Source organism: Hyperoodon ampullatus (genome assembly GCF_949752795.1).
Source record: "Hyperoodon ampullatus genome assembly, chromosome: 13".
Classification (NCBI taxonomy): Eukaryota; Metazoa; Chordata; class Mammalia; order Artiodactyla; family Ziphiidae; genus Hyperoodon; species Hyperoodon ampullatus.
The window spans coordinates 24,520,702-24,591,764 of record NC_136926.1 but is presented as its reverse complement, the minus strand read 5'-3'; the positions used below and the strand labels follow the sequence as shown (position 1 = coordinate 24,591,764).

At 44.8% G+C, this 71,063-nt stretch overlaps 3 protein-coding genes across 5 annotated transcripts; 1 reads left to right on the top strand and 2 right to left on the bottom strand.

The window, feature by feature from the left end:
- Positions 1–29,164: 29,164 nt before the first annotated feature.
- TUG1 (taurine up-regulated 1) lies at positions 29,165–30,143 on the bottom strand (the record flags this gene model as incomplete). Its single annotated transcript, XM_079718149.1, has 2 exons — positions 29,165–29,725; positions 30,063–30,143. 2 exons carry the CDS (start codon positions 30,141–30,143, stop codon positions 29,165–29,167), a joined length of 642 nt encoding a protein of 213 aa, XP_079574275.1.
- A 982-nt stretch (positions 30,144–31,125) lies between these two features.
- MORC2 (MORC family CW-type zinc finger 2) lies at positions 31,126–70,632 on the top strand (the record flags this gene model as incomplete). 3 transcript variants are annotated; one of them, XM_079717186.1, is made up of 26 exons in its annotated part: positions 31,126–31,193; positions 40,033–40,086; positions 42,287–42,321; positions 47,984–48,052; positions 48,567–48,657; positions 51,818–51,926; positions 55,477–55,636; positions 55,741–55,852; positions 56,309–56,434; positions 56,977–57,056; positions 57,668–57,750; positions 58,298–58,383; positions 59,547–59,687; positions 59,782–59,936; positions 60,031–60,159; positions 60,662–60,767; positions 61,062–61,194; positions 62,532–62,606; positions 62,692–63,072; positions 63,625–63,756; positions 64,181–64,235; positions 64,640–64,781; positions 64,886–65,113; positions 65,205–65,298; positions 68,916–69,095; positions 70,366–70,632. In XM_079717186.1, the coding sequence occupies 26 exons, from the start codon at positions 31,126–31,128 to the stop codon at positions 70,432–70,434; spliced, it is 3,093 nt and encodes a 1,030-aa protein (XP_079573312.1). In that variant the 3' UTR covers positions 70,435–70,632. The 3 variants fall into 3 exon arrangements, with proteins under 3 accessions (XP_079573312.1, XP_079573310.1, XP_079573311.1); XM_079717184.1 differs by having other exon boundaries at positions 68,916–69,104; XM_079717185.1 differs by having other exon boundaries at positions 64,166–64,235; positions 68,916–69,104.
- Positions 32,195–32,440, bottom strand: LOC307061918 (small ribosomal subunit protein eS27-like; the record flags this gene model as incomplete). Its single annotated transcript, XM_079717285.1, has 1 exon — positions 32,195–32,440. The coding sequence occupies one exon, from the start codon at positions 32,438–32,440 to the stop codon at positions 32,195–32,197; it is 246 nt and encodes an 81-aa protein (XP_079573411.1).
- Positions 70,633–71,063: the final 431 nt, after the last annotated feature.

Sequence of the window (71,063 nt, the reverse complement as noted above, 5' to 3'; positions counted from 1 at the left end):
GCTCTGTTCTGAAGCACCCAGTGCGGGTCCTCTGCACGTGACCCTCTAGGAGTGACTGAAACTAGACTAAGTACAAAGGAAAAAAAAAAAAAAGGTTAGACTTTATTTTATTACCAGATTCTGTTTTTATTTCCCTGGGAATTTTTAATGGGCTTTGCTGGTGACACTTCCATCCTCTTAGAATCTCTGGTCCACAAATAGTGAAGTAATGTCTTAAGGGGTGTGAGGTGATGGTTTCTAAAGTCAGCTCATAATGTAAAATTTTATTGTCGTCAGTATATGTGGTCTTCACATGTTCAGTACTTCCTTAAGTAAGTCCACCTAGTTTTCTTACATCAGGTAACAGATCCCTGTTTTTCAGTTGAGAATCAGTTTGCATTTAGGGGTCAAGTTGAAATATCTACATATTCGTATACACACATACACATGTATCTCTATCTCTATGTCACTCTTTCTCTCTTTATCTCCAAGCCCTTCGAATTATATTTGGGTAATTTAAACTCTTCCCCCCAACCCCCCACCCCCACAAAAATGAGACCATATTTTTCTCTTTTTCTTTTTAAAAGATTTATTATTTATTTAATTTATTTTTGGCTGCGTTGGGTCTTAGTTGTGGCATGCAGGACTTTCACTGAGGCATGCAGGATCTTTTGTTGCCGCGCGCGGGCTTCTCTCTAGTTGCAGCGTGTGGGTTTTCTCTCTCTAGTTGTGGCACACAGGCTCCAGCGCACGTGGGCTCTAGTTGAGGTGGGCGAGCTCTGTAGTGTGGCATGTGGCACCTTAGTTCCCTGACCATGGACCGAACCTGTGTCCCTTGCATTGTAAGGTGTATTCTTTACCACTGGACCACCAGGGAAGTCCCTGAGAACATATTTTTCTGCCACTTGCTTTCCTTAATATTTTTCCAAGTCCCTTCACATAACTCTACCTTAATCTTTTCAATAGCTACATCATTGTTTATGGGGGTATCATCATTTACTCCATTCCCTTGTTGACAGACATTTTAGTTGTTTGTCATTGTTTCTTATAATGAACAATGTCATAAATATCCTTTTACATATATATTTGGCTTTCTTTTATAAAATAACTTTTTATGGTTTAAAAATAATGCAGGGGTTTCCCTGGTGGTGCAGTGGTTAAGAATCCGCCTGTCAATGCAGGGGACACGGGTTTGAGCTCTGGTCCGGGAAGATCCCGCATGCCACGGAGCAACTAATCCCGTGCGCCACAACTACTGAGCCCACGAGCCACAACTACTGAGCCTATGTGCCAGAACTACTGAAGCCCGTGCGCCTAGAGCCCATGCTCCACAACAAGAGCAGCCACCGCAAGGAGAAGCCTGTGCACTGCAATGAACAGTAGCCCCCACTCGTCGCAACTAGAGAAAGCCCGCACGCAGCAAGGAAGACCCAATGCAGCCAAAGATAAATAAATTTATTTATTTGTTTATTTATTTATTTAAAAAATGCATATGCGTGGTTAAATTTTTAAAGAAATTTACAGAAAAGCATATGCATAAAGGTGAAAATTTAAAAATCATCCTTAATTCATCATCATGAGATACTGAGTCTCAGTTTTTCAAAATATTTTAATTTATTTTACTAGAATTTAATAGAATAAAAAGAATTGAAGTAAACCAAAGTCTTCCTTCACTCCCTGCCCCCAATTCCTCTACATTTAAAAAGAGATTGTGAAATAGTAAGAGAATGGGAACATTGTGTATTGGGTTAAACTTTATCTTGGTATGTATAACTTTAAATTTCCATGTAATAAAACTTTGTCACTTGTGGCATAAAAATCAGAAAACAACAATGATGGCTAAATAGATAATAAACACACAATACAATTTAAAAATTTTATTGAAAGGAACAAAATTTAAAACCTGAACCCTCTAGAAGACAGTAATTGAGAAAGCCTGATTGCCAAGAAAATATTCAATAAAAGTGACAAATTGCTTGTAGGAAAAAGAAAAAAAGACATCTTAGGAAAACAGTTACACCTGCTATCTATTCTAAGCCCAACAAAATTAATCGTGAATTCAGAATATTAATCTTACTCTTCCCTCAATTTTTTTTCCAAACTGGGTTCCTAGTGTCAGTGATATAGAACTCAGAGGTGAGCACTTGCAAAAATGACTTTACAGTCTGCTCTGTGAGCCATCTAGAGACCATATTCAGAATCTTGCCTTATTTGGTGCACTTCCTCTCCTGCCCCAACCCCCCTTATCTATTTAATTTTTGCTCAGAGAGCCCTGTGGAACTTGTGTTTGAGTGACATGACCCTCTTGCCAGGAAGGCAATAAATTCAGCTTTGTTTATGACTGTTATTTGGTCGTCTTTGTTTCCTGCTGGTTACTGATAACTCACTATCAGTTGTCCCAAATCATGTTCATTTTAGCTTGATTGTAAATTTCTAGCAAGGCTTATACCCGCCCCCCCACCAAGTTTCTAACTGCACTCTTCCCTTTTGGTAGTCAGAGTCTCTTGTCTTCACTTCATCTTTAAGAATGTCTAGATTTTCATATATTCAATTTGCACAATGACATCTATTTTTATTCTTGAAGTTTTTGTCCCAGAGACCTCTAACTTCCAATTCTAGTTTTGACACACTGTATTTTAGGTCGTCTTCATAGCTGTCAGATTGGGATTCTTTCAGAACTTCTCTCTCTTATTTCCACTCTTTCTTTCTTTCCTCCCTTCCTCCCTCCCTCTCTTCCTCCCTTCCTCCCTTCCTTGAGTTGGGTTTTCATTGCTGCACGTGGGCTTTCTCTAGTTCTGGCGAGCGGGGCTACTCTTTGTTGCTGTGCATGGGCTTCTCATTGCGATGGCTTCTCTTGTTGTGGAGCATGGGCTCTGGGCGTGCAGGCCTCAGTAGTTGTGGCCCGTGGGCTCCAGAGTGCAGGATCAGTAGTTGTGGTGCACGGCTTAGTTGCTCTGTGGCATGTGGGATCTTCCAGGACCAGGGCTCGAATCCATGTCCCCTGCATTGGTAGGCGGGTTCTTAACCACTGTGCCACCAGGGAAGCCCTCCACTGTTTCTTGTTTCCCAAGTCTTTTTCCTGGACTCCCTTATCAGTTTGTTGGAGTACATCCTCAAATAATTTTTTGCAGAGAGGGTGCACAAGAGAAAGTTTCAGAGTCCCTGCTTTTCTTCATATGGCTGGATATGGACTTTTCATTTGAAATAATTTTCTCCATACAAAGCTTCATGTAGGGACTTCCCTAGTGGCGCAGTGGTTAAGAATCCGCCTGCCAATGCAGGGGACACGGGTTTGAACCCTGGTCCGGGAAGATCCCACATGCCACAGGGCAAATAAGCCCGTGAGCCACAACTACTGAGCCTATGCTCTAGAGCCCGGGAACCACAACTACTGAGGCCGCGTACCACAACTACTGAAGCCCACGCACCTAGAGCCTGTGCTCTGAAACAAGAGAAGTCACTGCAATGAGAAGCCCTCATACCACAACGACCCCACTTGCCACAACTAGAGAAAGCCCATGTGCAGCAACGAAGACCCAACACAACCATAAATAAATAAATAAATAAATAAATAAATTTTAAAAAGCTTTATGTAAAAAACAAGAAATTTCGTTATTTTAACAACTGATACTAGAATTCATTTAAGGAAGGGGACTGTGAGGGATGGGAAAAATATACTGATAAGCTCTCATGGGTAGAAAAAAGGGTTCGAACCCGTATCCCCTGCATGTGTGGGAGAGACCAGGAGAAAAAGGAAATCAGCTACACTTCTCGTTATGAGACAAGATGGGGAGCTTGTACTGGTCCCAAGAGAGCAGAGCACTGGAAAGGGGGTCTGATGCCCAATGTGAACTGGAATATGTTGCTGTGACGGTGCTTTTGAAAAAAATGTGTCCACAAATTCTTTGATCCTCCTCTCTTCAAGAAATAGAGTTTAATTCCCCTTCCCCTGAGTGTGGGCTGGACACAGTGACCTGCTTGTAATGAATAGAATAAAGCAGAAGTAATAGTGTATGACTTTGAACTAGGTCATAAAAGGCGCTGTGGCTTCCATCTTTTATTTTAAATTGAAATATAGATGATTTACAATATTGTGTTAGTTTTAAGTATAGAGCAAAGTGATTCTTTTATATATATATATATATTTTTTTTTTTTCAAATTATTTTCCACTATGGGTTATTACAAAATATTGAAAATAGCTCCCTGTGCTATACAGCAAATCCTTGTTGCTTATCTGTTTAATGTATAGTAGTTTGTATCTGTTAATGCTATACTCCTAATTTATCCCTCCCACCCACCCTTTCCCTTTTGGTAACCATAAGTTTGTTTTCTATGTCTGTGAGTCTGTTTCTGTTTTGGAAATAAGTTCATTTGCATTGTTTTTTTTTAAGATTCCACATATAAGTGATATCGTATGATATTTGTCTTCCTCTGTTTGACTTATAATTTCTAGGTCCATCCATGTTGCTGCAAATGGCATTGTTTCATTCTTTTTTACGGCTGAGTAATATTCCATCATATATATGTATCACATCTTCTTTATCCATTCCTCTATGGATGGACATTTAGGTTGCTTCCATGTCTTGGCTATTGTAAATAGTGCTGCAATGAACATTGGGGTGTATGTATCTTTTCGAAATATGGTTTTCTCGGGATATAAGCCCAGGAGTGAGATTGCTGGATCATATGGTAGCTCTAGTTTTAGTTTTTTAAGGGACCTCCATACTGTTTTCCACAGTGGCTGTACCAATTTACTTTCCAGCCAACAGTGTAGGAGGGTTCCCTTTTCTCCACATTTATTGTTGACCAATGGAACAGTCACACGGTTTATAAATGTTAAAATAACTTAGGCATTCTTTTAAAAAAATCTTCACTGAACATTATTTTTTTCATTGCAAAAGTAACACCTGTTCATTGTATCACATTCAAATACAGAAGTATTGTTTAGGGTTGAGACCCTGTTGTACTTATCTCCATAGCTCCAGTACCCTCCAACGGGGCCTGGACTTCCAGAGGCTTGATAAAGTTTACTGAATGAGTGAATGAATGAATGATTCCTGCATTCCTTTTCCCATCTCCTCACTTACTACCTTCCCACTCACATTTTTTTTTTTTTTTTTGTGGTCTGTGGGCCTCTCACTGTTGTGGCCTCTCCCGTTGCGGAGCACAGGCTCCGGACGCGCAGGCTCAGCGGCCATGGCTCACGGGCCCAGCCACTCTGCAGCATGTGGGATCTTCCCGGACTGGGGCACGAACCTGTGTCCCCTGCATCGGCAGGTGGACTCTCAACCACTGCGCCACCAGGGAAGCCCCCACTCACATTTAAAAGAAGGTCAAACCCTAAAAGTTCTAGAATGGTGCTCCAGGAATCGAGTTTCAGCTGCTGTGGGGGCCCGGGGAGAATCAGGCTCCATGGGTGGTGGGCTGGCCAGGTCTCAGGCAGAGGGGTACTGGGTTCCCCCTATTCTAAGCCCCTCTCATTGGGGGTGAGGCTGTGGCTTACATGAACTGAACTCTGACAATAATCCCAAAGGTAACAGCTTTGGGGATACAGCAGCTCAACTACAATGTTATGAGGAGTTTGGAGGGGCAGAAATTTCTGGGTGACAACAGGCTATCTGGCCTCGAGGGTGTCATTCCCTGCCTGGCCTCAGTTTCCTTTATGAGTCTCCTTTGCCAAAGCCCAGCCTGGGAAAAACCTGAGGTCATTAAAATTGGTATCTGGCAACATCCCAAAATGCCAGGAACAAATTCAGCCCTCTGATGCTTCAAATTCTTTAGAAAATATGGTCTGACGCTGTGGAAAGGGCAAGTTACAAAACAGTCTGTACAGAGCGTACAGAGCTTTCTCTGTTTGTAACTTTATTCAGGTTCTCTGCATAAAACAATGTTGGGGAAGGTTGTTTGCCAATGTGTTATCTGTGGTTATCTGAGGGGGTGTGAGGAAATTATTCCTGGTAATTTTTATTTTCTTTTTGGTGTGCCTCCAAAATTTCTACAATGAACATCTATTACTTTTCTTTTTTTTTTTTTAAGTTATTTATTTATTTTTGGCTGCGTTGGGTCTTCATTGCTGTGCACGGACTTGCTCTAGTTGCGGCGAGCGAGGGCTACTCTTTGCTGTGGTGCACAGGCTTCTCATTGTGGTGGCTTCTCTTGTTGCGGAGCATGGGCTCTAGGCATGCAGGCTTCAGTAGTTGTGGCACGCGGGCTCAGTAGTTGTGGCTCGCAGGCTTAGTTGATCCGCGGCATGTGGGATCTTCCAGGACCAGGGCTTGAACCCATGTCCCCTGCACTGGCAGGCAGATTCTTAACCACTGCACCACCAGGGAAGCCCTATTACTTTTCATAATCAAGAAATCTTAAAAAAAAATTAAAAAAACCAGGCAGTTTGATACATGCCCTTTGTCCTGCTTGGTAAGTCCACAACTTGCTTCTAGATAGAAGTAATAGAAAGAGGAACCATCCATGCAGCCTTGTTAGTGGAGATTGTCAGATTGTCTAATGTATTTGTTTTCCCTTGCTGTGTAACAAGTGACCACTGGGTTAGTGGTTTACAGCAGCACACGTTTATGATCTCACGGTTACTGTGGGTTGGGAAGCCAGGGGTGGCTTAAATGACTCCTCTTCTCTGCAGCCCACAAAGCAACAATCAAGGTGTTAGCCAGGCCGCATTCTCATCTGGAGGCACGAATGGGAAAGAGCCTGTTTCCAAGGTCACTCAGGGTGTTGGCAGACTTTTGTTCCTTGTGGCTATAGGACTGAGGGCCCCAGCTTCTTGCTCTTCCTTTGGTTGGAAGCCACCCTCAGCTCCTAGAGGCCAACTGTAGTTTCTTTCCCCACAGCCTTTCCCAATATGGCCACTTCCTTCAACAGACCAGCAAGAAGGGCCTCTAGAGCAAGTTTGCTAGAAAGATGATGTCTTATACCATGTAATGTAGTTACAGAATGACACCCTATCACCTTTACCACATGCCATTGGTTAGCAGCAAATTGCAAGTCCCACCTCAGGGGGATGTCTGACTTGAGGGGAAGGGATTACGCAAAGGTGTTGTTATGGACTGAATATTCGCATCCCCCCAGAATTCATGTTGAAGACCTAACCTCCAGTGTGGTTGTATTTGGAGATGGGGCCTCTAAGGAAGTAATTAAAGTTAAACGAGGTTATAAAGGTGGGGGTCCTGATCTGATAGGATCGGTGTCCTTATAAGAGGCACCAGAGACTTCTCTCACCTCACACACACACAGAGGAAAGGCCACAGAAGGACAGAGGGAGAAGGTAGCCGCCTGTAAGCCAGGAAGAGAGCCTCCCTAGAAACCAAATTGACTGGTCACCCTCATCTGGGGCTTCCAGCCTCCAGATCTTTTTGGTTTTTTTTTTGGCTGCGTTGGGTCTTCATTGCTGTGCACAGGCTTTCTGTAGTTGCGGCAAGCGGGGGCTACTCTTCGTTGCAGCGCGTGGGTTTCTCACTGCGGTGGCTTCTCTTATTGCAAAGCACAGGCTCTAGGCGTGCAGGCTTCAGTAGCTGCAGCACGCAGGCTCAATAGTTGTGGCGCGCGGGCCCTAGAGTGCGTGGGCTTCAGTAGTTGTGGCACGTGGGCTCAGTAGTTGCGGTGTGCGGGCTCTAGGGTGCGCGGGCTTCAGTAGTTGTGGTGCATGGGCTCAGTAGTTTTGGCTCATGGGCTCTAGAGCACAGGCTCAGTAGTTGTGGCACATGGGCTTAGCTGCTCTGTGGCATGTGGGATCTTCCTGGGCCGGGGATTGAACCTTTGTCCCCTGCATTGACAGGCAGATTCTCAACCACTGCGCCATCAGGGAAGTCCTAGCCTCCAAAATTTTGAGAGAATACATTTTTGTTGTTTGAGCCATCCAGTCTGTGGCATTCTGTTATGGCAGCCTGAGTTGACTTGGACAAGTGTGAATGCGGGGGGCACTGATCATGGTGGGGGCAACTTAGAGTCTGTCTGCCACACTTAACATTGTGAGGATGGCTGGAATGCCAAACAGAAATTCCACACAGAAATTCCAGAAGCTTCTAGGTAACGTGGGATATTTTTTTTTAAATGCAGATTTTCCCCAGAGACCATCAATCTGTAGGCCAGTGTGGGGCCTGAGAAGTTCCAGTAGTCCTCCCAAGGTGATTCCAGTGTTGGAGCAGGTCACCCATGTATGAGGGGTAGAGTCCAACAGCTTCAAATTCCAGCCCTGCCACTTCCTAGCTATAGGACCTTAGATCAGGCACTTCTCCTTCCAGCTAACGTTTCTTCATCTGCTGAAACATGACAAGTTATTAAAAGAAAATAAAAAACACCTTCTGGGGAATTCCCTTGTGGTCCAGTGGTTAGGACCAGGCACTTTCACTGCTGTGGGCCTGGGTTCGATCCCTGGTTGGGGAACTAAGATCCTATAAGCCGCACAGCACAGCAAAAACAAAAACAAAGGTGGGATGAATTGGGAGATTGGGATTGACATACATACACTAATATGTATAAAATAGATAACTAATAAGAACCTGCTGTATAAAAAATAAATAAATTAACTTAAATTAAAAAAAAATTAAAAACAAAAACAAAACCCCAAAACCCAAAAACCAAACCAACAAACAAAAACACCCTCTGGTATTAGCAGCTCCTCTTTCCAGTCCAGCCACAGCAAAAGAGGCCTGGAATTGCCTCATGTCCCTCTCCCCATTCCCCTAGGCCATGGAAAAGTTTGAAATCAGTAGGGGGACAGGGTTTGGAGGCTGTTCAAACATGGCGGTGACTTGGGTCTTGCTTCTCCTTATGGCTCCTTCTGGAGGATGCTGAAATATACCATGGGGGCCTGAAGAAGGTGAGGGTCCAGGTGTAGATCTGAGGTCAGCTGGGGGATGCAGGTAAGGGCCAGTGTTACTGGACAGAAGGAAAAGCAGTCTTCAGCCATGCTGTGCACGAGCGGGTAGAGCAGCCTCTATGTGGTGACTGCCATGCAGGGGACTCAGTGTTCTGGCATCACAAAGAGTGCTTGGCTAGCGGGTAGAGCTGTGTGTGGGCAAGTTGACTCAGGACAGTATTAAGTGACCTATAGAAATAAAGTATGGGAAACTTCTTGCACTAGGTCTATGAAATAAAATTCACACCAGAAACGTGTCAAATGAGAGGATGCATGTAAATTGCAGAGCCCCGTGCCTGGTACATACTAAGCGTTTACTAACCAAAAGTTATTTTTCTATTATGTCAAAATCTCCTAGTTTGAATGTCTATAATGCCTTTGTTCTTATTTATCCACCATCATGGGTCCTATTATTTTCTAGGCTGAGAGATCTGTGGTTTGGAGGATGAGGCTTTGCTCTCTACAAACGAAGGGACCCTGGTTTTCCTCCTCTGTGGTGACTGGAGTACTCTGAGTATTAACTGATATAATAAAGGCAGAGGGCTTAGCTCCATTCCTAGCCCTAGTAAATGTTAGTTATTACCCTGTATTGTAATAATGATACCAAATGCTGGCAGACTAGGTGGCAGGGACATGTTTTAGTCTGTGAACCAAAGGGTATTTGAGCGAAATATACTACCAGGGTCAGATTCCTGGGTATATGGCCTGTGCAGTCACAAGGGCCCCATACTTTGAAGAGCCCCATGCTCAGGAGGGCCTCGCATTTGGTTTAATGCTCTGGTGTCACCATTTTGAAATTCTTCATACATTTTTTTGTTTGTTTGTTTGCGTTACGCGGGCCTCTCACTGTTGTGGCCTCTCCCGTTGCGGAGCACAGGCTCCAGACGCACAGGCTCTGCAGCCATGGCTCATGGGCCCAGCTGCTCCGCGGCATGTGGGATCTTCCCGGACTGGGGCACGAACCCGTGTCCCCTGCATCGGCAGGCGGACTCTCAACCACTGCACCACCAGGGAAGTCCTCTTCATACTTTTTGAACAAGGCCCCTACATTTTCATTTTGCACTGGGCCCCGCAATTATGTAGCTGGTCCCATCATACTACATCTTTTTTTTTTTTTTGCAGTACGTGGGCCTCTCACTGTTGTGGCCTCTCCCGTTGCGGAGCACAGGCTCCGTGTACTACATCTTGACTTAAGTTAAGTTCTTAGGAGCCATCTGCATGTGAAGTTTCTAAATTTCTTATAGCTCTTTATCTTGTACGAGTCTTGATATATCTTGAGTGCCTTCCTCTATACGAAATTTCAGAAGGCAGGGGTAGGAGAAGGTGGACACTTGAGGATTAGAAAAAGGGGAAGGCGCCAGAGCTGGGGAGAGTGTTGAGGATCCTCTTTGTATAGACCTGGCACTTGCAGCTGTGTAATAGCATGTGGTTTTCTGTAAGGCCCATGTGTGAGGCACAGGGAAGCTTGACTCGAATTTTCTAAGTGGAAGACAGAGCATGGAATAAGAGAAGCAAGATACTGGGGGAGAAGCAAGGAAGGAGGGGAACGAGCAAGTTCTGCTTCTCCTTCTTAGGCTGTTAGGCCCAAGGACAAGTACAGAAAGTGAAGCCAAGGATATCTAGTTATCATAAAACAGGTCCACGCAGGCGAGGCCAGGCTCTGGGGGACAGAATGCTATTAGAGCAGGGCTCTTTGCCTAAAAAGAGGGAACTGGGAGAGGTATCCAGGCAAAGAGCCATAAACACAGCCTGAGCCCTTGTTCCCGTTTTGGGTGCCCCAGGCACAAAGAAAGTGCATTCTACTTGGCAAAGTGCTAAGAACAACTTGGTATCGATTTGCTTTTCGGCTAAAGCCAAGGATGCCTGCTATTATAGACTTGAGGTTTCTTGAAACTTTTCCACAGTCACTTTTGATTATTGCAAGTTTTCCCATCGTTACAGATAATGAAACAACCCAAAGTGGTTGAAGGGCTTGTTTTGGGCCAGGAAGTGATGGGAAGAAACTGTGTAACTACGCAGTTCCTCTGTAGGATCCTTGAGGAGGTCTGATCCTCTCCCGCCTTCCTTGGAGACCCCAGCTAGGCCCCCTCCCCCTCTGGGGCTGGCTCCCTGGGCTGTCTCAGCTCAGCGGTGGTGTGTGTATGTGTGTGACCCTGGACTACTCTGATTTCATGCTTGCTTTGTCATGTACTCTTCAAAACTTGTGGTATAACGCAAACGATCACGCTGTACATTTGCAGTGTAAATTGTAAAATACACAGAATATACTGGAGTATAATTGTGCTGGTCATGAGAGAAGCAGAGTATTTATCTTAAAATGTTAATTCATAGTGCACTACAAACGGTGTGTTCTGAAGATGGGACGCAAGTTGAACGCCGTTTTGAGGACTGTTGTCACCATCTTTTGAGCATGTCAGCAAATCTTTGTGATTGGAGCAAAGTCTGGGCTCACTGGTCATCATGTCCCTCTTTCCCTCCCCCCCATCCTATCCCCACCTCAACTCTGAAGGCTTTGAAGCCCTGATCTGTGTATGTCTCTGAAGACCTAGACCACCTAAAACAGCATCTGGACTTGAATACTTTCTCTGGGCTAACTGTCTTCTCCCCAACTCTAAACAGTCTCCCACGCATCTTCCAAACTTGAGAAGTCAGAGCTCCTGTCCAAAGAGGCCAGGCATTGAGTCAAGCACACATGACTGGTGTGTTTCTGTTCCGCTGCTGTTGCCTCGGCAAATGACAAGGATGAGCCCAGGGCTCCCAAGGGCTTCAGCGCTTGCCACTTGATGCAGTTGGCTTTGGCCCATTTCTCAGACCTAACAATTAGGTCTGATGTCAGCTACTTTCCCTAAGACTTGAAGGCAGTTCAGGATGGCAACCTGGGATAAAGCCATAAGGTCTTCTGGGATATTCAGAATTAGACTTGAGCAGAAAAATATCTTTTATTTTTGTTTATGTGAATGACCAGGGTTCTTAACTCTGTATATTAAACCTATATATATATATATATATATATATATATATATATATATATATTTATATATATATATATTTTTTTAACACAAGGAACAGTGGTGAGTCCTGGGCCTTGATCTGATCAACCCTCTGGAACGTGCTCAGGCTCCAGACTGGCTGTCTTCCCTGATACAGATAAAGAAGGACATATTTCTATTAACGGGAATTGGACCTCTTTAATCCAGGCTTCCTACCGCATTTGCTAATAGGCCAACTGGCACAGGTGGTGTCCAAGGACCTCAGCCCACGAGAGGAATGGAATGTGACATGTTTTGCTGCCACCAGCACTCCCAAGGGTGATGGGACAAATAAGGAATTGATTTTCCTTATAAAAGAGACTGAATAATAGCGTGTGTGTGTTTCATGGACACTGGCAAGTTGAGGTTAAAAGGATGGCAAGAGAATTGCTGTCTGGTTGAGCCGAGAGGCTTCCAGGGAATTGTTGCCTTAATAACATTATTATTAACATTTACTGAGAACTTACTAGGTACCAGGCACTGTGCTCGGCACTGTGTGTGCACCATCTCTCCTAATCCTCACAATCTTTGAGTTAGGGACTGTTGCTACCCCTCTTTTTATGAATAAAGAAGCAGGCTCAGAGAGGTTAAGTAACTTGCCAGAGTCCTCAGCTTTGCCAACACAGAAACTTCTGTAGCTCAGTCTATTGGAGTTAACAGGTTCTAGCCTGCCTCCTACAAAATAATCTCATATTTCCTAAACACTTACTATGTGTCAGGTGGTGGTAGTAAGTTGAATTGGAATGGTTTAGTCAGGACTCTGTCCACTTCGTGAAGAGATGACAACTCAAACTGAATAGGCAGAAAGCGGATTTACTGGCTTGCAAAAAATGTTCAGGGTTAGTTTTGCTTCAGGCATGGCTGGATCCAGGAGACAAAAATGTCTTTGAGATTCTATTTCTTAGTTCCCTGTGTAGGTTCCATTCTCAAATGGGCAATCCTGTGGTGACAAGATGGTTGCCAACAGTGCCAGGCTTGCAACCTTACAGATCTAAATTCAGAGGATTAAAAACAGAAGGAAATGCCTTTCTCTGTTGTTTAAACACCCTTCGCCCACCAAACTCTCAAAATTAGCTGTTTGTATAAGATTGGTTTGGCTTGGATCATATACTCATTCCTTTCTAAATACCCTGGCCAAAGGGCTACAGGGCTCTGGTAGGTCAATCTGGGTTATGTACTCACCCTGGAGCCATGGGTAGTTAGTGTATGGACAGGAAGTGGAGGAGGGCTGAAAACCCAGAGGGCAACTGATGTGCAGTTATCAAAAAGTATGGATGGGGCTTCCCTGGTGGCGCAGTGGTTGAGAGCCCGCCTGCCGATGCAGGGGACACGGGTTCGTGCCCCGGTCTGGGAGGATCCCGCATGCCCGGAGTGGCTGGGCCCGTGAGCCATGGCCGTTGAGCCTGCGCGTCCGGAGCCTGTGCTCCGCAATGGGAGAGGCCACAACAGCGCGAGGCCCACATACCGCAAAAAAAAAAAAAAAAAAAAAAAAAAGTAGGGATGGATACTGGGGAGACAAAAGCAGCAGTGGGGGGTTCTGGGAACATAAAGAAGGGGCACTTAGCTAATAAAGCAAGGGGCTAACTTATTTATGATGGGAAATATATGCCTGGTTCATGACCCAACTGGACACCCACCTAGGGCACTGCCCTCTTGTCAGTAAGTCCAGCTAGGGGCAGGTTGCTTCAGTAGTAAAAAATTAGAACAAATGGAATTACATGTTTCTAAGAAATACCTCCATCAAACTATTTGTGGGCAAACAGGTTCAATTGCAAGGAAGAGAAAACCTTAAATACCAATTATATAAAGAGGATAGAAGTTTATTTATCCTGTAAAGCAAGCCCAGCGGTAAACAGGTCAGGCCTGGTATGGTGGCTCCATGTTTATCACGCACCCAGGCTCCTTCTCACTTGTAGCTCTATCACCATTCACACATAGCTCCTTCTCCTTCACAGTCCAAGTGATGTGTTCAAGTTCCAGCCATCGAGCCCACATTCTAGCCAGCATAATGGAAGGAGGAGATGGGCACACACTCTTTCAAGGACAATCCCGTAAGTTGCTCATGCCCCACTGGCAAAAATTTAGTCAGCAGGTTATACCTATCTGCAAGGGAGGCTGGGAAATGTGTTTATTCTGGGAAGAACACATACAGGGAGACCATAGGTCTTTGTCAGAAGGGCACCCTAACAGACAGCCCCTTCTAGGCTACAGACTGGCCTAACCAATGGTTGAAGACCAGTCACCTGGAACCCAAGCATCTTCCAAAGGCAACCCTAAATATGTAAGACGTAAGCAACTGTTAATCTTTGTTGCCCTCTTTTTTAATCATCACTCTTTAATTAGCATATTCTAATTTGAAAACGTCCAGTTGCAATTTAATTGCTTCTTCTTCAAAGTATAAATTATTTTTCTTAGAAATGAGTATGCTTTTTCCTAAAAAAAAGCATGTGTTTCCCATAAGTAGTGAAACAATGCCAATATGTATAAAGTACTTTCTCCAAACTCCTCATTTTAAACCATAACAGCCTGCTGCATGTCCTTCTACCTTTCTTTCATGATCATTTAGACACATTTGTATGTTTTGTTTGTTTTCACAAAAATGGGTTCTCATGATATACATTACTCTGAAAATTTTTCTTTTTGCTTAAGAAATACATCATGGACATGTCACAGGTTAAGAGCTAGAGATCTGACTCATTCTTGTTAACAGCTGCACAATGCTCCAGAGTATAGCTGTTATATAAATTATTCGACCATTCCCTTTGATGGGCTCTCAAGTCATTTCCATTTTTCTGTGACCACAGGCCATGTTGCAGTAAACCTCTTGTACTGATGTCCTTATATCTCAGTGCTCTTAGTTCTTTGAGATGGGGTCTTTGAAGTAGGACTGTTGGGTTAAAAGGTACATTTAAAATTTGTAATCAATATGGCCAGATTACCTTCTAAAACAGATTGGAACAATCCACATTCCCACCCACAATGTATGAAAGTTTTCATTTACCCTAATTCTTGCCAGTACCAAAGGTCATTACTCTTCTGATTGATATGTCATTGCTGTCTGATTGATAGTTGACCAATGGTATCTTGTTGCTTTGGTTTACATCTTACTGACTACATGTACACGTAATCTTCTTTCATATGCTTATTGAAAAGCAGAAAATCATAATGGTTTAAAGACTCTGGAGTCATTCCACCTGAGTTTGTGTCCTGGCTCAAGATGGGTGACAACCTATTGTATGACTTGGGCAAGTTACTTCATTCCTCTGAGCCTGTTTCCTTAGCTGAAAAACAGGGATATTATCTATTTCATAAGGTAAGTTGTGAGGATTAAAAAGACATAATACTTGTAAAGTACCCGAAACTCTATCCAGCACATAGCAAGTACTAAATAAATGGTTAGTGACTATTACTGTTGACCTTTTAGATTTCTTACCTATTGGGTGTTCTCTACTGGTGTGATTGTTTTGTAGTGATCAGTTTGTGGGAACTCTTTGTATATTAGCCATATTAATCTCAATCTGTCACTCATGTTGGAAATATTTCCCCAGTCTATCATGCATCTTTTACAGATACAAGATTTGTTTTCCCAAAATTTCTGTTTATGTAGTCAAATATGTCTGTAATTTCCTTTAGAGTTTATAGGTTTCCTGTTTTGCTTATGATCTCCCATCATAAGATTATAAATATAGTCTCCTAAAAATTCTTCCAGTATTTCATTTTAACATTTAAATTTGTAGTCCTTCTGGTATTTTGTGTGTGTGTGTGTGTATGATGTGAGGTAGGGATTTGATTGTTCTCTATGCACCTTACTGGGGCTCTATTTATGTAGTAGTTACACATGTCAGATTTAATTTAGAAACTTCATGGAAAGAAAAATTTGGAAGAAAATATAGTATTTATAGCAGTAAGTAACCGGGTAGTTCTGAATATTAATGGGTTTTTTTCTCTTAATGGACTCTTCCCCTTCTTTTTTTCACATGAAATATTACAGGAAACTCCAACATACAAAATTGGCTATTACTGTTTGACATGGTGAAAGATAACAAAGTAACAAAGTTGAGGAGTAAGATAATGAAGAGCCTTGTATACAAGGATAAAGTTTTATAATAAAAGTTTAGATTTTATTCTGAAATAATGGGGGGAACCATTAAAAGATTTTAGACAGAGGAGTGACACAATCAGCTCTGCAAAGAATGGACTGAAGTATGACAACAGCGGAGGCAGAAACACCACTAAAAGGGCATCACACAAGTCCTAGCAACAGATACTGTTTCCTCGGACAAGGGTGACGGAAATGGAGATGGTTTTGGGGTATATTTACATGACACACCAAGAGAATTTAATGACTAATAGAGATGTCTGGGGTGAGAAAGAAGAGAGGGAAGTGTCAAGAATAATGCCCATGTTCTGGTTTGAGAAACAGGGTGGAGGATAGTGCCATTTATCAAGAAAAGGAAACAGTGGAAGAAGAGCAGATTTTGAGGGGAAAATGGTGGGGTTAGTGTAAGTTATCTGTGTTAATTAAGTGGGGAAATATCCAGATGACAGGTGGTCATTCAGATCTGGAGCTCAGGATATATGCCTGGGCTTAAGATAGGAATTTGGAAGTTATCAACATACATTTGGAAACCACAAAGCCATGGAACTGGATGAGATTTTTCAGAGCATCTATAGGGCAAGAAGGCCTAAGACATAGGAGGGACACTGATTCAGTTGGGGTGCTCTGACTGTAAGCAAAAAAAAATCAACTCTGGCTACTGGGCCTCTGCATATGGTTGTACAGGGGATACCTTGTGCAGCCATAAGTAATTTATTGGAAGGATATGAGGAAGTTCACAAAAATTAGAGAAGCTTAACATTCAAGAAAATCAGGAACCTGGGCAACTGAGGAAATCTCAGTAACAGGAACTTAACATGCCTCTTACGTATTACCTTCTGGCAGCATGGGACAGGGCTAGCTTCCCGAAGGAAAGGTGAGGTGCTATTCTCAAAAAAGGGGGAAAAATACAGAGTAGGCAAATGCAGCTGTCTGCTGTTCTATCCCTTGGCTGCCCAGTACATGCATTCTTTAGGAACAATTTTATAAATGACTCCATTCAACATACTGTAGAAAATGAATTCATCTTCTCCCCAGGGGAGATAACCTAAAATAATTTCCAGTTATCACACCCAGTGTCAAGTCTAGATTTCTGGGTGATAGTCATTCTTCTCTAGATCTTAACCCCCTGTCTTGACAATCTACAACTTATGGATTTACTGTTGGATTTACCAACACACCCATATATATTAGTCTGGGGACACTGCCAGCAGAATAGCTCAGTTCCAATGGAGGGGAAGTCTGACTGGGCTAACTTGGATCATGCTCCAACTTCAGCCAGGAAATATGAGAGGCAAAGTACTGAAATGGAGAGAGAGGAGAGGGATAAAAAGGTAAGCTAGGAAATATGGGTAGAGGCTATATAGATCTTATTTCCACAAGTCACAGGGCTGGAGCTGGTAGTTGTCCCTTGGTATGCATGGGGGACTGGTTCTAGGACCCCAGTGGATACCAAAATCTGCAGATGCTGAAGTCCTTTATATAAAATGGCATACTACAGTTGGCCCCCTGTATCTGTAGGTTCCACATCCCCAGATTCAGCTGTGGATTTTGATCCACATTGGTTGAATCCAGGTGCAGAACCCGTGGTTATGGAGAGCCGACTGTGCTTATCTCCTCCTCCTTCACTACACACTATATGTTTTCTTTAGCCAAAGGTTTTTGACTAATGGGAACACCCAAACTTTTATTCCTAAGGTATTTGGGGGTTGAAATTTTCCAAGTCTTTTGAATCTTCCCAGATACCAGTACTCCATAAGTCAGTCTCTTTTCTGATTGCCTTAATTTTCACAAAAGATCTTACCAATGCAGCAAATTCAATCAGCATCATAATTCTGCAACTTGTGGAATCAATCTCCAAGTTCTATTGCAATAATTTACAATTATACACTCCTAACTCAATGGTCTTCGCCTTCCTTATCCACTTCAAATTGTCCTATTGTCAACAGCTAACTGGTTATCCAAATGTTGCCTCAATAGGTACATGATTCCAAATGACAAGGGGGAGCATCTTTACTAGATGTTTTGCCATTGCAAATTGCTCACTGTCCTCCTACCCCCACTGCAGCACACACAGAGGAAGTGTTCCTGCTGCCTTTCAGTCTCAGTGCAGTAATCAATTCCAGATCCCCCATGTTCCTGAGGGTTTGAAGCCTATTATTTAACTGTTAAAGCAACAGAAACCAGTCATTTGGTTGCAAGCAAGAGAAACCCACTTTGGCTGACAAATAAAAAGGGAACACAATGAAGATATATGGTGGTCTGAGAAACAAAGGAAAATCTGGATAACTAGGCCTTAACAGAAACGAGCACCTTTGGGGATGTCATCGCATGAACTTATGTGGTTTCCTTGGGACACTACCATCAGAAGGACTCAGCTCCTATAATTTTGTGTCACCTCTCTCAAGACTCAAAGTCCTGGTGGGAGGGGAATTTAGACTGTACAAGCTTGGATCACACAATCCAAGCTCCGTCAGTGAGCGAGCATGATGCAAGAATACTGTCATTTACGGTATTCCCACAGAATGGGAAGGAGTAGCATTCCAAAGGAAAAGTGGAGATCTATCACTAGAAAAATGGGGAAATGATTTTGGGGGGGAGACAAAAATCAATGGATGTCTGCTATGCCAATATTTAAATGATGAGAAGAACTAAACCTACAATGGAGCAACAGCCAGGAAGGCAGGAAGAAAATTACACTTGAAGAGTATGCCAAGATGCTGGTGGCAGTTGTCTGTGCTGCTGAAAGTTCAGATATGATGTTTATGTAATGGACTTAACAATAAAAGGCCATTATTGACCTTGACTGCAGCGAGATCAGAATACTCAAAGATTTCAAAGAAAATGAGACTTTTTCCTTCTCTCTGCCTAGTGTGAACCTGCAGTAGAGGTCTTAAAGAGATTAATGTTGGTTGAGAACTGGAATAATCTTTCATGAACACTGAAACTACAAAGTTCATAAGCCAAATATGCTCAGACATTAAAAATTAAGGAAAAATTACTGAGCTCTGAAAGATGCAAGAGTCTATCAGTCTGAGTAATGGATGAATATATTTATCTAAATATTCACAAATATAAAGGCAGGTCTTTAAAATTATTTAACAAAACAGGCTCAGTGTTGAGTAACTTGCCAAGGTCAAACAGTAAGCACTAAATTTAATTTTAAAAACTCTTTATTTTAAAATAAAGTTTAAAGTTTAAAATAGTTTACTGTGAGTAGTGTAAAATATTCAAATACAGAAATGTATAAAGTTGAAAGTCTCATGTAATCTACACTGTTCAAAGAAAGCCATTAATAGATTTTTCTATGCATTATGAACATAAACACATAAATTTTTAAATGAGTTCATAGTACACATTTTTCTAGCAATGGTTTGTTTCACTTAATAAATCATGGCCATTTTTCTGTGTCCATACACAATAAATGTATTTTATTCATTTTAACAGACATGTAGATTTTCTTATATGGCTGAACCATGTATTATGTAACCAATTCTTTGCTGATAAATATTTAGGGTTTTTTTGTATATTTTTCTACCATGTAATTAATTTTTATGCTTCTGTAATAACCTAAACATTGTCAGTTCCTGTTCCATTTTATATTCTGGACTGGAAAATAATTTCAGTGTGGCCTTGACCTCTAGTTTAGTATTTGGATCTGTCAAGTTTTGCTATTGGTAGATAGTAATATTAGGACTCAATTTCAAGTAATAGAAACCCAACTCAAAGTAACTTAAGCAAAGAAGGGTATTTATTGGTTCACATAACTGAAAAGTCCACGGGATATACTAGCTTCAGGCACGGTTGGATCCAGGGGCACAAACATTGTCATCAGGACTCAAGTCTCTCCAACATTTGGCTCTGCTTTCCTCTGTACTGGCTTCATTCTTTGACTGGCTCATTTGATATGGTGGGCCCTGTTGGTCTGAGCTTTTCATCCTACAGAGCTAAGCAACCTCAGTAGAGCTTCTGAGCTTCTCCTCCACAGTTCACTAAACTCTTAGGGTTGGGTATCACTGGACCAGCTTGAATCAAACGACCATTCCTGAACCAGTCACTATGGTCAAGGAGATGGACTGTGCTGACTGATCAGGTCTGAATTACATGTCCACCCATGAAACCTAAGATTAGGTCAGATTGAACCACAGGGACTGAAAAGGAGAGGAGGTTCCAAGAAACATCAGGGAGTTGTTGCAAAGGGATGGAATTGATGCTGGTCAATCAAAAACAACTGATGTCAATGGTAAGACCAGATACTGAAAAAGTTTAATCTCTGCTCATAAAGTTGAATGGTAACAGCTGGCATTGTTCCTTCCTTGACAATAAATGTATTCTGGAAAAAATCATGAGTATGTCTATCTTCTAAAAATCATGAGGAGTAAGTTTGTCTTCTACTCAGGAGGCTTGTAATCCATTTGAATGGAATAATCATGTCCAATAGCACACTATAGATGATACAATAGTTTCAATGTAAGTAAACTCAGTGGTCATGAGTTTGAGAGCCCAACTGTCTTGCTGACATGAAGCAGGACAACCAGCCTCCCACTGGCAAATAGTTCTGTGACGCTCATCAAGTCAGTGGTAAATTTTAAGCTCAGTGGAAAAGTTTTCTTATGTTCCTTTACGTCTTTTGCCAGGTTGAACTGGTACACTTCTGTGAGTACTGGCAAATCAGATTCATCTCTGTATTACCGTAGAACAGAGGAATGGACAGTGACTTCAATCTGCTCTGCTCCTTCAGATCTGGTAGAAAGGGTCCCAAGTGCTGAAAATGAGCTAATATATATAGGCATAGAGGCTTACTCTGCAGTTAAAAAAAAAAAAAAAGCTGCTGGTCAAGGAGTATACAGCACGGTCCTTCCTGTTGTGAACATTAAGTCCTGGTGGGTGAGGTGCAGGCTGCTTCTGTTCAAAACCTCTTGGTGGAACTGGGTGTAAGATAGACCGAGATCAGCTACAGTCTTCTCAAGGACAGCCAGTCTGATTGCAGCAATATTTCAAAAAAGCAGGCAAGGGCTGTGTCAGGTAAATAGGCAAGTAAGGTACTTTCAGCAGGGCCAGCCATATCAATAGCCAGGCTATGATCTAGAAGAACAGGCAGTTTAATATCAAAACTCTGTACATTAGTTTTAACCCTGAGTACTCCAGGGTTAATCCACAGCATTTATTCTGGATACAATTTTCTGATCTTAAAGGGCCAGTCAGGTACAGCAACTTTCATTTTCCTGCTCATCTGCCCAAGAACTTTCAGCTCAGGAGAAGGCTATCTCCTTAATCCAGACTTGAGGTTCTGTTTAGGAGTCTATGCTACATCTGGGAGTGATAGGGTTGGGAGAGCCAGGTTCATCAAGGTTGGCCCTACTTTCTTTGGTAATCAAGTCTCCATCTTCTGTAACTCAGCCCATCTCTGAGAATCATCTTAACAACAAGTCAAGGCCTCAGACTGGTTGAATGGTACTGCTGAAAGATGAGATCTGAGGCATGGAGATAGTAAGATACTAGGTTTGAATTTTATGCTTTTTCCACCATCAATTCTTATACACAGTGTACATCAGACTCTTGAACAGATGATCATCTTTACCTTTAGTCCCTCATTTTGACAGGATTAAAGGGAATGACTGCCAGTGTAGATCAATGTCTTTTTCAGTCAAGTACAGGAGAAAAAGAAAATCGAGCTGACATTTTGAAGGCAATAGAAAAACTAAGCTTGTAGATAATTTCTTCTTTACAAATAACAGTTGTATATACAAGCAGGCCAGTCATCAGATTTTATTTGTTGAGGGTGAGCAGTATAGAGTAACCAGACTTAGGCCTTGTTTGATGATTTGTAGACTGACTCATAATCACAATTAGTCTAGAGAATAAGAGACAAAAGATATAAAGAAACATTTCCAACATTTAACCAGTGCATTCGTTAAAGTAGCTGAGGACAGTGGGCCCTTAAGTTGACTCTGAAGAAATGAGACTTTTCTCATGGCACAAATCAAAGTCTACTTGTTCTACATGATCTGGTCTGGGAGGAGTTCATGAATCAAATCCCTCCTGAACAGGTAAGTTGTCTTAATACCTGAGAGTATTTCATGACAAGGAATGAAGTCAGCCACTCTGATTCAGTGTAAAACAATAGTACTGAGACAGATGAAATTCCATGAAAACATCCACAAGGACAGGGGACTGTGGTCTTTTGACATTAGGAAGAAGCAGCAGGAAGCTCTTGAGTCTACTGATAAAATCTTTAGCTGCAGGCTTTGTAGATTTCAAGTCAGTCTACATTTCCAGCAAAAAGGTAGATGATATGCAATTTGAGATGCCCACCAAGTAAGCTATCACGGCCTGGTCAAAAGGCCTACCTCCAAACATCATTAACATCAACAGCTGATGGTACCAGACATCAAAACACCCATCTTGGGCTTCCCTGGTGGCGCAGTGGTTGAGAGTCTGCCTGCCGATGCAGGAGACACGGGTTCGTGCCCCAGTCTGGGAAGATCCCACATGCCACGGAGCGGCGAGGCCCGTGAGCCATGGCTGCTGAGCCTGCGTGTCCGGAGCCTGTGCTCCGCAACGGGAGAGGCCACAACAGTGAGAGGCCCGCATACCGCAAAAAAAAAACACAAAAAAACACCCATCTTAAAATCTCACTTGGCTGGAAGAAAATTTTCGAAATGGTCACATTTTAAATCACACAGATGAGAAAGGATGTTCAGAGATTGTCTCTTGTGGATCAGGTATTAAGTGTAGTTAGAGCTGAGTATTCATAATTTTGGAGACTAGGCAGATGTGCCAGTGACTGAGGAATTGTTTTAGCGATTTTTCAAAGGTTATTAGCTCATTTATCCTGGAAACAGCAGTTAAACTGAATAAAAACCAAGAAGTAGTGTAACTGCCACTGGTTGAGTGATAGTGACATAGTCTGAGAAGATGAATAATAACCAGGTACCCTTTTAGGTAATGTTGCCAGTCTTTGAATTCTACTTTCAGTTTATAGTTATCCCTTGCACATGAAGTAGAGTACCATGGCTGAGGATGGGCGGTCCAATGTACAGTTGCTCTAATATGGCCTCAATGAGACATCAATTTCAGCATCAGCTTCAATACCTGGCGATTCATGTATCCAAGGAGGATCAAGACTTCAAGGTCATGTATTTCAAGTACCACTAGAGCATCTGGTGTTTGTGAAAGAAGCTGGGTAAGGGGGTTTGTCAGTGTAGGGTATGTATGAATTGCTCTCTGGCTATATCAAATCCAGGAATCACTGGAAGTCCATCTGTAGGTAGAGGGCTATTATTCTAGGTCCATTTGATACCACTTTCGGCCCATATGACTACTCTGGGGGGCAAAGATATGCCCATCTTCTTGTACTTTTCTGAGTTTGCTCACAGTAAGTATTCCTAAGAACGTTCAGCATCAACTGAACGTGGATGGTGTTGGGTAGAGGTACAGAACAGAATGCCATTCAGGTCGAACATACTGTTGTCTAGGGCAGTGGTTTTCAAACTGTGTTCTGAAGAATTCTAGTTGTTGTAAAGAAGTCTCCTTAGGTGTCACCATGGTGGTAAAGTAAGATGCTTGTGGCAGGTTTCAGGCCCCCCACTTCTGCTTCCTCCAGAGCAGCTTCACTTTCACTCTGGGCTTCCATAAAGTTTTCATTCAAAGGGCTTCATGGCCACAAAGCCTTTGGAAAACCAATGATCTAAGAATAAGTTGTTCACAAAATGCTGAAATACAAAAAATAGGTCACAGAAACCAGAAACTGTGTGAGCAAAGCCTGTGGTAAGCCAAGGTGTTTTCCTATTTATTCTTTCCCTAATGTGGGCCACATTTCAAAATGAAGTTAACATTCAAGTCTGCTACAAATTCAGATTGCCTGAAATTGGGCTTTTAAGTGACTATCAGAGAAAAAGCCTATTGGTTTTAAGGGACAATAGTGCTGGGGTTTTTGCAGTCAGCATACAGCTGCAAAATGCATTCATTTCTTTGTTAATATTATTTCAAAAATTCCCTGGCTGGATGACTTCTCTTCAAGTATTAGTAAGATCTCAGTGGGCCACAACTCAAATCCTAATATCTCCTTCTCACCCCTCCTCCCCCTTTTCTCTATTCTCCTCCTCCCTTCCCTTCCCAGTCTCCTCACCCACCTGAGATGCAATTCCCTTAAACTAGATTTACAGCACAATTCTACGGACAGAAAAGTATATTGCTAAATGTCATGGAATTCATCTAATTTTGTGGCAGAATTAACTCCCCCACCCCCATCCCATGTATCCCCACAAATCTTCTAGAGGTTTCTTTGACAGAAAATAAAGGTAACTGTCAAGATGTGGGGCTCTCAGATGAGGAAGACATACTAATTCAAGTAGTTATTGACAAGGCAAAAAAAGGGGGGGTTTCAAAGATGCTGTTTATTCCTGGGTCTCCAGGGTAATCTGTTGGCAATCAGGAAGCACTGGCTATACTGCTTTAGAGCAGTTTTCCCATTCCACTAAAAGGAATGCTGCAAAAATAACTTTCTGTGCTTGATTAAACTTAGGACACACTGGACCAAACAGCTAAATGAGGCTCTTTACAGCAAGCCTTCTGAGATCCTTTAATACACTACACTGCATTATGAATCAGGGAAGGGGACACATTTACAGTATTATACCACCTTACTGGACTACAGAAGCTCTATGATATATATGTGTATATCAAATATATACATACACACACACATATATATGAACAGTACTGTTCTAAAAAAATTGATGGCTCATTCTATGTAAATATTAGTTTGGGGATAGAGGACCACAGGTAGATCTTGGTGTCCAGGAATATTAGTAAGAATTAACAAAAAAAAAAAAGACATGATATGAACAGGGATCTTCAATCAACTAGGCCATCTTTGGGAAGACCATGAAGATGGATGAAAGACCTAAAAGCAGCTCTGTGTTTCATAATGGGTAATCTTGCTGTCAAATGAACATTTTCTTTGTTGACTGGACAGTCTACCACCATGGAGACAGTCTACTCCTAAATGTCAGAGATGCTGTAATGGAATTCTGATCTAGGTACAGCTATCACAAGATTACATGTATGACATCCTGACTGAGGGCACCAGATCAGGAAGTTGGAAACTTTGCTGGGGTTCCCACTCTCCAATTATTTTAACACTGGGTAAAACAGAGGCTAAGTTAATTCCAAGGAGAGAACTGGACTAGGAGTCAGAAGGCCTGGCCTCTACCACTTTGTAGCTGTGTCACCTTGGATAACCTTTTAAATTCCCACTTCCTCATTTTCAAAAAGGGATTATAATTTGTGTTATTTAATAATTGAGATTAATGCATGTAAAAGTGCTTTGAAACTGTAAAGTGCTATATAAACATAAGGGATTACCATATAGGTTCTACCTGGATGTATCAAGAGGCCTTTTCTGGAATCTGATTGGAGCTTTGTGAGATGCTGTTAGGTAAAGGGATTCCTTGGTAGAATTTCTTACATTTGTGTGAAAAGTTCTGGTTCCTGAGTAATCCCAAAGAAGATGCTGTGAGTTCACTGTGCCTTTGTTTTAATCCCAATGGGTCAGAATATCTGCTTGCTCATTCAGTAGGTTACTACAGATTTGACATGGAAAAAGAATGGGGTCCAGATTAGATACTTCCTGAATTTCAATCATTTAAGATACCGGGGCATGGTCCAATGTGGTTCTCAAAAAGATGTTGCCATTCTTCAGACAGTGCTGATAACTAAAAATCCCCTGGTCCAAATTTATTATGTGTCTCTGAAGGCTTTAACTGAAGAAATGAAATGCACACTCATGGAACAAACAGCCTTTGTTGTGATAAAATAGCTTCAGCTATTTGGCTTGAGGAGTTTGACTTCACTACAAAGGGCTGTGTTGAATCTCGGTAGAACAGGACAGGAGTGGAGGTGAAGGCCACATCATGATGATTTGCTGGATGCCACCTGGGTCACAGTGGTCCACTGGAATGATGTCTTCTTCAGTAGTAAGGTGGTAGAATCACCATGGGCAAAAATCCAGGTACCAGATCTGTAGGCTGATGGAATAGCACAAAGGTAGTCAGACGGTCCAGGTGAACACTCAGCAACCAGGAGGCACAGGACTGGAGGGGAGAGGGACAAAACATATAAGATAACAAATGCTTGGAATTACAAAGAAAGGACTCTAACACTGGGGTGGGGCTGCTGTCACCACATCAGCTGCTTGACGGACACTAATTCTTGACAAGCATGGCTTAGAAGCTGACAGATGATAAATGGGGGAAAAAAGCCTTATGATTAACGATCAGTGATGATAAGAACAGAAAGAGTTCTCTGGTAAAGACTGTTTCCTGACTCTTGAGGACAAACTGCCTTAGGGAAGCAGCAGATAGGAACTGCCCCAAGTCTCATACTTTGGGGTAGTAATTTGATTGTATTCAGATTGCTGGGCAGTGGTTGGTGGAGAAAGAAGTGGCTCCAAAGGTGGTATGAGAACTGGATTTAATTTTATATACCAACACCAAAGCAAAGCAAAGGAAATACTGTTGCTCTTCCTTTTCCAATGCCTTTCACAAATTGTCTTATGGTCTTGTACTTGTAAAAGCTATCCTTAATTACATTTTCGTAAGATTCCATCTTGAGTGCGAGAGAATAAGGTACGCAGGGAATAAGGCCCTGGCCCTTGCACCCCTCTGTAATACCCTATGCAGCAGAGCAGTTTCTCTTTATATTTGAGGGCTCCCTAAGTCTTTTTAAAGTTAGAATTAAAAAATAATAAAGCATGAAATAAAGGAAGAGACATGGCCCAAAACTAGTGACTTTTTCCCTAATCGGGAGTAATTAGGTTATCACACAGCAACTAAGCAAACATTTATTGAGTGCTTATTGTGAGATCGCCTGTTCTCTAAATTCCTTCTTTCTACTAATGCTTCATCATATATGGTAATATGTCTGGGCAAAGATTCCCAAGACAAAACCCTTGCTTTCACGGGGCTTGCTATCTGGAAAGAGCTAATGCCTGCAAAAAACGACTTTACAAGCTATTTGTATACAAAGATAGATAAAAGATATATAACAACACATTATAAAACTTAAAAAAGATAATTTCTGGCTAAAGTTAGGAAATTCATGAAGGAAAGAGCATCTGAGTTGGATATTGAATAAATGGCAGTTTTGATAGGTGAAGAAGCAGAGGAAGGCATTCCAGGGTAGAGAAGAGAGCGCAAATAAAAGTGCAGAGATGGTAAAGAATAAGGCATTTTGGAAAATGGCAAGTACCGTAGTTCACTGTGGGTGGAGCATCGCCAGAGTTTGCACTGAGAGTGTGGCGAAAATTCAGGTCTCCGAAATTCAGGTCTCCGAATTCCCAGTAATAGCGCTGGTGGCAGTGTTTGCTCAGTCATTGTCTCTTTTCTCAAAGCGAGGAAACAGTCCCCAAATTCAAAAATAAAAAAATCCAGCTCCCAAGTTCCTGTTACATCTTGATAATCTCTTCCAGGTCCCAGATCCAGTTCTTGAAAATCTGGAAATCTGGAGTCCACGCCATGACTACACTGAAGGACATCTGTTCCAGCGAGAGCAGAACGCTGTAGTGAAACACTTTCAACTTCCTATCCTGGACAGCTCATGTTTTGTCACAGAATTTCAAGCTTTGAGTTCCAGTTGTTTTTTTCCTCCTTTCTCCTGAGGAAAGCATCTTATCACCACAGTCTTAAGATTCTTTTGAGGTACATCCAGATTTAATTACAAAAGAGCTAAAAGACCAACACATCTTTCTCCAAAACAGTCACTCCTCTGGAATTGAGATTCTTTGTCTCTGCCCTCTAGGTAAAGGGAATAGTCAATTGATTTTTCCCAGATGTTTGTATGAAATAGCAGAACCGGCTAACACCTAACAAACAAAACACTTAAGTGGGTTTGTGTTTGCTTGCTTAGAACTGTACCACTGGTAAGCACCACTCCACAAATTGAAAATGTTTGAAATCCAAGTGTTCAAACATTTCTATAGTGTTTGCTGGATAATGGCCTGGAATTTGATAAAAGCAGCTGACAATTTACAAAGAAGCAAAAACTGGCATTTTGGCCATCTTAGTAACACATCTGCAAGCAAAGAGAATACAAAGCAGGCCGAGGGGGAAAAAGTTAAGGTTTGAAACACTTGCAATCTACTGATTTCGAGGTTCAGCAGACGTTCTAACAAAACTTTTCAGAGAATGTTAACCTTCAATTAATAAAGACAAACCCCCAAACATCTTCAGGAATCCCATGCCTGGTTCAGTTTGTTCCAGTCAGCCAGCTTGCTAAAAATCCACCTGCACCATTAATTAGCTGGACTTGGCAGCACCATTTAAAAATAAGCCTGCTCACTACCAACCACACAAACTAAGAATATAAAATAGGAGCAAGTAACGGATGGCAGCCATGGTCATGGAAAATGTTCAATGAAACAGAAAGGTAGTCAGGCACCAGAAAATAAAAAGTTGTTGGGCCAAAGATTAAACAGGCTTCTTGATACTAGAGAACACATCCACTCCTACTTTTAGCTGCTTTATATTGGGTGCCACTGTACCATATGCGTCAGCCACCTTTCAGGCAACCCATGGTGAAAAGATTCAGAATAGAAGCCAAGCAGTGGAGTGTTGTTACCCCGAATACCCACTATGCATAGAACAGCTCACATATCCCAGGGATTCAACAGGGGCTTCAAATTGGTTGTGACGGGTCCCAAATGACATCTAGGCCTCAGTTTCCTCCTTGCGGCAAAGGAATTGTGGTTCTTAACTCTTCTGGGTCACAGCCCCCTCAGAAAACTTGCTGCCGATGGATCCTCATTCCCCTAAAATGCATATTCCCACTAACTTTTGCACACAATTTCAGGGAATTTGGGAATATCCAACTCCAATCCAAGGTTCCCAGGTTCAAAATCCAAGGACTGGGCAATTGCTAAGTTTTCTTACAACTCAAAAAAAAAAAAAGCCAACCATTACGAACAATAATCATCCCTTACATTCACCGACGCTTTATAGTTTACAAAGCGCTTTCAATCCCACAAACGTTGACAGAGGAGGAAACTGAGGCGCAGACAAATTACCAAGTGACTTGCCTAAGGTCACTCGGCCAGCTGGTGGCTAGGCCCGGAAGCAAACCCAGCTCTTCCGACTCCGGAGCCTGTCTCTCCACCCCGGAGCTGCCGCCAGAGCTCCCGCCCCTCACTAAGGCGGCATAAGGAGAAAAAGGCAAAGTAGGAAGCCCACCACCAACCATCCCCCGGCCCCCTCCTGCCCGCCCAACTGGGTCCTTGCAGGCCCCGAAGGGTGGCGCCAGGCCTCCAGGCCGGCCCCGGCCACCCCAGCTTCCCCGGCCACGCCAAATCCCGCCGCCTCCCCAGGAGCGGGGCGGAGCAGCTGCCCGCCGCCGCCGACCACCCGGACGACTCCTCGTCGAATCGCAAACGCATAGGCCGCCGCCCGAGTTCTGCGTACGAGAAGAAAGACGCGGCGCGAGCGCCAACGGCCACCGGGCGCGCGCCGCGGCGGCCGGGCCTGCGCCCCAAGAGCTGGATGCCAGAGCAGGAGAAAGAGCCGCCAACCGATCGCTCGATCGACCGCGCGCCCGCTCCTTCGCCCTACCAGACCGGGGAGGGGGGGGAGGGCGCGCCAGGGCTTCTTCGAGTTAGGGGCCTGACTCCCCAGCAACGAGACAAGATGGCTCCTCCGGTCCGCGCCGCAGCTGCCGTCCCGGCTGCGTCGCTCGGCCCGCCCCCGGTACTGTTTCTTTAAATGGCGGAGAGGGTCAAGAAAGCAGGAAGAGAGGCGCGCGCACTCACGTGACAGGGGAGTGCCCGGCTAACAAAATCCGGTCACGTGGAGACACTCTACCCACCAATCAGGAGGCTTCGCATCAGGGCGGGGGCGGGAGGAGGGGCGGCTCTGTGATTGGCCGAGTTCGCCGCGGAGGCCTCGGGGGCTTGGGGCGTCGGGGAGTGCGCGAGGCGGCCCGGGTTGTGTGCACGGGTGGAGACAAAGCGGTGGCTGAGGTGGCAGGGGCGGCAGCGGCAGTGGCGGCGGAGCAGCCCTGAACGCCGAAGTTTGTGGTGCTGAGTCCGGTCACCATCTCATCCAGCGCGGCGCCCGGGCGGCTGGTCTCGCGGCGGCGGCGGCAGCGGCGGAGGCGGAGGCGGCGGCAGCACATGGTTCCAAGAGCGCGCTGCGGTTGTTGGGTTCCAATTCCGTGGGGAGGGACAAAGGCAGCTGTGAGCGCCGGGCAACGTCCGCTCGGGTGGTGCGCGCGCCACTGCCCTCGAGCCGGGCGTTGAAGGCTGGGACTAACTCCTCTCCGTGAGGAGGAGACGACGGGACCGAGGCCCAGTCAGGGCCTGAGAGGCTGAGGCCGGTGTCTGAGGGAGGTGGGGGAGGGGCGCGGCCCGCCTGAGTTAATTTGGGCGGGTCAATTCTGTGGCTACTTAGTGGGTCATTGTGAGGTAATTTGACCCACTACCCTGACGAAATTGGGGCACACAGCACGCTAGGTTTGGTCCGGGCTTTGAAAACAGAAATCGGTCTTCAGCGCTTAGGAGATCTTTCAGTTGGGAGGTGGTGAAGCCGGAACTAACGCCATATGCACTTCATCATCATCGTGGTCACCTGCCTGGGGCTAATTTAAGGATCCTGGGATCATTGATGGCGAAGACATGGGTGGTTGTCCAGTTTTATGATTGAAGTTGCTAAATTTCCGGATTGGTAAGTTTCCAGATTGCTAAATTTCCTCACAGGAAATTTAGAGGAACAACAACAATAAAGGCTCGAAGAACATGAAGATGGAGCAGTAATTAAATCACCAACTCCAGTATCATCTACTCTAGGACCAGCCGCATTCCACTCCGTGAACTGTTGCAAATTAACGCTGAAGCTCCTTAAGACTACACGTTTATGACGTAGTTCCTTCCAAAATATTACATCATAGTCATTGAGAAGATTAAAAAAAATGTAAATGAGAAATCGATTTTTGTTTTAGACATCTTTTTGACTATATCTTGGTTAGATACTAGATAACCTAGTTTAACTAAGGAGCAGATTTACCAAACCTTTACTGGAAGGAATCCTGAAAAATCTGTTCCATTGTAAGCTTATAGTTCCCAGTTAGTGGGTAAAGAACTGGAGACCTCACTGCACTCATGGCTTTCACAAATTACAGCAGTCTGAATCGAGCTCAGCTAACCTTTGACTATCTACACACAAATTCGTAAGTATCCTATAGGTGCCACTGAGGTCACTGATAACTCGTTGCTTGATATTAATATGGAAATCCTTCTCCCAGAAAATTTTGCATTTTTACTTTTTGGGATGTGTCACTGGATGAGTCTTGAGCTCTGTATGGAAGAACTGAGATCAGTGAAATGTTTGTTGCTAATCCAGAAGAATATGATCTTCCTTTATTGGATCAAAATTTATTCAATCAAATGCAAGCTAGTTCCTTGAAGTCAGTATATTGAGTTGTTTCATTCAAGTGTTTGATAGGAATCCAACAAGTACTGTTCTTTGGATCGCCGAAAGTTGGACTTTTCTAGTATCAACTCTTTCTTCTCTTTGGTGACAACAGCCAAAACAGTTGGGTTATAACAAGTCTTTTCTTTCTAAGAAGGAAAAAAGAAAAAAGGAATGAAGACGTTTAAATGGCAACTTGTGAGAAGACAGTTTTTCCCCAGAAAACAGTTGGTTTTATTTTTCTGGGAAATTCATCCTCATCCAATATAGTTTTTATATGCTAAGCAGGAAGTGATAACTTGGTTAAACCGTGATTTAAATAGCCTTTCCCCAAAATGTATGCAAATCACTGAACACATACTGTGTTCATAGTTCTTGAGCTTGTGAGGCGATTACCATCACTCCATATTGGTCTGGAATGTTTTAGGGTTAATCCTTATGCCCGCTCTTTTGGACGTGATGCAGTGGGGGTATAACTATTTAGTCCTTTAGTACATTCATTTGGCACTTTTGAGATGAAGGTAAGTATTTTCTCATTTTGGTACCTGGAGAGGTGGCGAGCAGCTAAATGAATGACCCACAGTTCAGAAGAACCACGTTCAGGGTTGAGAAGATAGACTTCAGTTATCTAGTAATAGTACGATAACTTAGCCTTTTATGGGAAAGAACCACATATTTGTGATAACATCTGTAATTTTTTTTTAAATCCAAAATATGTTTATTGGGATGGTTTCCCATTCATCTTGATTCTGGGGGCTTTTAGTGCCGCTTCCGTCTGAAGGAGCATTCTTCCGTAAGCCTTACTTTTCCTCCTGTAGGCTGGTGGAGGACAGTAGAGCAGCCAACACACAAAACTACTGTTTGTGCATGGCTAAAGATGGTGGTGATTTTATAGCATCCTGGGCATTTCACATCCATGAAATAGGAATTGGGGCTCTGCACCAGGTGCTTCTTGTGTTTCCTCTTTTCTGGAGAGGGATGAAGGAGAGCCTTTGTGAGAGGCATGATTTTGTGGGGAGGCCATCACTGTTGGAAAGGACGTCTGTAATTTTTTTGTTTGCTGTTTTTCCTATCAAGGAAATCAAAATTTTCTGAGTAGTGAAGTGAATTGCCAAATGAGAACCTGGTTTTGTTTTGTTTAGGAAGATTCTTACTGAACTAGAGTGTTTAAGTAGGTATTGCAGAGTCACCTAGGTGAATTCTCAAGCTGTGGATAATGAATCTGAAATCCAGCTAGATAAGGTCTCTGATCAAAGGTTATACCCATCTAGTTCATAGTATAGCCAAGGGCAGTGGTATCCTTTAATATCCTTTTGTATATTTGAACTGCCACGTTAAGAACAAGCAGTCGAAGCCCACTTAGATGTTCACAGATGATTGTGTTTGTTAAATTCAGTTCTGAATTTTGGAATGAGGGGCCAAAACAGACTGATATTCTTGGAAGACCATAATGAGATTTCAGAAACTGGGTTCTTGTTCAAGCTTCCCCAAAGACTTTATTTGATAATAAAATGATAGTAACAACAGTTAATTGCTTCATGCCAGTCACTTTTAAACATGGTCTAAAGTAATCTTTATAGCAGCCCTACTGGAATAAGGGTTATTCCTATTTTGCATTTGAGGAGACTGAGGCTCAAAGAGATTAAGTTACATGCGAAAGGTTACACAGCTGCTAAGTGGCAGATGTAAGGCACCAAGATTGAAGGCAGTAAGATTTATCTGGCCACATGGTTAGTGCTTTTAACCATTAGGCAAGACCTACTGTAGTCAGTTTTACCGCGTTTCCTTGTCTATACGGCAGAGGGTTTACTTACCACTTTAGAAGTCTTCAATTTTAGTTTTTCTCGATGAACCTTTTATTTGAGGATTCTGGGATATTTCTATTTCTTTTGCTATTTTATAGTTTATTAATAGGAGAACACAGCAAAGGCAAAGAATTGAACCTCAGTTGAGTCACTTGTTTGAAATTGGAGAATTTTCTGGGAATTTGACTTACCATGTTGAATTGGAACCACTTGCTTGCATAAGCATTTTGAGGGTTGGATGTATCATTTTGGAAGCTCTTGAATTTATTACCTGGATCACACCTTAGAAGTTTTTACTTCTGAATGTGTCCAGTCCTGCCAGAAGAAAATACGAACCCCCGAACACCTAGATAAGTTTTTGGTTTGTAGCCAATTTCAGGACCTTTCTTTATTGTGACTTGACTGGAAGTTCATTTCTAGAGGAAACATTTTTAATTTTCATAAAACGTGACTTGTTAATCGTAATGGCAGTAGATACATCTCCTCTGGGTTAAATGGTGCAGTGTTACCTTTGGAGAAGGGAGGATTTGCCTTCTACTTTATTCTAATTTTAAAAAAAAAAAGACCATTTTAGGGTGTCTGACATCTACAATATTGCCATATTGAATTGTGAAAAAAGTGACCCTTTATCTCCCATTTAGCAGAGTCCAGGATAGAAATCAGTGTGGTGCAGTAAAAAGAGCATAGGCTTGGGAGCCAGCCAAGCTTACGTTTGACTGCTTCCTGGCTGTGCCCTTGGGTAGGTCAATTTATCTGAGCTTCAGTTTCTTCATCTACAAAATGGGGCTAATCTGACAATGTTTATGAGAATTATGTAAAATAATGTTTATAAGGTAATTAGTTTCCACATGGTTCACAGTAAATATTGAATAGATGGTGACAGTTATTTGTTTTATTTATAATATTCTCATATAAACCAAAAGTTGGTCAGTGTGGTAGCTACTTGCTGTTTGGTGGTAGTCATTAGGCAGATTAATTTTTAGTAAATTCTGGAGCATCTGTTGGAGATGATAAACCCCTGCCTTAAATTTTTTATTTTTTTGTGTGCTAGGTCTACAGTAACTTGATGGTTATTCTCTTGATTATATCAGCATTAAGGTTTGAAACAGGCCTGGGAAATTCTAACATGAAGGTCTTAGGCTAATTTGTTTTAATATTGCATGTTGCTCATATGAAATGATTGAAGTTAGGATTTTTAAATAAAAGTAGTTTTATGCTGTTACTGCTCTTTGGTGGTGGATTTTGCGACTGCTACTAAAATGTTCATGAGTAGTCAAGGGCCAGATACCAGATGTAGCGATGGTAGTGATGTTCCTTTGGCATAAGGGGCATATCTTAAATCACTCTGTATGCAGTATTGCTAAGTGCTCTGATAGAGCAGGGTGCTTAAGTGTAAGATGCCTGTTTTCTATGTCTCTTCCTGTCTGCACATTTAATAACTTATTATCTTGGTCATATGATATTTTTGGGTTGTTTTATTGGTACGTGAAGTGAATGTAAAGGAACCTTTCAACTCTAGAGACCATGTATCTTATTATTTATAATTCTGTTGAAATGTGGGTTCACACTCTGACTATATTAAAGCCATTAGAATGTAGAATGGTTGCCTTAGAATTTTTAGCTTTATTTTCTAGCAGTTAAGGCAATTAACTATTGACAGCATATCCAAGAATTCAGCAGAAGCTATCACTGTGTAATGGGGTTATGGATAATCTATGGCTTTAAATTCAGGCTGAATATAAATAGACCATTTTCCTTACATAATGAGTAGATTTACACTTGAATTTGTCACTGGAAATGCTGAGCTGCAAAGCTATTTTGATCGTAGCACAAATGGTATAAAAGCCACAATCAGTTGAAAGTGAAAGAGGTTGTTAAAAATCTTTGTCTTTTTCCAGATGGTTGATCTTTCTTGGATCACATGCAAAGAATCTTTAGGTCTGTGAAGAAAATAATTTCCTTTGATACTTATACAGATATCTCTGTCTCAACTGCCAGCTAGCAATGAGTGCACCTCTTTGAATGTTATTTGAAAAAAAGGGGAGAGCTTACACAGTTGGTATGTTTTTGGTTCTTATGAATTTAAGAGATACTTAGAACTTTGGCTTTAGCATTTGTTAGTAGGATCAGTTATTCACTTGGAAGTTTGGAGAAGAATCCAAGTGTTGTCTCTGACCTTACCAACAGTTGTCACAAAAGGCTCCTTTTATGATGTGTCAGCACACATCACAAAAGCACCCCTTAGCTACATTTTAAAGTATCTGTTAACTTATCTGAAATATGTATTGTGGAACAGCATTGATACTGTGCGGAACAACGAAGACATTTGGAATGTTTTCTTTAGATTCTAAATGTACAAGACACTTTTCTAAACATTGTGTAGAAAGCAGTGAAAACTTAGCCAGAAGTGCTCTTTGTACTTGCCCTTTTGAGATCTTATTGAATTCTAAATGTCTTTAATTTTCATGTGAAACAATCAGAAGTATGTATTGGTGAGAAGCAATTGCTGTTTCTGTTTTTGATTTCTTTGCCCTGATGGCAAAGGTATCAGAATTAGTTTTCCAGATTATTGATATTCACCATTGTCACTACCAAAGGCCAGATAATCCCAAAGATTTCTACATACAAATTGTAGTCTCATTCTTACTAAGATTGTACTCTTATTTTTTTTTCAGGAGCTATATTTCTGATATTCCTTGACTTCAAGTACAAATTCTTTTTGAAATGAGAAATATTGCAGTAGAATTTGTTACTTTACATTTTAGCCTTCAAAATTAAAAAGAAAATTTAGGGCTTCCCTGGTGGCTCAGTGGTTGAGAGTCCGCCTGCCGATGCAGGGGACACGGGTTCATGCCCCGGTCTGGGAAGATCCCACATGCCGCGGAGTGGCTGGGCCCGTGAGCCATGGCCGCTGAGCCTGCACGTCCGGAGCCTGTGCTCTGCAACGGGAGAGGCCACAACAGGAGGCCCGCATACCACAAAAAAAAAAAAAAAGAAAAGAAAATTTAGAGTATAGAAAACTAATTCACTTTATAAGTTTCTTAGTCATTGCTTAGTCAGACAGGAAAATGATTGGTTGAAAGCTTGAGAACAAAGATTTGCTTTTGACTTGTATTACCATCATCAAATCACTTTAATTTTCCAGCTTATTTTTCCCTATTTAATTAGTTGAAGTAATAAGCAGAATATTTTTTTGTTTCTTCAATTGATAATTTGAAGAATTTAAGGTGATGATTTTGGAGACAAATTTTTTTTTAACGAGTTTGGTCTTTTATTTATTTATTTATTTAAATTAATTAATTAATTAATTTTTGGCTGCGTTGGGTCTTCGTTGCTGCACACAGGCTTTCTCTAGTTGTGACAAGCGGTGGTTACTCCTGGTTGTGGTACGCGGGTTTCTCATTGCAGTGGCTTCTCTTGTTGTGGAGCACGGATTCTAGGCACGTGGGTTTCAGTAGTTGTGGCTTGTGGACTCTAGAGTGCAGGCTCAGTAGTTGTGGCGCACGGGCTTATTTGCTCCGTGACGTGGGATCTTCCGGACCAGGGCTTGAACCTGTGTCCCCTGCATTGGCAGGTGGATTCTTTTTCTTTTTTTTTTAATATTTTAAAAATTATTTTTAAATTTATTTATTTATTTATTTATTTTATTTTTTAAATTTTTTTTTTGCGGTATGCGGGCCTCTCACTGTTGTGGCCTCTCTCGCTGAGGAGCACAGGCTCCGGACGCACAGGCCCAGCGGCCATGGCTCATGGGCCCAGCCGCTCCGCGGCATGCGGGATCTTCCCGGACGGGGGCACGAACCCGCGTCCCCTGCATCGGCAGGCAGACTCCCAACCACTGCGCCACCAGGGAAGCCCTATTTATTTATTTTTTAACATCTTTATTGGAGTATAATTGCTTTACAATGGTGTGTTAGTTTCTGCTGTATAACAAAGTGGATCAGCTATACATATACATATATCCCCATATCTCTTCCCTCTTGCGTCTCCCTCCCTCCTACCCTCCCTATCCCACCCCTCTAGGTGGTCACAAAGCACCGAGCTGATCTCCCTGTGCTATGCGGCTGCTTTCCACCAGCTATTGGATTTACATTTGGTAGTGTATATATGTCCATGCCAGTCTCTCAGTTTGTCCCAGCTTACCCTTCCCCCTCCCCATGTTCTCAAGTCCATTCTCTAGTAGGTCTGTGTGTTTATTCCTGTCCTGCTCCTAGGTTCTTCATGACCTTTTTCTTTTTTTTAGATTCCGTATATATGTGTTAGCATACAGTATTTGTTTTTCTCTTTCTGACTGACTAAGCTCTGTATGACAGACTTCAGGTCCATCCACCTCACTACAAATAACTCAGTTTCATTTCTTTTTATGGCTGAGTAATATTCCACTGTATATATGTGCCACATCTTCTTTATCCATTCATCTGTTGATGGACACTTAGGTTGCTTCCATGCCCTGGCTGTTGTAAATAGAGCTGCAGTGAACATTGTGGTACATGACTCTTTGAATTATGGTTTTCTCAGGGTATATGCCCAGTAATGGGATTGCTGGGTCGTATGGTAGTTCTATTTTTAGTGTTTTAAGGAATCTCCATACTGTTCTCCATAGTGGCTGTATCAGTTTACATTCCCACCAACAGTGCAAGAGGGTTCCCTTTTCTCCACACCCTCTCCAGCATTTATTGTTTGTAGATTTTTGGTTGATGGCCATTCTCACTGGTGTGAGGTGATACCTCATGGTAATTTTGATTTGCATTTCTCTAATGATTAATGATGTTGAGCATCCTTTCATGTGTTTGTTGGCAATCTGTATATCTTCTTTGGAGAAATGTCTGTGTAGGTCTTCTGCCCATTTTTGGATTGGGTTGTTTTTTTGATATTGAGCTGCATGAGCTGCTTGTAAATTTTGGAGATTAATCCGTTGTCAGTTGCTTCATTTGCAAAAATTTTCTCCCATTCTGAGGGTTGTCTTTTTGTCTTGTTTATGGTTTCCTTTGCTGTGCAAAAGCTTTTGAGTTTCATTAGGTCCCATTTGTTTATTTTTGTTTTTAATTTCCATTTCTGTAGGAGGTGGGTCAAAAAGGATCTTGTTGTGATTTATGTCATAGAGTGTTCTGGCAGGTGGATTCTTAACTGCTGCGCCACCAGAGAAGCCCCTGGAGACACATTTTTAAAATAAATAAAGATATGGATGTTTCTTGCAGGTGTTTTTCCTTGCAAAATTGGTTTTTTTTTTTCATGTAAAATAATTAAGAATTGGATTTTAGAAGAATTTGAGCTCTGTTAGGGGACTTGGAGACAAAATTTCTACATTTTGTTAATACATCATGGTACTGCCTTTGGATCAGCAGCAGATATATTCACTGATCTCATGGGAAACAGTTCTTCGTAAAATTCCAAGAACTAGTAGTTTTAATTAAAAATTTGCATTTGTAAAAATTTGAAGATATACTTGAGGAAAAACCAGTGTTCCTGGACACTTGAAATTTGGGTATTTATTTTATAAACAAGCGTTTTACAATTTGTTTTGAACAATATAGTAAGTGCTCATAGATCCTAGACACTGCTTATTTAGTATTGGTATATTTCATTCTCAAATTTTAGAAATTTTCACTTTATCTATTGGCTGAAACTTTACATACAAAAAAATCAACTGGAATAGCATGGTTATTTTTGAAAAATTGATGATGGTAATATGTGGGTTAATGCTTTTATATTTTCTTTAATCAAAAGTCAGAGTTTCAGGACTCCCCTGGAGGTCCAGTGGTTAAGTCTCCACACTTCCACTGCAGGGGGCACAGGTTCCATCCGTGGTCAAGAAACTAGGGTCCCACATGCCACAAGGTGCGGCCAAAGAAAAAAAAATGTCAGAGTTTCTAGGTGGTTCTAGGTAGACACATCTACTTTTATATCTAACGAGGACTATTATGGGAAACAGCACAAATTGAAGGTGTAAATGGATGAAGAAATGTAAGGAGACATCTTACACATAAACATCGTCTTTATTGAGTTCTGAATAACATGGTAATTGTGAATTTATCCCACTCACATTTTGAGCAGCCTCCTAGAGGAGGAGATGACCATTGGCTACCCTCCTTGAAAGGGCTAACTTGAACAAAGGCCCTAGGAGACCACACCAAGCCCTTATCCTCTTAGGATAAGGAGGAATTGTTTAAGAGGGTCTTGGATTCCTTTCTTTAATGTGGAGAAAGTTTTGTTTTTGGCCAAAATCAGGGAATGTCAAGAAATGGATTATTTTCTTTCTCCCCACTTTCAGATGGAGTATTTTTGCTTATAAATTGCACAAAACTGAATGGGTTTTCACCAGTAAATCACACAAAGGTATTGGTAAAGCTGAATGCTAGCAATTTGTCCTTTGAGAATTCTTAAGAGATCTGCAGAAACTGACAGTTGGTTAAGGCAATGAAAAATGAAATATACGCATTTTTCAGGGTAGAATACGAATAGTGAAAAACACTGTTTTAGCAGTAGTACACATAGGAATCTTTGAATGTTTTAGAGTGGGTTCCTCTACTCAAAATAGTAAGAATAAACATTTTTGAGTAGATAGCAGGACTTGACAGGTTAACACTTGAGGACTACTAGTGAGCTGTGGAAAGACTTGAATTGTGGGGAAATTTAAACTTCAATAATGTAAATTGATGATGCAAATGACAATTTTAGGGTTTTTTTTTTTTTCCCAAAAACTTTAAAATATTTTATAACCTTGACTTTTTATTAGGAATCATATTTTAATTCCATAATTCTTTTCCTGACTCTCAATATTTATCATTTCAGAACCACTCATGAATTCTTGTTTGGTGCTCTTGCTGAACTAGTTGATAATGCAAGGTATGTAGTCTTCAGGCATACAGTCTCTGCTTGAAAACTTTTTGGGTCGTGTGACCTTTGCTTTCTGAAGACTTGGGAGAAGGGCAATTCTGTTGCAAATGCGACTCATTCCTAAGAAGCCTCTTGCCCAAAAAGTATTTTTAATAGCACATTAGTTGATACCTTAATTCATTCATTGCTGTGCTCCAACCTAAAAATAGTGAATTTATGACCTCCAAAGCTACCTTTCCTTGTGTATTAGAGCAAGATAATTGTAGTGAAACACAGGGAATTAAGATAAAAATTTAGTTATCTAATTACTAGGACAGACAAGCTCTGTTTTAATTAGTGCTACCAGGACAGTACACTATCTAATGTTTTTAAAATTATGTCAGAGTTCTGTGTCTTCCCAAAATGTATAATCAGCCCTCTGTATCTGCAAGTTCTGCATCTGTGATTCAATGAACCATGATCGAAAGTATTTGAAAGTTCCAAAAAAGCAAAACTTGAATTTGTTGCATGCTGGCAACTATTTACATAGCATTTACATTGTATTAGTTATCATAAGTAGCCTAGAGATGATTTTAAGTAGACGTGAGGATGTGCATAGGTTATATGCAAGTACTATACTATTTTATATAAGGGAGTTGAGCATCTGCAGATTTTGGTATTCCTGGGTGGTCCTGGAACCAATCCCCTGCAGATACTGAGGAGTGACTGTATCTTATTGTCAGATGACTCAGGTTGATCAAAGCATCTTCCATTGTTAGCAACTGTGCTTAGAAGAAATCATTCTTTAGCACTGTGTTATACTGAATTCTTAGTGATAGAAGCCTATAAATGTTACTGAGCAAGACTGAAAAGTTTGGGTTGGTTCAGAGATAAATAGCAAAGTCCAAATCAGAAGTCTGTTTATAATTATATCACTAAAATATTATCTCAGTCTTGTTTCTGAATGCAAACATAAAATTCAGACATGGCGTTTATTGACCAAGTGTTGATGACTAATGAAGGAAGAAGAGGATAAGAGTTGACAGGAGTACTTTCTAGACAGACCTCCAGTTAATGACATAATGATAATTATGTCTACCTATGTCCATGCTATAAACCTCTACTATTATTACTTTTATTGTTATTATTCACTGGACTGCTCATGGAAGTGTGCTGGTTAACAAGTTTAACTAGAAAGCTCCCATTTTCAGTGTTTTCAGTTATTTCAATCCTGGTTGACTTATAATTTTTATATTCAATTTAAAAATGTTGTAGCTTAATGGAACTGTGTTTGAATTTCCCACTTGTTAGTTTAGTGAGACTGTAATGTGTTTTGTCAGACTGCTTTTTTGTATATCATACGGTGAACTGGAGATTGTCTGGGAGTGTATGTTCCTGCTCATGCACACATTTTGCCAATCTCTTTTATTTTTGAAAATGTTTTTTATGTCTTTGAGAATAGGCACATGTAGAGTTGTATGGATTTGAGTGGATTTTTCACATTTAAAACCAATGAAACCCTGTGCCTCATTTTCCTGTCTACAGTTGGCAGAATTGGACTAGATTACTTTCAAGCCTTTATGGAAGACTTCATTGATGACTGAACTTTTATTTCAGCTGATGGCTGGAGTCTAATGGGCTGTCCGAACTTCCTTTCAAGTTTAGGGAGGATAAGATTAGGGGCTCATGAATCAGTCTGCTGACTATAGTGTGTATACCATGAGACCTGATTTTTCTTAGGCTTTGTGGCAGGTTGTTGTTTTCTTTTTTCTCAAACCTTGGTGAGAAGAAAAAATGGACAAGTTATTGGAACATTGTTTATGATTGCAGTCAAATGAGTGATTGGAGTCATTTCCTAGTCTGTAAAAGAAATGTTCTTTTTTATCCTCTAAAAAAGGATAAAACATTTTTTAGATGTTTTTAAACATCTAAAAAATGTTCTTTTTAGATGTTTCACTGTGAAATTTTTATTAAAAAAGTGTGTCTAGGTCCTATGTATCCTGTGATTATTTTAAATAATTTGGAGCTACAGAAGTGTTTCATAGACATGTAAGGAAAATTGTGTTACCAAATGTAAAAGTATATCTTTAATGTATATAGAATTTCTTTATGACTTCCTGAAGATAGATTCTAAATACTATGTATCCCCCTCAAAATATTGTGCATCTTGATGGTTGATATTTCCATATTCTCATTTGAATCTTGATCTTTTTTTCTTTTAACTTTGCAGAGATGCTGATGCCACCAGAATCGATATTTATGCAGGTAAGACAGACATCAGTCCTTTCTTCTAATACCCAGTTCCCGAAAGCATTTATTGCTGTGCCTAAGAAGAAATGAGTAGGAAAAAACTGGATTTTGGAGTGTGGGTAGACAGCCTCATTACTACAGGTCTTAGGGAGAAACAGGGCAGCCCTGGTCAGGCATGTGATAGAAATCAAGAATATTGGTGTAAAGGAACTAACATGGGGTGCCCAGATCTATAGATCTATTTAAATAAATCCACTAGGAGATTTATGGGGGTGATGGGGAGTGAAATGACCAAGTACCACTGATTGTCCTGATTGGAGTTAGCAGGTGACCAGGTTTGTGGTTCCTGCAGCCAAAGAGAGATCTTGTTGAAGGCCATCTTCTCCCTCTGCAGCCTTGGTGAGGACAAGTCCCAACTTGGAGAGTTGCTGGTGTCAGTTGTATAAAACAGTTGTGTAACCAGGTTGACACTGAGGTCTGCAGAGATGTTCTCAGGCAGAGAAGTCATGTAGGAAGAAGGGCTGCTTTGCTTCGAATTTAAAGATATTGACAGCGTCTACTATTTTGCCTAATTGGCTCTGCTCTTTGGCAGTAAGATCCTTTTTTTTTTTTATGGAGTGGGTACAGCAGTGGAAGAAATCTTAGTCATTTTTATTTGTTTGTTTGTTTGTTTGATAAATAGCTTGCTTTTTGCCTGTTCAGTGTTTGTACCAACACATTTTTTGGTCATTTGAATTTTAAAAATTTGGAAGTGGAACAGAGGAAGATGGCTGTTAAATCCAATTTGGGTAGCATTGTGTAGCTTTTGAGAAAACTTGAGTGTTTTTATGGGAATATATGGTTATCAATCCATCTTTTTCTTCACAGACCTGTTTGATAAATGGGGATAATCACACAATAGGAAGTAATTCTTAGAATTTCCAATGCCATATAATTATAAAGAATCTCCCCAGATATGAATTTCTTACGCCTTTCTTTGGAACAAAGAAAATATTCAGAACAGCTAAAAGTCAGCTATACTGCTTAAATTCTAAAGCCTTCTGTTCAGAAGGCTCTGCCAAAGTGGTGAAAATAAGACTACTTTTATTTTTAGAAGAAAATAACAGGAAAAGGGGACATAGCAGCAGAATGTTAGAAGATGGTTACTAAACCCTCAGGCCAGATGGAGGCATCATTCCCAAGCCACAGTATGTCTTACATCCCAGTGTGCTTTCGTGAGGAGTAGTAACCGCTACCTCTGAAAGAAATGGTGGCTGTTTTAATCATTGCACAGATGGCAAAGCAGAGAATGGGCCTCCACTCCAAGTGATGTTGAAGGGACAAATCATCATAGCCAAGTCTGTTTGGAAGAAGGTTGTTTTTATTTTGGCCACGCTGCGCAGCCTATGGGAGTTTAGTCCCCAGACCAGGGATCGAATCCGAGGCCCCAGCAGTGAGAGCGCCTAAGCACTGGACCACCAGGGAATTACTGGAAGAAGCTTTTTAAAAGAGATCATCCCTGCTCCTTCTTACCACCTTTGGTGGGTGAATTTCAGCAAGGAAATTTAGTGCTTTACACTTAGAATGCAGCAGAACAAACAGTTGGATTTCAATTTAAATGAAAAGGGCCCGGTGTGCATTTATTCTGTGCTCAGTGTTACTGCTGTTGTGTTTTGGGAGGAGTCCAGAGAGCGTGAGATGTGGGGCCTTTGCTAAATTCTCATTAGAGAACTTAGTCACTAATTGGAGAGACAGTTAGCACTCTACAGAAGATTAGAGAACAATAACTTGATCTTGAGGAAACTGTCAAGGTAGTTAAGGATTAAATGGTGTGATAGAAGCACTAAGCACTATAGCATTTTGGAGAAAGACTTGATTTACTCTCAAGTACCTTAAGATCGGGAGTCTTGACTGAGGTGCCCCTAACTTCACACTTTTCTACTTCAGTGCTGTATTAACACATTCAACAGGAGGAATAAAAGCAACCTCATTTTACAAGTAGAATAATAGAATTAGTGATATATTATAAAGTTTTTGTTCTTACTGTATCGGGGAAAGTATCTTCCTGTCTCCCATTCTGAAACTAGATTGATAACTGAACTCGGAAATCTCCCCAAACATCAGATGTAGTTTGAATTCGCCACACGTTCACATTGTAATTTAAAGAAGGGTGAGAAAGGAACCAGACTCCCGTACCCAAGGCATTCCTGTTAGGTGGGGCCAGACCATAACGTGCCTGTCAGAAGTAGAGTGTGTTTTTATTGATTTTCTGGACTTCTTTGGATAGGGACTTACATGCCTCAAAGAAAGATCCCTTTTGTGATGCCGGGTCAGTGGTTAGTAAATGGAAAATTAGAGCAAATGTAGCTGAAACGAATACTGCTCAAACACATTGCAAAGTACGAGGAACTTGAGTGTTGTTCTGTTACAGCCTCCCCTGAGGACAACATCATTTTATCACCTCTGACTTTTGACTTATAGCTCCATTTCACATCTCCTTTCCAGCTTCTTTCTTTTTCCTGTTCTCCCCAATGGGAGTTGGATGGAGGAACGTTGGGCTAACTTGGAGAGGCCAGACTTGGTCATGTTGGGGGAAACTTAGATGTGCAGCCTTCCACACTGGGTCTGTGATTGTACATAGCTGCTACCAGGGCCTGAAGCACAACTGCAAAGAAGATAGTTTGGCTTTGCCCTCCTTGTCTTGCTTCTGAGATGTATGTTGGGACGGGGAGCAGACAACCTCCAGCTGCCTAGACTCCCTTCTGTCCAGAACTCCCCCATCTTCATAAAAATCCTTTGCTTAGAGGCTTTAGATAGCACTCAATTGACTGACTAAAGTGAATAGGATGTGTTAGGAATGCATCTCTAACTGCTGGAATGTCTGGGGAGATAGGTTCGAGCAGAGAGGCCTTCTAGTTCTTGCTAGCTCTAGCTCTCTGCTTCTCACAGAGTGGTCCGGTGGTGGACAGTATTGGCATCACCTGGGAGCTTGTTAGAAATGCAAATTCTCAGGTACCACCTCCGACCGACACTACTAGACTCTGCAGGGTGGAGCCCCAAATCTGTATTTTAACAGGCTCTTCAGGTGATCCTTATGCACACTGCCTTTGCTCTAGCTGACACTCTTCTCAGTCTCCTTCTGCTTAAACCCTCCTGCTTATTGATCTGCTACAGGGAGTAGCTATCCTAGGGACTGTAAGCTCCCTGAAGGCAGTGATCACATCCGCATTATTCTCGGCTATTATCTTCATCACAGAGCCAGGCACATCGAATAACTGAGTGATTGGGATAAGCATTTTAGCCAAGTGAAGATGCCATACTACCTCCTTACAAAGTTGAAGGAGTTACTGCTGTGTCATCTAGTCTCTTTTGGCCCTGAGGCAGTGCCACACGTGACCGTGGACCTGAGCACTGCTAGCTGCTTACAGACTGTTGGTCACTGTGTGGCCAGGAGGACCCTCCATAGGTGGGTCTCTTACTCTCATAAACATATGAAAAAGCTTTAAAATGAAGTCCTTGGGCAAGAAAGGGATCTCAGACCCACTGTTAAGTGATGATTGTGTGTTAAAACAGCCTGTGTGGACTTCCCTGGTGGCGCAGTGGTTAAGAATCCTCCTGCCAATGCAGGGCACACGGGTTCAAGCTCTGGTCGGGGAAGATCCCACATGCCATGGAGCAGCTAAGCCCGTGTGCCACAACTACTGAGCCTGTGCTCTAGAGCCTGCGAGCCACAACTACTGAGCCCGTGTGCCACAACTACTGAAGCCTGTGTGCCTTGAGCTCATGCTCCACAACAAGAGAAGCCACTGCAATGAGAAGCCTGCGCACCGCAGCGAAGAGTAGCCCCCGCTTGCTGCAACTAGAGAAAGCCCACGTGCAGCAATGAAGACCCAATGCAGCCAGACATGAATAAATTTTAAAAAAGCATCAAAACTAAAAAAAAAGAAAAACAGCCCTTGAATCCTGTTCTACCAAACATAAGGACCTAGAAGTAATTCCTAGGTAGTGTTCAAGAAATGCCAGTAATCAATCCTTGGAGATTTTTCAGATACACTTGGCTTGAACCAATTTCTAGATCCCAAAGCAGAGTCTTCTTGTACATTTTATGGCTAAAGCATACAGCAAATGGCTCTTGGCTAGATTTAGAACACTTCCTTTACCACGCTCTGTTCCTGACCCAGTTTGAGTCTCCATATGACACTTTGCTTCCTCCAGAAGGAAACTTTGAGGAATTTTTGCACCTCTTTTGCACTTGCTTCTGCTTACTAGATCTCATTTGGGTTCTTCAGACTGATAAAAGGCACTGCCACAGGAAAAATTTTCTTATCTACCAGTAGTACTTCCAAGAAGGTCCTTATTCTCGAACTTTCAGGAAGCACCTGTGATTAATGTTTCAGCAAAGTTCAGCTTCCTGAACATTGAATGATACTTGAAAATCTCTGTGGCTTATAGTACTTCTGAAATAGCATTTTAATTAACAGAGGTGGTTATGACTTACTTGAATATTTAGTTTGAGGGGAGGACAAAGAGCATTTTAAACTGAGGTTCCACTGCTTAGATAGTTGGGTGAAGTTGGTGAACTGCAGCTTGGGGGAGACAAAAATGTCCTCAATTAGGGAATAGACTCCAAGGCAGCCTTGGGCTTATCCCTGTAGTACCTTAAACTGACCTTTTTCCTTTTTAGTACAAATGCTCTCCTGATTCCAAGGCCTGTGCCGTTCCTCCTTTGCCTGCCTAGTCCTCATCACTAGAGTCAAAAGGCACCTTGGAAACTCTAGTTTGGTCCCCTTCCCTATTTGGGAATCTCTTCTCCAGTGTTTCTGACGTGCTTGGACCCAGACTGCTCTGAGTGACCACTTGCTGCTGTAGAGACAGCTGCTGAAGGAAGGGGTTCTTCTAGCCACTGGAATCGCAGCCTTAGTCTCATGCATTTCCTTCCTGTCGGCCAGGATGCCCTGCCACAGCTGCTCTGTCTCTTATTGTCAAAGGACTGTTCCTCTCTCCAGTCGAGCAGGTCTAGTTGGAAACCAGGCAGCTCTCACTACACTCTGTGCCATCTCACTTCTGGGATGGGGAGCTATTTGAAGGACCCATAGCAAGGAGGGGATGTGACGATGAATACTGATGCCCCAGAAACTATGGTTGGCCTGGGGATAGTCACATACTGACTTAGTAATTCACCTTCTAGATAGCAGCTGCTACCACTGTGTCCATAGCATGTCTGGCTCGATCACTTTATCTGAAGGCTACCCCAAACTTAACCCACAAACGAGGTACCCTGTTGAATTTGAGCACTGTTGATAAGGTACAGCATGTAGTAGTTGGAGTACTTTAGTGTCCATAGCAGGAGGCAGAGGTAGAAAAAATCCAGGTGCAGAGAGGCAGAAGGATGGTTGAGGTGTGTATGAAATCCGTGCATGTTCAGTGGCCCTGGCTGTGGCTAGATGCTGGACTAGGTATTCTCTGTCCCTTCCTTATAGATTCTCTCATGCTTTGTTGTGAACTAGAATGCATTGGAGAGCCTTTGATGGAAATTCCTACCATCAAGGGCCCTGACATTTAACTCACACTAGCTAGGACTGTTAGAAGGAGAAGGCCTTTTTGGACTAAGCTTCACATTGATCCACCTTCTGATCACACACAAGTTGCCACCCTCTGGTGGGTAACTGCCCAGTAATGGCAGCTCCTTCTTTTACAGAAAGGCGAGAGGACCTTCGTGGAGGATTTATGCTTTGTTTTTTGGATGATGGAGCAGGAATGGATCCAAGTAAGTGTTGGGCTGATTGCTTCTTTTGGGGAGGATGTAACCATTTTTACAAAATGCTTATTGTGTTAACTTGTTTTTCTGTTGCCTCACTCTTGTGACTAGAAGGGAGAGGGAGGTCTCTTGCAACATCTTAGGCTTAATTCCACTCACGGATTTGCTGGGTTTTGTTCTATCATGGGAGATAGGATCTGAATGGTAGCCTGAAGTCTGTCAGATTACCTGTCTCTTGACATTGTATTTATCAGCTTGTGTAATATCCTGGAGCTGGAACTGTGGTGGCCTCCCCCAGCCTTATTACCACGTTCTGGTAACAGAACAAGGGCCTAGTGATGGCGGTACTGACAGGCCAGTCAGAGGTTTCCTCCATTTGCCTCATGGTTGTGAATTTCCTTGGACAGAGGTTTTCAGTAGACAGACAGCCCTGCTTGGATTTAACAAGGCTCAGACCTTTGATTTTTGAGAGTCTGGGAAAGAAAAGCAAACTTTTCACTTTCTCTTGTGTCCGCCACTTCAGGTGATGCTGCCAGCGTGATCCAGTTTGGGAAGTCAGCCAAGCGAACGCCTGAGTCCACCCAGATTGGACAGTACGGGAATGGGTTAAAATCGTAAGTATACTAGAAGCCTGTCCCAGGATTCGAAACAAAATCGAGCAGTGCCCTCCTGCTTCTGTCCAATGGAAATGTTCCTCGTCCTTGTCCCTCCATCACTGTAATTCTGGAACAGGAGGAGAGTCGGGAAGGAGTTGTGGTTTGGGGACTTAGCAGCTGATGTCCAGCCTACGTCACAGATCAAAGAGTATGAACATCCAAAATCATTGAGGTGGGAGAAGCTGTAGGTTTTTCTTGGCACTGTGCTCTGGAACAGCACCTCTCCTTCTACTGAAAATTCTTATTTTTACCCTGTGGTTGAAGATGCAAGTGGCTATTTTGTGGGCTTGGGTTGCTTATGAGATGGTGAGGGGGTCACACCGTGGTGCAGCATGTCCCCTGAGCACCTGTCACGCTTTGTGCCAGGCACTGGGGATCCAGGGTGAGTGAGTGAGAGACCCGAAACCCCCCCCCTACACACACCACCAAAGGACCTGGTTGCTACTCACATGTCCTGCCAGGCCCTGTAGCAGGGACCTACCTAATGTCTCCCCATCCCTTGGGACTTCTTTCTCAGCCCTTGGTTCCCACTTGTTTGGCATTTGGAATGTGGTGTTCTTGTTTTGAGTGAAGCCCCAAGAGAAAGATTTCTATTTCTGAAATGCTCACTTCCAGCTGTACATACCTTTGGATGGAATAAGATTTAATGGGATTGGAGTTTGTACAAATGGAATTCTGAGTCACGTTTCTAGTCTTGCTGTAGAAATGTGTTGTTTTATTTGAGGGTGGTGTTTGGTTGGGCAGCAGCATCAGTTGTCCCTCCATGCAACCGGCTTGGGTGTATGGGGAAGAGAGAGAGTGCTTCCCATGATGGCAAGGACCTGGTACCTGGATCTCCCACTTGTCTCTCAATAACAAGCACTTACCATGTGCTGGGCACTGTGCTAAAAACTTTACTTGGATGATTTCATTTAATCCTCACCATAGCCCTGTGAGGTATAGGTACTATGATTCTCATCTTCAAATGAGAAAATTGAGGTTTATAGGGGTGATGTGACTTGCCCAAAGGTGTGAAAATGCCCAAGTGTAGAGCTGAGATATGCACCACGTCTTTCTGACTGCAAGGCCGGAGCTGCTGTCCATCTCACTTCAGTCAAACCAAAGTTCAAATCTGACATCAGCCGCTTAATTGCTTCTGTGAGCCTCAGGCTCCTCCTTTGTAAATTGAGATTATAACACATATGAGTAGGTTAAGAATTAAATGCTATCATTACTGTGAGAGCCCTAGCCTAGTTTCTCCCTTCTTACTTTCTCTCTCCTTTGATCTTTCCATGGTAGATTTTTGGCCTGATTTGGTGGGCCTGGGGTAGGGCCCAGGTGATTCTGGTGTGGTGATCTAAGTTTCCAACAACTGAGGTCTCCTAGAGTCAGATGTAAGAAACCCTGACTTCCCTTCTGGATTATAGATAAAACCCCCTCCTGGTTTTATCAGCTCTGTGACTTCAGACAAGCCGTTTCAGCACCTCTGAGTATCTGTTTCCTACTGTAGAAAATGGGCTTCTAAACGCTGACATTCGTCCTTACTGAGGAAGTTTCAGGAGCAAATGAAATGTGATTCTGGAAGTGCTTAGAAGACCAGGAAGGAAAGCATACCGAAGTTGAGAGTGTTGTCATCAGCGTATTTTGAGAAGGCGCCATTGAGATGGAGCCATCTAGTGTTCAGAGTGAATTCATTTTGAAACCAGTGTAGAAGTTGAAAGAGTTTCAGGAGGAAGTGATTTGTGGTGAGAATAGGGCTGTGAAGCAGAGAAGCCAGCAGAGAAGTGGCATTTCTGGGTTGTTGCTATTTACCCTCCAAGGTCAGGATTAAAGACAGGGAAGAGGCATAAAGTGAGAGGTTTTGCCAAATTAGGGTAAGAGCAAGCTTTGGCAGAAGGCAAGCTAATGTGCCTCGTTTTGCCACCGGGAAGTTTCAGGGAGGCAGGAGGAGGACTGTGAGATTGTCTGGGGAGGGAGCATTGCCAGCACCTCGGGAACTGGAGGAGGAGAAAGACAACTTGGCAGCCACCAGGACGTCTCTGGATAGTGTCCTGGAGTTTTCCTGAACATTCGGAGAAATGGGGCATGGCGTTCATTTGCATACTTGGCACACTGGCCCAGTTTGTATTTGTATTTACATAGAAGGGAGTAATAAGGCTTCCCGCCGCTGTCACCTCCCTGGGGTATTAGGAGGACTAATGAGGTAATAGCCATAAAGCCAGAAGCTGCTCAGAAGACAGGTCAGTGGGTCCTGCTCCCACTGGTGCTTCACGCTTTTGCCCTGTTCAGTGTTTCCTGGAAAGGCCTGTCCTTGCCTGCTCCTCAGAAGGATTAACTCAGCCACATAGATGAAGGAGCAGTTGATTCCGTTCAGACTTTTGCCTTGTGGAAGTCAGCCTGGAGGCACAGAAACCAGTTGCTTCCTAAAGCAGGGACCTGTGGCTTAATGAGTTGAGGTGACAAAACAATTCAAGACACAAGATGGTTGTGGTTACAGGACATGAGCCAATTGTAGGCCTCCTTGGAACTGTGTTCAACAGCGATACTTTGGTTAGCCCTGTGTTTGGCTGAGCCTTGGGGTCATCCTGGTTTTTCGAGGACTTGTAAGCATAGGCAGTGGGCTGTTCCCTTGATGGTGCTGCCGTTTGATGAGTGGATGGGAGGGGAGTTTGTGTCAGTGAAGGAAGGACAGGGTGAGACCTGGATGTGCTCAGTGTGGAAGATGATGTGTGTGTTGGAGGTGTTACTGGAGTGAAACCTGGTGGCTCACAGTCAGGCCACAGCAGCCCTGTGTGGCTGGGAAGAAACCAGAGCACAGTCAGCGACAAGCTGGGGTGAGACTCCCCCGGGGCTGATCCTTGGTGGTGAGAGAACCTTGCGTGCTGGGTAAATGTGGTCGAGAAGGTGATGAGGAGAAACTGAGGCCCACGGAAGAGCAGGAGGAGGAGTGTCGGGAGGTGGGGGGCGGGGAGGAGAGGGAGTGAGGGCTGTGGAGCTCAGCTCAGGGTCCTGGGTCCCAGGGAGGCCTTTAGGGGAGCCCTCCAAAGGCAGTTTCATCACGTCCGGAGGGGGATTTGCTCCTTCCTCAGATGAGCTTTTGAATCCCTAGGAGAATAACCCATTTCTGCTTCCCTTTCAGGGGCTCGATGCGCATTGGGAAGGATTTTATCCTCTTCACCAAGAAGGAAGAGACCATGACCTGTCTCTTCCTGTCACGTACCTTTCACGAGGAGGAAGGCATTGATGAAGTAGGTCCCATCCTCGTTCTCCCAGTCACCATTCCACTTCCTAGTTCTGCCCAGCCTGTTTTCGTAGGTCATTTGCATGCTGGGCTTATTGGCATTGCAGGATTGCAGCCACATCCCCTGTTATGGGATTAGCTGGTTGGTTGGATGAACTGGTTGAGGGGTTAAGGCAGGTGTCTTAATGTGAGAGGAAGTAAAATCTCACAGCTTCAGAGAAGAGTTGTCCCTGAGAATGAGGCCATCAAGTGTCAGGAACCAAGAGCTGGATTTGTAGGTCTCCTAGATCTGCAGCTTGAATTCAGTCCTGGGGTGGGGGATGTCACTGGGGAGAGCTGTTTTATCAGGGGGAGTATTTGGGGCTTCCCTGACTATGGGTGGAGACCACAGCTGGTGATGATAATAGGAACAGCACTGTCTTTCCCATATGATGGTGATTTTGTGGAATGTGCTGTGAGTGCATTTTCCTTTTGAGAAAATGTGTTGCTCTAACCATTTATATCAGAAGCTACAAGTCTGATACCTGCAGGGCCTGGGCAGGTAGTGAACCAGGCGAACACATGGAAAACCATTTAAGTTTTTCAGTAAGTGGCAGCTGACACACAGCCTCAGCTGATTATTGTTATGCTGGAAGGAAGGCCTAATGACTGTAGAATATTCTGATTTTGAAACCTTTTGGTAATTAACTGTGTAAGTTAAACACATGCACAGCTGATTCTCTTTGGGCCTGGTGGCTCATATCTGCAGAGCTGGTTTGATGAGGTGTGCGCCTGCTCATGGGAGGATCAGGGAAGGCCTTGGCCTGCCTAGCCTCAGACTGAACTCTTAACTCCTTTCCTGTGTGAGAAATGGAGGCCAGAGCTTGAGAGGGGGCCAAGAGGGTCTGCAGAGAGAAATCCACTCCTGTCACTTAAACAGGTGAAATGCGGTCAGTGTCAATCTAACTCATCTGTGTTGGTTGGCTGTGAGTAAATTGGTACTGGCCTTGTTTAGATGTGAGCCTAAATCATAGCAAATCAGTTCATGCTGGGAACGAAAGGCTCTTTTTCTGTCGTCTTTACTTCGTGAGGCACTGGGTTTGTTTGCCTTTTTGGTGAGTGAGAGAAGTGCTGCAGCTGGCAAGCACTCCCGGGAAAGGTGGGGCAGGAGGATTTGGCCCCGGCTGGGCTTTTCAGGACTGCTTCCTGGTGGACTGAGGGTGGTGCGAGCAGGGGCTGCGCTTCAATAGAAACGGTCTGTTCCTGGCCTGAGAGCTGGTGGGGGCTGTGGGAAGGGCAGAGGGGCCACCTGACGAGAGGTGGTGGCCTCTGGAGAGCAGAGAGGGCAGGTGTGGCCTGACCTCTGGGCTTTGGGGAGTGTGTGGGACTTAATTAAAAGCAGCCATGAAAGGGAATCTAAGCAATGTATTAGATCCTCTTTGAAAAGATCAGTTTGGTTATTGTGTGGTGGCTGGATTGGAAAGATTGGGGTGTTGGTGTCAGAGGCCCTGGCTGTCTATAGGACTCCAGCAGGGAGGTGAGAGAAATAGGAGTGGCCGCGGGTGTTTAATCAGTTGGAAAGGGGAAATGGGAAGGGGTGGTTGTAGATGGCTGAGGTCCTGGTGTGGCACTTGGGGGTGGGCTGTCTGGAGCTAGGGAAGGATGGAAGAGGGGCAGTTTGGAGGGGAAGCGTGTACGTTTTGTCCTAGACATGCAAAGTTAAGTCTGGGTCTGGAGCTGGGGGGAGGCTTAGACTCCCAGGAATCTTCATAGTGAATGGGCTCACCTAAAAGAGCGTGTGGAGAAGAGGGCCTGGGGTCTTAGGCATGCCCGCCCGCATGTAAAGGCCAGGGAGAAGGGGAAGGCAGCAAAGGAGGCAGGAGCGGCCAGAGGGGTAGGAGGAAAGCCAGGGGAGTGGTGACCCTGAAAGTAAAGGAGGAATATTCTGATGGTGGTGGGTGTCAAATGAGGTGAGTGCCCAGAGGTTAAAGTAATGCTGTTGTCGCCTGGGACTGCTGTGAAGATTGGGAGGTGTAAAGGAGGTACCAATTCACAGAACACAAATGGAACTCAATTCCCCTGGTGAAAAAGCTAGGTTGAAATTTTTTCCTTACTTGGTGCTAGAAGGTCACTGTTTTGGATTGTACTCTAGTATGAACTCAGCCAAGATTTCAAAATAAGATCACTTTTAGCCGGGTGGGAATGTGTCCAGACCAGCCCCAGGGCTGAATACTATAGCTTCTTAGAAACCAGTAAAGTGCCTCAGAACTCGTAACAGTTTATCACCACAGAGCTTGTTAAAATACAGAATCCCCTTTTCCGCAGGGTGGGCCATCCGTTTTGAACCTCTGAGGTGCCTGGAGTGGTTTGCTCTGCAGAGGGAATCCCAGGCTACAGGGCTCCCCGGCACCTGGGAGAGGGGTGGGGGGAGGGAGAGATGCACACTGATGCCTCCGGGGAAGTGGCGTTTTAGTAGGGTTTTTGAAGAATGAGTAGGATTTTTCTCCCAGCTTTATTGAGGTATAATTGACAAGGGTAGAATTTTCTAGAAATTTCGTAGATGTAAGATTAAATTTTTTTTTTTTTTTTTTTTTTTTTTGTGGTACGCGGGCCTCTCACTGTTGTGGCCTCTCCCGTTGCGGAGCACAGGCTCCGGATGCGCAGGCTCAGCGGCCATGGCTCACGGGCCTAGCCGCTCCGCGGCATGTGGGATCTTCCCGGACCGGGGCACGAACCCGTGTCCCCTGCATCGGCAGGCGGACTCTCAACCACTGCGCCACCAGGGAAGCCCAGATTAAATTTTATACATATGGAAGAGTGTATTAAAACCTATATATATGTATAACTGAATCACTTTGCTGTACAGCAGAAATTAACACTGTAGATCAACTAGACTTCAATAAAATTAAAAAAAATAACCTACGTACAGTTGAGAGTAATTATAAAGCGAATACCCACGTAGCCACCACCGTAGACTGATGCTAGAAGTCCCCATGTGCCCCTCACCAATCATATTCCTTATCGCGCCTCTTAAGGAACTGCCTTGGTGATCAGTCATTTCCTTGTTTTTCTTTATAATTTTGTCACCTGTGTATGCATTCTTGAATAATAGTTTTTTTTGCCTATTTATGAATTTTATATAAATGGACTCATACTGTAGTGTTTTGTTTTTAGATTTTATTTCTCCTAGGATATATACCTGGGAGTAGAATTGCTGAGTTATAAGTTATGTTTGTGTGTGTCTTTAGATTCACTAGATCATCGCAAATATGTTTTGCTTAGTAGAAATAATAGACTTATTACCAAATAGGGAAAATGACCAGGGATATCCCAAGCAGGGAACTGCTCATGCAGAGACCCCCAGGCCATAAGCCAGCATACCCCAGAGGACCTAGCAGTGTGAGGCAGAGTTTTGGGGAGGGGCAGAAGCTAGAGCCACTGGTACCAGGCTGGGGGGCTTGGGCCTCACCTTGGGGCAGTGTGGAGCTACTGTAGGGAGGGACAAGATGGATGCACATTTGCAGGGGGAAGGCTGTTCCGGGGCTTCCTTCAAGTGTCTGCTTGTGCTTCCTCCAAAGGTGATAGTCCCATTGCCCACCTGGAATGCTCGGACCCGGGAACCTGTCACAGACAATGTGGAGAAGTTTGCCATCGAGACGGAACTCATTTATAAGTATTCTCCCTTCCGCAATGAAGAGGAAGTGATGACTCAGTTCATGAAGATTCCGGGGGACAGTGGTAAGTAGGCCTGTGGCCTCTAGCATCGGGGAGCTCCAGAGCCAGGAGCAGTATGGGGATTGGCTGGGGGTGCCTGGTAGAACCACAGGATTTCTATTCCCTAGGAACGCTGGTGATCATCTTCAATCTCAAACTCATGGATAATGGAGAGCCAGAGCTGGACATAATCTCAAATCCGAGAGATATCCAGATGGCAGAGACTTCCCCGGAGGGCACGTGAGTGTGGCTGGGTAGGGAGGAAAAGGGAGGTGACTTGAGGGAGAGGGGTGAGCTTGTTCCCTGAATTCCCCAGTTTTAGAGTTGGTAAAGCTGAGAACTCAATGTCTTCCTGCCTTAAGGCAGAAGGGATGAATTGAAGGACAGCAGGTCCTCAGCTAATCCAGATCCTTGCCCCAGCTCCTTAACTTGAATGAGAAAGAGACCGAGAACTAGAGAGGGGAGAGGAATTGCCAGGTCCGTGCTGGGGTGATGGGGCCAGTTTAGGTGTCTGTGCCAGGGACATGAGAGGAGGTGGGATGTGGTGCCCACACAGAGGAAGCACCCCTCAGGGCAGCAAGAGAAGCCGAGATGGGAGGTGGAAAGGTGGAGAACCTGCAGAGAGGCTGTCCGCCCAGGCCTTCGGTTGGGCTGGTGGTGGGAGGGTGACAGCACCCTCCATTCCGCCGCCTCCAGGAAGCCAGAGCGCCGCTCCTTCCGCGCCTATGCTGCTGTGCTCTACATTGATCCCCGGATGCGGATCTTCATCCACGGGCACAAGGTGCAGACCAAGAGGCTCTCCTGCTGCCTCTACAAGCCCAGGTAGGGGCCTGCCCACCCTGGCCTGCTGTTTCCTTTGGGCCAAGGATGGCGCCTGGCCACGTGTCTCTGGGGCATCTTTGGAGTGATGGTGGATGAGCGGCTCTGACAGTGTTGACTGCATTTGGGTCTTTAAGCTGCTTGTGATTAACTGCAGACAAACTACTGGGTCCTGAGGGAGGGGCAGAGGTGGCTGGTGAGGCTCGTTGAGTGTGCCTTCTGTGAGGTAGAGGGTGCTCAGTCTGACACGGTGAGCTGTCTGAGCCTCTTGGTTGCAGGGCTGATGGCCCTTTAGACAGTACACAGGGAAGCAGAGGCCCTGCTGGTTGCTGGGGTTGGTTTCTGCTGTGGGATTAATGACACACTCGGAGAGTAGTGAGGTTGCTTTTCAAAGATGGAGCAGAATGGCAAGGGGCAGGTGGAGTAGGGAATTGAGTCTTTTTGCTAAAATAAGCTTGGCTTTGACTCATCGGGGGGCCAAGATAGTTGCTGCCCTGCACCTCTGGTGCTCAGGCCCTCTGGTTACTCGCCCCCCGCCTCCCCAGGATGTACAAGTACACGTCAAGCCGGTTCAAGACCCGCGCGGAGCAGGAGGTGAAGAAAGCTGAACACGTGGCACGGATTGGTAATGACCCCCTGGGCAGGAGGGTCGTCTGGGGGACGTTGCTTGTGGCAAAAGCAGGATCCAGGCAAAAGCTCCATGCAACACCCAGGGGTGGGCTTTCCTGAACCACTCGTCCAGTTTCTCTCCCACCTCTCCCTCAGCAGTTTTTCTTTCCAGGCTACTCCTTCAGCCATTTATAGGCTGTTATCTAAAGCTTGCCTGCCCAGAGTGAAGAGTCCCATACTGTCCTCTGTCACAAATACTTGTGAAATTGGTTTTCTTGACTCCAGGGCAAAAATCTCAAGGTCTCTCTTGCTGACAAAGCTTCTTGGCTGCTCAAGGAGAGTGGTTGGCTGAGGACTGTTGGTAACTTCCAGCTCCTGCTGAGGGTTAAACTCTGGTTACCTTGGGCAGTGCTTGACCTGTTCTGATTCATTTGTAAAGTTGGAAAAGGTGTGTTTTTCTTGGGGGCCTCCTTGACTTTCCAAGCAAGGAGGCTGCTCTCCCAGCTCACCTGTTCCCTGACAGTGTACGAACGTCTCATACGGCAGGGACTGCACTATGGGGTCCAGGAGGGATAGCTAAGAGATTTGACCTTTTGAATTCTTATCATGGTTTCTTCTGGGTTTCAGCTGAAGAGAAGGCAAGGGAGGCGGAGAGCAAAGCTCGGACATTAGAAGTGCGCCTGGGCGGAGACCTCACGCGGGACTCTAGGGTGAGGCCCCAGACCCAGCAGCTCTTCTCCAACGTTGCTGCCCTTAGGATCCCAGAGCTGGCCTGGCTCTGTCTCCTGCCAGTCATGAACCCCTTGCCCTAGAGCTGCAAAATGGGAAGTGATGATGTTTCCATAGTCACTATTGAACACACTGTATGGCAGGATCTTGGCAACCATGTAAGGTGGACACTGTTAGTATCCTCAGTTTATAGAAAGAAATGGAAGAGGGTCACTTGCCGCAGGTCACACACAGCAGTAAGGGTCAGAGCAGTTCTCCACCCCTCCCCTGTGACACACACCTCTGCAGACTGTTGTTTCGGTTGGGGGTGTTTCTTCCTCTGTGTCAGCAAGTCTGGTCAAGTGAAGCACAGCTTTTGTGTTTTGTCCTTAGTGAGGGCCCTTTTCTGTGGAAAGGAAGTAAATTTCCAGGTCTGTTTTTGCGTCCATGTGATTTAAAGTGAGAAGTTTCAGATGTGTTGTTAATGATATTACCGGCTGTGGCCCAGAGCACTTTCTCTCCTTACTTGGTGTTGGCGTGTGTTTCCAGGTGATGTTGCGACAGGTCCAGAACACGGCCATTACCCTTCGCAGAGAAGCTGATGTCAAGAAGCGGATCAAGGAGGCCAAGCAGCGGTGAGTGCCCGGCTGGCCTTGGGTCTTTTAAAATTATGTAGCTTTTGTATGGATTATTGACAAAGAAAGAGCTTGAGGAATCCCTCTCCACCCCACAAGGTTGCTATTCTGTCACATGCAGATTGCTTTGAGAAAGCCATTAATGTTGTGATCCCCAGGTGTTTGTCACATGCCCACTACAGGAGAGGTTCCCCGGCTCAGTTCTCCCCTGAGCCAGGACAAGGTGGGCAGAGCCAGCACCTTGAGTTGAACACCAGCCTGTCCTCACTGGCAGCTCTCTCACCTTCCCTCCCCCACCTTCCTTTCTCCCCTTTTCTCTCTCCGCCATTCTCTCCCCACCTTGCCCATCCTTTCCCTCTTCCTTTCCTTTTTCCTTTTTTTTTTCTTTTCATTTAAAGGATGTATAAAATGCTCGTTGTATACAACTTGTAAAATACAGAATATTTAAGAAATACAGCTGTAAACTCCCTTATACTTCTCCCACCTGGTGATATGTACTCTTAATTTTGTATCCCTGGTTACAAGTGTGGAATAATGCTATAGATTGAGTTTGTTCCTTTTTATCTAGACTGGGCATTTGTCCTGGCTCATTATATGATCTCTGTGTCCCCCTCCACGTCTGGAGCCTCTGCAGGCTCTGGGCCTGAGTCCCTGCTTACTTCTTGGCCTCCTCACCACAGGCCTAGGTTTTGGGTATCTGCCCCGTGAGTCTGTCCACTGATCATCCATCTGCTTTTCAGTTTCCACGATTTTGTTGACGTTTATCCCATGATCGTTTCTTCTCTCACATGTTTATTGTTCTTGTGAATTTTTGTCTTTTTAAAATTAATTACTGTCACGTTAGTGGAATGGTTATGCAGATGACCTTGTGTTTATTCCACTAAATAAGCATCTTTGCAGAGATTTGCAACAGCTTCACAGAATCCCATTCATACTTAAATACATCCCTGTTTGATACCAAAAGCTAAAGTCATATGCTTTTAATTAGGGAGCTTAGAGTGACTGCACAGTGAGTATCCTTGTCAAGTCTACAGGTTGCATATTGAATGCAAAGGCAAAACTTAAGTGTCTGAAGTTTCAGCTTAAGCTTAATACATCTTAAACACCGTGGTGTTTGTGTGTTAATGGGTTGATCTGCTTGAATTTATCTTTTGTCTTCTCAGAGCGCTTAAAGAACCCAAGGAACTGAATTTTGTTTTTGGGGTCAACATCGAACACCGGGACCTGGACGGCATGTTCATCTACAACTGTAGCCGCCTGATCAAGATGTATGAGAAAGTGGGCCCACAGCTGGAAGGGGGCATGTGAGTGCTGCCTGAGGAGAGCTTCAGCCCAGGATGGTTGGCGGGAGAGGTTTGGTCAGTGGGGTGACAGAGCCGTGTCTACCTCCTCCTGCAGGGCATGTGGCGGGGTCGTTGGGGTTGTAGATGTGCCCTACCTGGTCCTGGAGCCTACACACAACAAGCAGGACTTTGCTGATGCCAAGGAGTACCGGCACCTGCTGCGGGCGATGGGGGAGCACCTGGCACAGTACTGGAAGGACATCGCCATTGGTAACGCCCTTTCACTTCACCTCCAGCCTTGAGATCCTCTCGCTGCCTCAGGGGGCTGACTCCTCACGCGATGGTGTGGGTGCTTGTCTTCCAGCCCAGCGGGGAATCATCAAGTTCTGGGATGAGTTCGGCTACCTCTCTGCCAACTGGAACCAGCCTCCATCCAGTGAGCTCCGTTACAAACGACGGAGAGCTATGGAAATCCCAACCACCATCCAGTGTGGTGAGTTGGGGGTCAGCACCTCCTCCTGACTCCTTTCCATCATAGTCGCTGTGCTGGCCTCCTGATTGCACTGACATTCAGGGATGTATGTCCCACTAGGGATATGAGTCTGTTTGGTGATGGCCCTGGGAGCTCAGTCTTGGGGCTGAGCTGTGCCCACCTGTCCTTTCTAAATGAGGCAGGAGGTCATCTACCCTGCCGGGTCTCACAAGGTTTGGTACCACATCGGTAGAAGTGTGAGTGATGACTGAGCCAGGATTTTGCTGGAGGAGGGAGAGGGGTTGGGGCCGCTGAGGGTCTGTGGTATAAAGTTTCCATCCTTGCTGGAATCACTGTCCCTGAGAAGAGTGACTGTTCTGTAAGGAAGGCAGAGTTGGAGCCAGACTGAGGATCTTTGCATAGAAAGTTGGGGGCATCTCTGCCTTGGGCCTGGCTGGGAGGAGCCTGGTTATTGTTGGTGGGCATGGCTGATGTTTTGTTGAGGGTATGTTCTGTGTCACAGATTTGTGTCTGAAGTGGCGGACCCTCCCCTTCCAGCTGAGTTCTGTGGAAAAAGATTACCCGGACACCTGGGTTTGCTCCATGAACCCTGATCCTGAGCAGGACCGGTGAGCACTTTTTCTAACAAGGAGTTTGTGGGCGTCCCCACCTCCCCCCGTGCTTTTTCCACTCTTCCACTATGCTTCTTGAGGTCAGTGCTCATGTCCTTACATCTCTGTCTTGCTGCGTATAATAAGTGCCTGGAAATAATAGAAGTGTGTCCTGCAGTGAGTATTAATTCAGTGCATTTGGGAAGTCTGAGGTTGCTCTGGTGAGAGAGAGCATGGGTTGGCTGAGGAGGAAGGACCCTGCCCTACCTGGAGCTATCTTGCCACACCCTTCCTAGCACTTTCTGTCTACAGGTGTGAGGCTTCTGAACAGAAGCAGAAGGTTCCCCTGGGGACGTTCAGAAAGGATCTGAAGACACAGGAAGAGAAGCAGAAGCAACTGACAGAGAAAATTCGCCAGCAGCAAGAGAAGCTGGAGGCTCTGCAGGTGTGTGGGTCATGGGCAGTGGGCACATGGGCAGGACCCCTCAGTGTCTCCTCTGTTCCCTCAGGCTCAGTTTCACCCTTCTGTCACCCATGAGTGCTGCCCAAGCTTCCCAACCCCAACCTCCAGGCACACTGGTTCTCCAGTATGCCTTGATCATTCTTTTAAAAAAAAACAATTTTGTTTATATATTACAAAGAGGTCCGATTCATTTAGAATGTTTTGAAACTCCAGAAAGTACCTATCCTGTCTTAGAGGTAACCACCATTAACTGCACATCCTTCCAACTTTTTATGACCTCTACTTACACATAAATACATATATTTTTTATTAGAAATAGAGATCACGACTTACTTGTGTCATATCACATACTTTTTTTATTAGTGCGTAATTATTTTCTTGGGATAGTTTTCCAGAAGTGAATTTGAAAGAGTAAAAGGATTTTTAAAATTCTGTTTTTTTTTTTTTTTGTGGTACGCGGGCCTGTCACTGTTGTGGTCTCTCCCGTTGCGGAGCACAGGCTCTGGACGCACAGGCTCAGCGGCCATGGCTCACGGGCCCAGCCGCTCCGCGGCATGTGGGATCTTCCCGGACCGGGGCACAAACCTGTGTCCCCTGCATCGGCAGGCGGACTCTCAACCACTGCGCCACCAGGGAAGCCCTATGTTTTTCTTTAAATAACTTTCCAAATTATTCTCCAGAAGATGTATTATGTTTTGTTTTTTACCAGCCATACCTTTATTTTTAAATGTTTTTGCAAATTTGATAAGCAAAGATACACATCTTAAATTTGAATTTCATATTTCTAAAATTGAACAATTTTTTCGTGTGTTTCTTTTAGAACTGCTTATTGTTCTCTTATATTACTGTTGTTTTAAATTTTTTCCTTAATTGATTAGTCAGGTTTTTTTAGATACATGTGTGGTATCAACCGTTTATTGTATTTATTACAAAAGCCTTTCCCTTTCTGACTTCTGCACAGGCAGATGCTCTCATTGTATGCATGCTTCCCTGTCTGCCAAATCCAACCTGTCCTTTCCGGCTTTGGCCTTTAGGGATCTCCAACCTTTTTGGCTTGTTTTATAGGAATTTAGTCCACTGACACTTTTCCCCGGTCTCTCAATTGCTGGATTAATCATATAGAATCCTGTAATTTGCTGGTAGTTTAGTGTCTGTGAATTTTTGTCTTCTCAGTGAGAATGGGAGGTTTGTAATAGTAGAACTGTGGCCCAGGTGTTCTTTTTTTATTTGCCCACTGTCCCAGACCGTGGGGCTCCAAAAAGAGTATGCTTGAATGTACCAGATACGCAAACGACCTCCTCATCATGTTTACCCTGCAGAAAACCACACCCATCCGCTCCCAAGCTGACCTGAAGAAATTGCCCTTGGAAGTGACCACCAGACCTTCCACTGAGGTAAAGGCCAGGGATAGGGGCAGGGCTTTTCCTCAGGTGTCTCATGCTGGGATCCATGTTGTCACTCTCTCTGGGCCTCTTTCAGGAACCTGCACGTAGACCTCAGCGTCCTCGGTCACCTCCTTTACCTGCTGTGATCAGGAATGCCCCGAGCAGACCCCCTTCCCTGCAGGCTCCCAGACCAGCCAGCCAGCCCCGAAAGGCTCCTGTTATCAGCAGCGTCCCAAAGCCTCCTGCCCTGACAGCACGGGAGGAGGCCAGTACTTCCAGGCTGCTCCAGCCTCCTGAGGTGCCCCGAAAGCCTGCCAACACTCCAGTCAAGACTGTGTCCCGGCCCGCCCGTCTCGTGCAGCCACCATCACCATCTCTGCTGCCCAACTCCAAGAGCCCTAGGGAGGTCCCCGCCCCCCGAGCCATCAAGACTCCAGTGGTCAAGAAGCCGGAGCCACCCAGTAAACTCTCCCTGGTGAGATGCTCCTCCTTCTCCAGCCCTGCCCACAGTGGTATAGGAATGGAGGGGGCAGCATTGACTGCATGGGGGGCGGTGGGGGGTGGAGAAGCCTCAGTGGAGATCAGCCTTCTGTGCTGCCCCTGCAGAGGAGGAGTCTGATAGCTGAAGGCACTCATGGCGGGCACAGAGCTTGCTGGTTCCCTGTCCAGGGAGCTCTTTGGTGCCCCCTCCAAGGTTTGGTCCTCCACAGACTTGAGTCGCCTTCACTGGCTTCTCACGTGGTGGGCAGAGGTTGCAGCCTGGTGACAGCCTTGGTGGGCTGCAGCAGTGGTTGGCGTGGTTCAGTGGGGAGTGAACTGAGAGGCTCCCCTGTGACAGCTTTGAGCAAAGGTCCTCGTGTGCGTAGAGGCCGTGGGTTGCTGTGTCCCTAGTACTGTTGGGAGCCCAGCCCTGGCGGGGACTGAGACCCACAGACCCCTCTCTGAATGGCTCCTTTAGGCCAGATGGAATCTTCCAGCACCTGAGGGGCTGCCAGGGTCCCTCATGTTCCCGCTCCTCTTGCTGTAGGCCACTCCTGGTTGGAAGCGGAGTCTTGGGGTCTCTGATGAGGAAGAAGCCGAGGAAGAGGCTGAGAGGAGGAAAGAGAGGTCCAAGCGGGGCAAGTTTGTCGTCAAGGAGGAAAAAAAGGACTTGAATGAGGTAGGTTCTCAGCATTCTCCCTCCCCAGGGTCTCCACCCGCCACCTGCAGTCTATGACACGAGCCTTTCAGAAGCCTAGTCCATCTCTGAAGGACACTCAGTCACACAGACGACTAGAAACATGGTGCCTGGTAGGATCTTGAGTGAGACTGGCTTGTGGCTCTACTCACAGGCTTGAGGTGACACCAACGCAGATCTGCTTCGGTGTCTGACATTCTGCCCCTATGCCTGCTTTCTTGTTTACTGACATTTTTGGAGGCAGGTGTGTAGATACTGAGATAATGGTTGAGAGAGTGGCTCTCAATGAGGCCTGGGGATTTAAACAGCCGCACGAGACGGCATGAGGTGATGGCTTGTGACCCTGGGCGGACAGTCTGTTCTTCAGGGGCACTGGCGGTGCCTCTCACAGACTTTGTTCTTGCAGCTCTCAGACAGTGCTGGGGAAGAGGACCCAGCTGACCTCAAGAGCGCTCAGAAAGGTGAGTTCAGGGAGGTGCCCAGAGCCTGTGGGGAAGTGGGAAGGGGGCCCCTTGCCAGCAGCACCGTATTCCGAAGACTCATGGAGGCTTTCCTGGCTCCAGGCTCTCAAGCAACAATGGTTTCAAGTCTAATTCCGAGAAGAATGCTGAGGCTAGCATGCCCTCGTGTTTATTTTTAGCATCAGTTCCTTGGTGTTCACCTCTGGCAGTTATCATGCTGCTCTGCGGCACCCTCATGACAGTTGGGGAGGGAGACCAGGGTGGCTGGGCTCCATGTCCCTGGCATAGTGGCGTCAAGCTCCTAGGGGTTCTTGTCCCTGTGAACCTGGGATGACCTTTCTCAGGGTGGCCCTGCCTGGGTGGGGGGCTGTAGTCTAGTTTTCTAACTCCATCCGCACTCTCAGATAAAGGGCTGCACGTGGAGGTGCGTGTGAACAGGGAGTGGTACACAGGCCGTGTCACAGCCGTGGAGTTGGGCAAGAACGTGGTGCGGTGGAAGGTGAAGTTTGACTATGTGCCCACGGACACGACACCAAGAGACCGCTGGTAATGCCCCTTCTAGGAGGCTGGGTTGACAGAGTTGGGCAGGGGCAGGCAACCCATCCTGGGAGCCTGGGACACATATGACACAAACACTGGGTCCTCCCTAGGGTGGAGAAAGGCAGTGAGGATGTGCGGTTGATGAAGCCCCCTTCCCCGGAGTATCAGAGCCCGGACACGCAGCAGGAGGGCGGGGAGGAGGAGGAGGAGGCAGCTGTGGCACAGCAGGCTGTAGCCATGGCGGAACCCTCCACCTCGGACTGCATTCGCATTGAGCCCGACACCACCGCCCCGAGCACCAACCACGAGACCATTGACCTCCTCGTCCAGATCCTTCGGTGCGTTGTCGTCCTGCTCCGGGGTCAGCGCTGGTTCTCCACTAGCTCTGTGCCATTCTGATTTCCAGTCTCCACCTTCTCTCTTGTTTAGGAATTGTTTACGGTACTTCCTGCCTCCGAGTTTCCCCATCTCTAAGAAGGAGCTGAGTGCTATGAATTCAGATGAGCTGATATCGTTTCCTCTGGTGAGTCTGCCCAGCCTTTGGTTTTTGACTCTGCACGCCCCCCTTGGTGCTTGTTGTGATTGTCAGCTCTCAGCTGTGTGCCCCCTTCCCCGTTTGGCCAGCTTCCCTTTCATCTGCTGAGGGAAGGGAAGAGGGGACTTTACATGGTGGAAAAAGAAGCTGCTCAGCCGGATGACTGGTGTGCAGCTGGTGAGATGCTGGGGTGGAGTGGAATCCTCACTTAGGGACAGGCCCGGTGTGACTTGTGTGGAGTACGTCCCTTTTCCTCTGCCAAGGCAGGAAACAGTAAAGAGCTTAGGTTCAAAGTGCCGAAAACGTGACTCTCGGAGGTATAGGGAAGCTCGTGGTGTGTGGAGATAAGCGTGGGATCTTATTTAGCAAATGCAGATGCAGTGCCTCAGTGCTGGAGCCTCCAAGTGGCTTAAGAGTCAGTAGAGACTGAATTTTTAGCAGGTACCTAGACATGAGGCTGAGAGCAGTAAGTGCTCTGCAAGGTGGGTGGGAGGGCTGGGGGCAGCCTCTGGGAGGGGGAGAGAGCGACCAGGGCTAAAGAAAAACGTGCGTTTGGGTGAGTGTTTGTAGAAGTGACGGGAAGTGTTTGAGGCAGAGGGACTGTCGTGAACAAAGACTCAGGGATGCAAGGGCAGGTGGGGGCCAGCGCAGTGGTCTCTGTGGTGAGCACTCAGGGAGAAGGGCCCTCAGAGCCAGGATAGGAGGCATCGGGGGCACCCCTCTGAGGTGCAGTGGCTTAAACTTTGTATGAAATGGAGGCCCAGCTAAAGGTTTGAGCAGATGGAATTGTAGACTTGAACCATGTCCGGGGCAGGGGTCAAGAGGCTTTTTCTGTAGAGGCCAGTTAGCAAATATTTTCAGCTTTATGGGCTGTAAGGTCTCTGTGGCAACTATTCAGCCCTGCCATTACAGTGTGGAAGCTGCCATAAGACCATATGCAAAGGAATGGATGTGGCTGAGGTCTAGTAATGCTTGTTTTACAAAAACAGGGGGCAGGCTGATTTGGTCACAGGCAGTGAGTAGTCCGTTGACCCTGCCCCTAAGAGGGTAACTCTGGTTCTGGGTAGGAGGGTGGATGGGAGACACAGGGACAGGGAAGCTGGTCTAATGGTGATAGGTCAGGGAGGGGCGATGGGAGCTCTGACAGGTGAAGGGGCCGTGTCAGGGGTCCTTCTTTGACTGAAGGCAGGTGATGGAGAGGAGGCAGAGGTCACGTGCTTCCCTGTGGGAATTAGAGGTTGATGACGAAGCTGTTAACTGGGAGAGAAACAGGGTGAGGGTGAGGAAGACGAGTTGTGATTTGACTTGGGCTGGAAGTACCAGCACTTCATTTCTGGTGATGTCCAGTGGACAGGACACTGGAGATTGGGGCTGGCACTTGGGAGGGGTGGGAAGGCCAGGGCTGGAGATGGGGATTGGGAGTCATCCACATCAAGAGGATGTTTCTGCTGTAGGAATAGCTTAAGTTTTCTAGGGAGGAGTTTCTGGAGAGGACAACTGGAATTGAAACTGCAGGGTTAATATGTTTAAGATGGCAGGCCCTCGTGGGGCAGCTGTATGCTTGATAAAGTTTGCCAGAGAGGAAAACATGGAGTTTTGTCTCCATTCTACTTTAAAAAAGGGAAATGAGGCTAGGAGCTGAAGAAACTCAGGGGCAGAGAGGTGAACAGTCTGTCTTAATAGAGCTCAGATTCGAACCCAGAACAACTTGTTAGGACAAGGGTCTTGCTCCCCTGCGAGATGAGGGCGCACTGCACGCTGGGGAAGCTAGAAGGTGCAGAACTCATGGTGGCTTCACAGAAAGCTGCTACACCTCAACGCTTACCCTTGTTCAGGCTGCAGGCATCCTCTGCAGATCCCAGGAACAAACAGCTGATAAGCCAGCTAGGTCGGCCTGGCATGTTTGTTGCTTTTGGCTTAAAGTTGTTGCCAAATTCAGAGTAAAGCCTGGGTGCAGTGGGATCTCTGCAGGGGGCCTGACTGCTCAGACCAAAGCACAGTCAGTAGGAGCATCTGAGCCTAAAATAGTCTGTTGGCTTATGCTTGTAAGGGGAGGTGTACCACTAATGCATCAGTTTAATAGCCACCTAAGTGAAATGCCTAAAATAACTCAAACTTTAATTTTTTTAACGTTAGGGACACAACAAGAATCTAATGTTCATTGTATCCTTGTCAGTTTGTAAATGACTGTCCTTTTGCTCATCATGCTGGACTAGGCGTTCCAGACCGTCAGGGGTCCTGCAAATACTAGATTTAAAATATATATATATATATATATATATATATATATATATATATATATACTTTAAAAGTAACATAACTGCCTGTGAATCTTTAATGGCCTAAAAGTGGAAAAAAAATTAAAATGAATACAAACATAGTTAGGCTTAAGACATTGTGTATTACATTTTAATTTGTGTGTATTACATTTACATTTGGCACCTGCTTGAACATTTTTTTTTTTTTTTTGCGGTACGCGGGCCTCTCACTGTTGTGGCCTCTCCCGTTGCGGAGCACAGGCTCTGGACGCGCAGGCTCAGCGGCCATGGCTCACAGGCCCAGCCGCTCCGCGGCATTTGGGATCCTCCCGGACTGGGGCACGAACTCGTGTCCCCTGCATCGGCAGGCGGACTCTCAACCACTACGCCACCAGGGAAGCCCTGAACATTTATTTTTGCGCTGCCAAGTGATAATTATTTTTTGTGCAGAATTTGAAGTTTCTGTTGCCCTCTTGATTTACTGGGATAGTATTCTAGATTGTAAACAATTAAATAGTTCTAACACGTTTTAAAAACAGCAGTTTTTAGCCGTTCAGTGCTAGGTAGTTCATACATCTTCACAGAAGTAAATAAATGGTAGAGTTGGCGAGACTGCAGTTGTCAGCCAGGACCTGCTGGTCACGGGTTTGTGTTCATCAGAATGGCCTCATCATTCATGTTGGTGATTTATGAGTAAATCATAATGTTGTAACTTTGAAATTAAACATAAAGAGTTACTACCCAAATTGTTTTTTATACTGAGATTCCATGTAACTTTCATTTGAAACAAGTGTTCTGCTAATTTCTGAGAGTTTGATAAAGCCCCATGTCTAGAGAGAGTGCTAGTTAACATTACTGCCCCACCCCTGGGAAGTTTCAGGTACTCAGGGAAGATGGTGAAAAGCTCTGATGCTGTATAAACATACTACACAAACCTGGAGGAATCTGTTGTTGATAGGTGCTTGATAAATACTTGTGGAAGAGAACTTTTGATCTTTACATTGTTGGTTGTGACTTGGAAGTGGTTTGCTCAAAGTGCTGTTGTGCACTTTAGAAAGGTGAATGGTGAGAATCATCCCTCACATTTACTCACGGCTGTCTGTCTGCCAGAGCAGTTTGGTACGTGCGTCATGTGTGATCCCATCTTCGTCCTCGTGGCAGCCCTGTGAGGTGGATGTCGAGGTCTTTCTTCTCTGGAGCTAGAGAGATCACTTGCTTCTGGGTCTGGCATCCTTTCAGACTGAGCTTCCTTGTGCTGAGCCAGTTGGGGACACCAGTGCCCATCTAGAAGGGCACTGGGGACCCTTGTGAGCTCAGGCACTCACCCTCCAGCTCCTCTCCCAACAGAAAGAGTACTTCAAGCAGTATGAAGTGGGGCTCCAGAACCTGTGCCATTCCTACCAGAGCCGCGCCGACTCGCGGGCCAAGGCCTCCGAGGAGAGCCTGCGTACCTCCGAGAGAAAGCTCCGCGAGACAGAGGAGAAGCTGCAGAAGCTGAGGACCAACATCGTGGCGCTCCTGCAAAAGGTGCAGGAGGTGAGCCAGGCAGCCCTCTCATTGTAGCGGACCACCTGGTGTCTCAGGGAGGGGGGGCTTGGGCACCTCCTGCTCCCTTCTCCCCACTCACAGGAATCTGTGGTTCCAACCCTGGCTGCACAGCATCCTGACCAGGAGGGCTGGAGGTGGTGCGGCTGCCTGGGCCTCATCCCAGCCAGACCCACGGTATCAGACTTTTGCCCTTGTTTAGACATTCTGATATACAACCTGGTTTGAGAACCCTCCAAGTCATAAAACAGAAAGACATTCTCACTTTTCCAGATGACGCCCAGATGGGATTAGGTAGCCCAGAAGCAGGGAGCGCCCTGTAGGGTCTCAGCGCTTTATCCAGGCAGTAAACATTGAGGACAACTGCTCTGTGCCTGTCCTGTGGACCCTTGGTGAAGCAGACAGGCAAGATAGGGGTCCTGCTCTCATAGCCCAATAAGTGGAAGAGACAGAACTACTGTTGGCGGGAAGTGCTGTGAAGTAAATACGAGAGAGACAGAAAACAGGGATGCCACTTTACTAGGGTGTTCAGGGGAAGCCTCTCTGAGGAGGTACTTGAGCTGAGGGCAGAACCAGTCACGCAGGAGTGGGATGTGAGAGCTCTGGGGAGAGGGAAGAGCAGGGCCTGAGGCCCAAGGCAGGGAGATGTGGGCGATAGAAGAAGCAGGGCCCTGTCCAGGTGGGAAGTCCCTGGAGGGTGTGGCACTAAGACGTTTGCAATCTAAGACATTTACTCTGGTTGTAGGAGGGCCTGGAGGGGGCGGAGGTTAGAATCCGGGACTCCAGTGAGGAGGTTCCCACAGTTGTCTGGGTGAGAGATTCTGGCAGCCTGAACCTTGGATGGTGACAGTGAGGAGGGAGAGAAGTGGGCAGATTTGTTGTAACGTCTTGAGGGAAGGGTGATGGTTGTGGTTTGTCTGAGCCCCTGGGTGGAGGGGAGGCGGTGGTGGCCTGTACCAAGATGAAGCAACTCAGGGTGGGTGGTGCCATTGAGCTGTTGGATGTTTTGAGTCTGAGAAGCCTGCAGCATGGCTAAGGCAAGCCGGGAACTTGGGGTAGAGGCAGGGTAGGAGCAAGAAATCTGGGTGTCATCTGAGCACAGAGGAGGGAGGGGGCGGATGATCAAGAAGGGACAGGCCTGACAGCCAGGGTGGAGGGGTGAGAGGAAGGGGCACGAGCTGCAAGAAGGGTGGGGAGGCGGGCCCCCCACCACCTTGTGGCCCCCGGCTGACCCTGCCCTGCTCTGTTCCAGGACATAGACATTAACACAGATGACGAGCTGGATGCCTACATCGAGGACCTGATCACCAAGGGGGACTAAGAGGCCTGGAGCCAGAGATCAGCTCCCCTGCCCTGCAAGGCAGAGCTCCTGGGGGTGGAGTTTCATTTATGGGTTGATGGACTTACCTTGGTTCGACTCACATGGGATATTTGTGCTTTTGGAGGGAAAGAGACTGATTCTTTGAATCTTCCTCCCTAAGTTTATAAATATTTATTTTTTAAAAGAAACAAGATGCTGTGCCTGCTGTGAGACCATACATTTTTTTTGGTGACTCTTGGGCAGAGAATAGAAGCAGGACGCCAAGTCTGAGCTGCTTCTCTTGGCTCCGGGCTCCTCAAGATGTGGTGAATCCAGTGCCGTTTGGAAGTTGGGGAGGCTCCAGGGGCAGGGCTGGGGGAGGGACAGGGCCCCCCAGGCTGGTGCTCCCCCAGGAGCTCCAATCCAGGGGATCCCCACAGGGCCAGGGTTAGGAGGAGGCTCAGCGCTGAAGCAGCTCCCTGTCTCGTGGCTCCTGCTTCAGGTCGGGGATGTGAGTGGTGGCCCAAGTGGTCGATCTTGGCTGTGGCACCGTCCAGACAGCTTGGGGAAGAAAGATCCTCCTGTTCAACTTCCCCATCCACCACCTAAGTTCTCCCTGCCGGAGAACTAACAGTGGACGGTGAGGTTTC